This window comes from Henckelia pumila, chromosome 4 (assembly GCF_033568475.1).
Source record: "Henckelia pumila isolate YLH828 chromosome 4, ASM3356847v2, whole genome shotgun sequence".
Taxonomy (NCBI): domain Eukaryota; kingdom Viridiplantae; phylum Streptophyta; class Magnoliopsida; order Lamiales; family Gesneriaceae; genus Henckelia; species Henckelia pumila.
In genome coordinates, this window is record NC_133123.1 from 218,232,471 (window position 1) to 218,304,559 (window position 72,089).

At 37.2% G+C, this 72,089-nt stretch overlaps 1 protein-coding gene across 1 annotated transcript; it reads left to right on the forward strand.

Moving 5' to 3' along the window:
* The first annotated feature begins 29,763 nt into the window (after positions 1-29,763).
* On the forward strand, positions 29,764-30,345 carry LOC140867789 (non-classical arabinogalactan protein 30). The gene has a single exon (XM_073272851.1). It carries the CDS (start codon positions 29,792-29,794, stop codon positions 30,308-30,310), a length of 519 nt encoding a protein of 172 aa, XP_073128952.1. The 5' UTR covers positions 29,764-29,791; the 3' UTR covers positions 30,311-30,345.
* Positions 30,346-72,089: the final 41,744 nt, after the last annotated feature.

Sequence of the window (72,089 nt, forward strand, 5' to 3'; positions counted from 1 at the left end):
CTTGGGCTTCAACTCTAGAACCATTTCCGAGTCTTAACTGGGTCTCACCCTTCCTAAGATTATTACTTCTTGTCATCATTTGCAACTCATTGCAAATGTGAGATCTACATCTGGTATCCAATACCCAAGAAGTAGTATTAAGTAAAACATTTATTTCAATGTAAAACATACCCTTTGCAGTTACGTTTCCAATGACCGGGTTTCTTGCAGTGATGGCAAACTTGTTTAGACTTGTCCAATTTTGCATGTAACATTTGGCCTTGAGATCATGGTCCAACCATTTCTCTAGTTCAGCCAACCTTTCGGTAGTTACATCAGCCGGGGCTATTTTCGGAGAAGCCTTTTCTAACACTTAGAAAATCTTTTCCGAACTCTGGACAATCTTAACTTATTGAACCATTCCGTATAGTTGCGCCAGAAAGTTTGTTTTGTTTGAGAATTGAAACATGTGGATTACGAAGATTCATCATAATGATATACTGAGATGAAACAGACAATAATCGATGATTGTTTAATTAATTTACTAAGACATAAAATATGGCAAAATTTAATTTTATGAATTTCACTCCCACTATTTTAACGATTTCACTACCCTCTAGTGAAAACGGGAAACTCCATTCCTTAGTGGGAACATGGAGTCCAATTGACAAATCATAGTCCCTAATAATATCAGCCAACCATAATTTTTAAAAGGTAGAGCCCAATTACTTTCAAAGTAACCCCCATGTTTTTACCTCATGTCTAATAAGGGCCCAATAATATGACGTCGTTTATTGTGACATGTCAAGATAACCCATCAATATTAAGTTGTGATGGACGGTCGTCATGTGGATCCCCCAATAATATGAGCCAATCCCATGGGAGTTCCACCCAACTTACAACATGTGTCGATCCAATGTACAGCTTTCCAACGAACGGGCCCCCCCAATAATATGAGCCGGACCGTATCCGTGGGTAGCATCTCATACATTGATCGTTGATGGAAGGTAGGAACATTTAAACAATATTTAAATTTCCTTTTTAAAAATCTTGATATCAATTTTAAATCATATTTAAAATGAGGGATTTTAATTTTTAAAAATTTGTCTCATCATGCAATTTATGTATGCTTGCGGGATTCATACAATTTAGTCTAAACATGCATACATCAATAATATCATATATTATTTAAGGATGATCGATCCCATTATCTAATCGACCTGTGGTTGCCAATCACGAGTCTAAGTCCAATCCTAGGTGATATGCAAGTATGCAATGCAATCCTATTACATTGAGCTTCCATTTACATTTCTTTGGTCTTTATCGTCTGCTGGGCCCACCATTGTCTTCAAATCTTTATCTCCCACTAAGTCTAACAAATTTACAATAAATTTCGATGACAAGTAGGGGATACATATTTAAGGTGTGGGAACGGGCCATAAACCAAGCCCACTTTTTATTACAAATGACAATTCAAATTGGGCTATAAACCAAGCCCATTAATAAAACCCAACAACAATAAAACCAAATGTAAATAACCTAACATACACCTACAAACTTGGTCATGGCAATCGATCATCCTTTTATCGAATAATTAATTCAATAATTAAATAATTGGATAACATGCAATGACATTATATTTAAAAAGATAAAATCAAATTTTATCTTATCCTTTCATAAGATCATATCTTATCATCAATTGTACCAAAATAATTGATTTTATAAAATCTAATTTAACGGATAAAATTTATAAATTTTCCAAAAATTCAAATTTATCCAAAAATCAATTTTAAAAATTTCGGACTCGAACAATTCGATCCGATGCCTCGTGAACTAATCAAAAACAATTTTCGATCGGACCAAAAACTAAAATTTCAAAATATTAAAATTTTAATTAAAAAATCAATTTGAATTTTTCCCGGGCTACCCGGGACAATCCCGGGCAGCCCGCGCCCCAAAATGGGGGCCCGAGCAGGGCAGCTCGTCGCTGCCCTTAAGCAGCGACGTTCGCTGCCCCGGGCAGCGACAATCGCTGCCAGATGTGCCCATTAAATTTTAATTTAAAATTTTGTTTTTGTTTCAAAAAACCCGAGGCCAAAAATTTTGTACAATCGATTAATTTAATCGTTTGATCTGAGAGCAACCTGTCTCTGACGCCACTATTGGAACACGCGTTCTCTGATCACACGGATGTGATACCCGAAGCAGCGGAAGTTTAAAAATTTTATTTTTCGATATGGAACGATTCCATATCGTGGGTATCAAATCCAAACGATTAAAATTGTTGCAAGTAAAATAATAAATAATTTTACCTATTCAAGCAAAGGCTTGATTATGGACTCCAACAGAATTTAATCTGCTCTACTTGTAAATCCCGAGAACCGATGACTATCACGATCAACCTCCGGAATTAAGTCCACGAACAAAAAACTTAAATCCTCTTATTGATTGCACTAGAAATCAATCAGATGTTTATCGATAAAATTAAACAGATTTGATCTGTAAATTCAGAATGTAATTTTTCACAAAAATCACAGACTGAATTATCTCAAAAAGGAGTAGAGGATTTCGAAAATTCCCTTAGAATATTTAGTGTGTAATTCGAAAATTGCAAGAATGAATTGTGTCAATTTTTGAACACTACACATGTATTTATAGATAATTTCTAGACTAGATTAAGTTATAATTGTATTAGGACTCTAACTCCTTAGGGCCCACAATCCATAACTTAAGCCCAACAAGCCAAGCCCGTTGTTATAGAAATTAATATAAAATTCATCATGACTCCGATTGATAAACCGATTTCACCATTGTGCACAGAAACCATTTCTGCACCTTTTAAAGTCAAGATAATTTTTCTGAATCCGAATTCAGTGATTTCCAAAAATGTCCATCCCTATGTCATTTTAGGAAATTCCACTCCCTTTTAGTTAAGAAGTCCAACTTCTCTTTCATTAAATTTAACTCTTTAAATTTAACTATCTCAATGGGGTTTAGTAATCCATTACTTGTGTGACCCTCAATGGTTCAGGGATATAGCTAGCCGTGGGCTCACAACTTCTTGTGACTCGGAACAACAATTTTCGACTTGCCCAACGAATCATGGTAAGAGCGTCTAGCAGCATCGCCCCATGATTCCCTAGGTATCACTGATAGTTCCTGCAAGAACTAGTAGATTTTGGTTAGCGTACAGTACGGTCCCTTCATCCATATATCCCGATCGAATCAACAACCATTGGTGCATCGAGAGTCGTTCGAGATTCGATAACTATGCATTACATCTTGGAGATCAAATAGTGATATCGCATGTGTTACTAGGAAAACCGAGTAACCCAAAACACATCATGTACTCTGGCCAAAGATTCGTCACACTAATATCTCCTCAGATCGCATAGGATATCCACACTCGCAAGTATGTGGTGAATCCTTGACAACAAAGCATCGACTTCTATATGTGTCGTAACTGTACCCAATCCTGACACCTGTTAACCCCAATAGAGTCGGTAAATGAGTCAAAGTACAGTACTAGCATATAGAGTCTCAATGATGTTTCAAGTAGTAAGGACTAATGGTGTACAACCAAAACCGCGGACTTCATCCACTCGATAAGTGATAACCACTTGTAAAGTCCGAATAGGGTAAATCGATCATTCATCATATGAATATTCATTTGCATGCTTTGAACATTTCCATGTCCATTACCAATGAAACATGGTACTTGGCATCACAAATGCTAGTCTCAATCTCGAGCGATCCTTATCCTTATTAGCGGACGGCTCAATTGACTAGAAACTGTTTAGAATATACAGTGACTATAAGATGTGTTTCATAATAGTGATCTCTCTTTATTCACTATCTCATCTTACTTACACTATAGTATATTCAAGGTCTTTATCAAAATATCAATAGTATATCACAATATAACAATATGTAAAAAGACAAAGAAAATGTCATTAATGAATGTAAATTATATTAAACAAAGATTGTTTATACATAGAGTCATAAAAGCCCTTAGTCACAAGTTGGCTAACCGGACACCCACTCTTTCATTATTCATGTTGAATAGATGTGGTTTTGAATATTTTGAGTTGGGTTTGATTTGAGCTTTTCTACACTTTTTCTGTACTGTGCAGGAGGCACTCGGTTTGCAGTTTTAAGCAGACTGAGTGCACCCCCTTCCGAGCAAGGCAGAAGCTTTGCTGCTCCGACCGCGCTCGGTCTGCTGTTTTTAGCAGACCACGCGCACCCCCCTTCAAAAAAAAAATTTCTTTGCTTTTAATCTTGGATCTTGTATGCTTAATTGCTGTTTAATCCGAGAATAGTTGTTTAGAACCGAGGTCTCACAGAGGACCTCGATTCTAATAATCTAATCGAGAATAAATCATTCAAGCATCGATAGAGAGTCAAGACAAAAAGTAAGAAATTTTTTTTTGAAAACATGCACAGACCCCGTGCACACCTCCGTGCTCGGGTTTGTGCATTAATCTGTAGCCAAGCTTCGGAGACTACAGGGTTCACGAACCCCGTGCACATCTTCGTGTTCAGGTTCGTGCCCAAAAATGCACTAAAAACTCAACTCTCTGTTTTCTACACGGACCCCGTGCACACCTCCGTGTCAGGTCTGTTCTCAACAATAAAAAAAACCCAACTTACTGCCTCAACAAAAATCTCACACGGACCCATGCACGGATGCATGTCCGGGGTCCATGCATGAACAAAATAAATCCATCTCAAATGCGAAGGTACACGGACCCAGGCACGGATTTAGGCACGGGGTCCGTTCCCTGCTAAATTCAAAAAAATTTCAAAGGAATAAAAGATCTGATATATTCAAATATCAACTCAAAAACTCATACAACAACATGCATTAAATCATCCAACTAGTAATCAATAATACATGAAGGTCTAGAGTTATTCAAAAGGTAGAAGCATGCATTGATTCAAGGTTTGCTACATTCAAAATTACAATACAACTTCGAAATACATATTTGACTTCTAAAACGAGTCCCCACTTCTATCAATCACACCCCGAACTAGTCATGTCGCCTTTGACTCGATCCTGCCACACATGTTGCCAAGCACATATACAAAAAAAAAAAAAAAAACAACAGTCGGATAACTCCGATGATAATAATATTCCCAGTAAAAGAAACATAACATGCAATATCAAGTAATATATCAAAATCATGATATAACGACAATATATTCCAAAAAAGAAATAGAATGAAATGCATGTTTTCAAAATTTGGGATTATCTAATCGGATAATCAAAAGGTAACTCGGTTCTTCGGTTGGGATCCCGAGGACAAGATATTACAACAACTCACTAACTTTCCCGATCGAGGTGAATGATGCATATTTCAATCTCCTAGACTCTGGAGCAACTATAAGAAGCATTCTAGCTCTTGGAAGAACTCAACAACCAAGGCCACTCCAATATAGTTTCCAAAATGTCTAATTCAAAATTAAATCAATTAATTCAGCTCACGATGAATGCATATGAAAATCGTAATACATTCAAACATAATTCAAGTAATTCAAATAACATGGATGTATGTGATTTTAGGGAAACTCAAAATTCAGTTCGGATTAGAGTATTCGACCCCTTTTCATCTCAATGTCTACTTATACCTTTTCTCGATTCGAAGCTCCAACTCAGGATGAGCTACAAAGACAAAAGATACAATTTAAAATCCATCCAAACTCAATTCAAACCAACAAGGTAAACTTGTTACCGATTCACGATCACTTCGTCGAAGATTCAAATTCTACCAACTTCGAGGTCAACAGCCTTCAACCAAATCTGTATGGATATGCATAAGAATTCAATATCATTCAAATAGACTCAATTCAACTCTAATTCAATCAATACTCGAAAATTCTCAAATCGGCGGGATAACGGCTAACCAAAAATCAACAACCATCCTCATAATCTTTCAACTCAACTCACATCATCAACAAATCATTAAAACCAAATCAATATTAACAAAATCCCAAACCCCCATTTTCGAAAATGGCTTCCAAAATTAATAACAAATCAAAACGTCGTTATTTTTTCGATCCGTCTTGAAATAAACAATCTATGCTAGCTCAAGAACAACATATACAATCGAAATCAAATTCTTACAACGTCTCAAAATCAAAACATATTGGATCAAAATAAAGCTTACGATAGAACGAAGCGCTCGTAGTTGAGATCGCAAATATACCTTCAGATTCGAAATCTACCGGACGGATCGAGCGAATCAGAAAAACTAAAAACTTCGAGGAAGCTTCAATGGTGGAATCGGCGAAGGGAGAAGAAGAAATGGAGAAGAGAATGCCACCTACACGCCTACCCAACCATACAAATGTTGGAAAACTGGGGTCTCAGATCAATCACGATTGATACCCGGTGCAGCGGAAGTTTAAAAATTTTATTATGGAACAATTCCATAGTGTGAGTATCAACCGTTTAACGATTAAATTATTGTGTGTGTAAAATTCAAATAACAATTAATTAAATTTTACCTTCAATCTCGAAGCGAGATTATTGGACACCACACAGATTTCTCTGCGCTTCTTGTATCTCCCAGGAACTGATGAACTCCTTCAATCAGGTCCACGAATGGGGTTTAAATCCCTCTGATAGATTGCACTAGAAAATCTATCAGAAGTTTTCTGCGAAGAGATTAAACGAATCTGATTCGTTATTCCTGACTGCAATTAAAAATCACAGACCGGAATTTCTCGGACAGAGAGGAAGGGTTCGGCCGATTTCTTTTGAGAGGAGGCTAGGGTTTCGAAAATCCTGTCTCAAAATTATGACCTGTTGTGCGTAATTTCTGTACTGCAATAACTTATTTATAATGCAGGCCACTAACACCTTAGGGCCCATTAGTCATAAGCTAGGGCCCGACAAGCAAAGCCCGCACGTTCAGAAATTAATATAAAATTCATCGTGACTCCGATTGATGAACCGATTTCACCAATGTGCACAGAAACCATTTCTGCACATTTTAAAGTCAAAATAAATTTTCCTGAATCCGAATTCAGTGGTTTCCAAAAATGTCCATCCCTATGTCATTTTAGGAAATCCTACTTCCTTACTCTTATTTAAGAAGTCCAACTCCTTAGTTCATTAAATTTAACTCTTTAAATTTAACTATCTCAACGGGGATTAAAACTCCATTACACTGTGTGACCCTCAATGGTTCAGGGATACAGCTAGCCGTGGGCTCACAACTCCTTGTGACTCGGAACAACACTTTCCGACTTGCCCAACGAATCATGGTAAAGCGCCTAGCAACATCGCCCCATGATTCCCTAGGTATCACTGATAGTGCCTACAAGAACCAGTAGATTTTGGTTAGCGTACAGTACGGTCCCTTCATCCATATATCCCGATCGAATCAACAACCATTGGTATATCGAGAGTCGCTCAAGATTCGATAACTATGCAATACATCTTGAAGATCAAATTAGTGACATCGCATGTGCTACTAAGAAACCATTTCTTAAATCACATCAAGTACTCTGGCCAGAGATTTGTCACACTAATATCTCCTCAGATCGCATAGGATATCCACACTCGCAAGTATGTGGTGAATCCTTGACAACAATGCATCGACTCCTATATGTGTCGTAACTGTACCCAATCCCGACACCTGATGACCCCCATAGAGTCGGTAAACGAGTCAAAGCACAGCACTAGCATATAGAGTCTCCATGATGTTTCAAGTCGTAAGGACTAATGGTGTACAACCAAAACCGCGGACTTTATCCACTCGATAAGTGATAACCACTTGGAAAGTCCGGATAGGGTAGTTCGATTATTCATCCTATGAATATCCATTTGCATGCTTCGAACATCTCCATGTTCCCTACCAATGAAACGTGGTACTCCGCATCGCAAATGCTAGTCTCAAACTCGAGCGATCCTTATCCTTATTATCGGACGGCTCAATCGACTAGGAACAGTTTAGAATATACAGTGACTATAAGATGTATTTCATGATAGACATCTCCATGTTCTACCACATCTTACATACACTATAGTATATTCAAGGTCTTTATCAAAACAACAATAGTATATCACAATATAACAATATGAAGTAATATAAAGTCATTGCCATTAATAAAAGTGTAAATAATATTAAACAAAAGATTGTTTATACAAAGAGTCATCAAAGCCCATAGCCACACAGTTGGCTCACTGGGCACCCACTCTTACAATCTCCCACTTGCCCTATAGCCAACTAGTCATACTACGTAGACCCATTGCTTCGCGATGTTTGTCAAACAATGGTCCTGGCAAGGGCTTAGTAAGCGGATCAGCGATATTGTCTGCAGAGGCCACTCGTTCGACAATGATGTCTCCTCTTTCCACAATCTCCCGGATTATGTGGTATTTCCTCAGTACGTGTTTGGATCTTTGATGAGACCTTGGTTCCTTTGCTTGAGCAACGGCACCCGTGTTGTCACAGTACACCGGGACTGGACCAACAAATTCAGGAATAACGCCCAACTCTTGGACGAACTTCCTCATCCAAACGGTCTCTTTAGCAGCAGCTGATGCTGCAATGTATTCAGCCTCAGTGGTGGAATCCGCTGTGGTGTCCTGCTTGAAACTCTTCCAAGAGACAGCACCGCCATTGAGCATGAACACAAATCCAGAGGTTGACTTCGAGTCATCCACATCACTTTGGAAGCTAGAGTCGGTATAGCCTTCCAATTTGAGATCTCGTCCTCCATACACCATGAACATATTCTTAGTCCTTCGCAAGTACTTAAGAATGTCCTTCACGGCTTTCCAATGCATTTGACCAGGATTAGACTGATATCTGCTCGTGACACTCAGAGCAAATGCTACATCCGGTCTGGTAGATATCATCCCATACATGATACTACCTATAGCTGACGCATATGGTACATGTGTCATATTCTCTATCTCTGTATCAGTCTTGGGACACATAGACTTGGATAGAGAAACTCCATGACACATGGGTAGATGTCCTCTCTTGGACCCATCCATTGAAAACCGTTTCAATATGGTATCGATGTAGGTTGATTGAGTGAGTCCTATCATTCTCTTAGATCTATCTCTATAGATCTGTATCCCAAGAATGTAGGATGCCTCACCCAAATCCTTCATCGAAAATCTACCTGATAACCATATCTTTGTTGACTGCAACATCCCTACGTCATTCCCAATGAGTAGGATGTTATCAACATAAATCACTAAGAATGTCACCGCATCCTTAATTACTTTCTTGTACACGCAAGGTTCCTCCGGGTTCTTGATGAAACCAAAATCTTTAATTGTTTCATCAAATTTCTGGTTCCAACTTCTTGATGCTTGTTTTAGACCATAAATTGATCTCTGAAGCTTGCATACCTTATGCTCGCTTCCCATGGATGTGTACCCCTCAGGCTGCTTCATATAGATTTCTTCCTTAATGTCTCCATTAAGAAAAGCAGTCTTCACATCCATTTGCCATATCTCATAGTCATACCATGCAGCTATGGCAATAAGGATTCTTATGGACTTGAACATAGCAACTGGTGAAAAGGTTTCATCATAGTCAACTCCTTGCCTTTGAGTATAACCTTTCGCCACCAATCGCGCCTTGTAGGTCAATACCTTACCATCAGGCCCAAGCTTTCTTTTGTAGATCCATTTACACCCTATTGGAACAATTCCATCGGGAGGATCTACTAAAGACCAAACTTGGTTTGTATGCATCGAATCCAATTCTGACTGCATAGCTTCAAGCCATAAATTCGAATCCGCATCAGAAATTGCTTCCTTGAAGTTTCTTGGATCACATCCAATGTCGGGTTCATCTTGATCCCCTTCAAGAAGAAGACCATATCGAATAGGAGGTCTAGAAGTCCTCTCGGATCTTCTAGGTTCAGGCGTGTCCAGCAATGGTTCCTGAGGTGTAGGATCGTTATTTTGTATTTCGGGTTCTTCTCGAACCTCTTCGAGTTCCATCATCTCGCCTTTCTTATCCAATAAGAACTCCTTCTCCAATAAGGTGGCATTCCTAGAAACAAACACCTTTGTTTCAGCAGGATAATAGAAATAATATCCGATTGAATTCTTCGGATACCCTACAAAATAACATAAGCTGGATCGACTATCCAACTTATCTCCCACTGTCCGCTTCACGTAAGCAGGACATCCCCAAATCCTCAAGTACGAATACTTAGGAGCTTTGCCATTCCATAACTCGTATGGTGTTTTGTCCACTGCTTTAGTGTGGACGTTGTTCAACAACAATACCGCCGTTTCAAGCGCATAGCCCCAAAACGAAGGTGGAAGCTCAGTGAAGCTCATCATAGATCGAACCATGTCCAACAAAGTTCGATTACGACGCTCCGATACACCATTAAGCTGTGGTGTCATAGGAGGAGTCCACTGAGAGAGAATCCCATTCTCTTTTAGATAGTCCAAAAACTCGGTACTTAAGTATTCTCCACCTCGATCCGATCGAAGTGCTTTAATGCTTTTACCTAGCTTGTTTTCTACTTCAGCCTTGAATTCTTTGAACTTTTCAAATGCTTCAGATTTATATTTCATTAAATATAAATACCCATACCTTGAATAATCATCAGTAAAGGTAATGAAGTACGTGTGGCCATGTTGAGTCCCTACTCTAAATGGACCACAAACATCTGTATGGATCAAATCCAACAAATTCTGACTACGCTCAGGTTTCCCCTTAAAAGGAGATTTAGTCATTTTTCCTTTTAGGCAGGATTCACAAGTAGGTAGAGAGTTAATATCAGACATATCAAACATGCCCTCTCCCACTAGCTTGTTCATCCTCCTTGAAGAAATATGACCTAGCCTAGCATGCCAAAGGTTCGCCGGGTTTTGACTATCGATTTTCCTTTTGTTTGTTGTCGCCGGTTTATCAACATAATTCACTGGAACGTCTTTTAGTTTTAAGTTGTATAGATCGTTTTCAAGTTGTCCATTTAAACATTCATTCTTGTAAATATTGCAAATCCCATTCACAAAATTGCAAGAATAACCATCTCTATCAAGCATAGAAATAGAAATAATGTTTTTAATTAAATCTGGCACAAATAAAACATCTCTTAACAATAATTTAAAACCGTTCTGCAAAGTCAAACAAACATCTCCAATGGCCGTAGCTTCAACTCTGGAACCATTCCCGAGCCTTAGCTGGGTCTCACCCATTCTAAGCCTGCGACTTCTTGTCATCACCTGCAAATCATTGCAAATGTGAGATCCACATCCGGTATCCAATACCCAAGAAGTTGTATTAAGTGACATGTTTATTTCAATATAGAACATACCCTTTGCAGTTCCCAACTGCTCAAGATATTCCTTGCAGTTGCGCTTCCAATGACCCGGCTTCTTGCAGTAATGGCAAACATCCTTGGATTTTCCATTGTTTGAAGCCTTTGTCTTTTGCTTCTTCTCGGGCTCGACTTTCTTGGGTGGGGTAGAACGTTTCTTGCCCTTCATACTTGGCCCCTTCTTAGCAGAAGATGAGGAGCCCACCAAGAAAGCTGGCTTATCCTTCTTAAGTGTGGATTCATATGTAACGAGCATATTGACCATCTCTTCTAGGGTGGCCTCTATCTTGTTCATATTAAAATTTATCACAAATCCATCAAATGAAGAAGGAAGAGACAGAAGCAATAAATCCACATTGAGTTCATGCTCCAACACCAAATCTAGGGTCGCCAACTTCTGTATGAGCCAAATCACTCGTACCCCATGATCACGGACCGAAGTCCCTTCACGCATGCGGCACGTCATCAACTCCTTAACAGTAGCGAACCTTTCAGCCCTCGACTGAGCCCCAAAAAGTTCCTTGAGTTGCGCATGAATGTCAGCAGCATTCACCGTGTCCTCAAATCGCCTCTGGAGTTCATCAGACATCGAGGCTTGCATATAGCATTTGGTCTTGATGTCATGGTCACACCATGCATCAAGTTTGGCCAATTGCTCCGGACTTATGTCAGCTGGTGCTTCCTTCGGAGGTGCTTTCTCTAACACGTAGAGCATTTTCTCCGAAGTTAAGACAATCTTCAACTTCCGGAACCATTCCGTATAGTTGGCGCCAGTCAACTTGTTTTGTTCGAGGATCGAGAATAATGGATTTCGCGAATTCATTGTATGAAATACTGAAAAGAAAAACAGACATATATCAATGATTGTTTAACAATTTACTAAGACATAAAATAGGCGAATTTAATTTTATGAATCTCACTCCCACTATTTTAACGATTTCACCACCCTCTAGTGAAAACGGGAAACTTTTTCCTTAGTGAGAACATGGAGTCCAATTGACAAACTTATGGTCCCGAATAATATCAGCCAACCATAATTCTCAAAAGGTAGAACCCAATTGCTTCCAAAGCAACCCCATGTGTTTACCTCATGTCCAATAAGGGCCCAATAATATGACGCCGTTTAAAGTGACATGTCAAGATGACCCATCAATATTAAGTTGTGATGGACGGTCGCCATGTGGATCCCCCAATAATATGAGCCGATCCCATGGGAGTTCCACCCAACTTACAACATTTGTCGATCCAATGTACAGCTTTCCGACGGACGGGCCCCCCCAATAATATGAGCCGGACCGTATCCGCGGGTAGCATCACATACATTGACCGTTGATGGAAGGTGGGAACATTTAAACAAATTTAAATTTCCTTTATTTATCTTGATATAAATTTTAAATCATATTTAAAATGAGGGATTTTTAATTATAAAATATTTGTCTCATCATATTCATTTTATTGCATGCTTGCCGGATTCACGCAATTTATGTCTAAACATGCATACAATCATAATATCAAATATTATATAGGATGATCGATTCCATTTCTAATTTACCCGTGGTTGCCAATCACGGGTCTTAGTCCAATCCTAGGTAATATGCAGTATGCAATGCAATCCTATTACATGTGCTTCCAATTTACATTTCTTCAGTCTTTATTGTCTGCTGGGCCCACCGTCTTCAAATCTTGATCTCCCACTAAATCTAATGCATTTACAATAAATAACAATGACAAGTAGGGGATACATTTTAGGGGTGGGAACGGGCTATAAACCAAGCCCACTTTTATTACATATGACATTCATATCGGGCCATAAACCAGGCCCATTAATAAAACCAACAACAATAAAACAAAATGTAAATTCCTAACATACACCTACAAAATTGGTCATGGCAATCGATCATCCTTATCCAATAACATTTAATTCAAAATTAATTTATTGGATAACATGCAGTGGCAATTCAAATTTAAACAAGATAAAATCATATTTTATATATAAAATCTCATTTCACATATAAAATCATATTTTATCTCTATATCAAATAAAATCATATTTTATCTATAAAATCCAATTTTACAAATAAAATCATATTTTACTCAATATATCATAAGATCATATCTTATCATCAATTGTACCAAAATAATTGATTTCAAAATTCAATTTACGGATAAAACATTAAAATTTTCCAAAAATTCAAATTTATCCAAAATCAATTTTAAAATTTACGGACTCGAACAATTCGATCCGAAATCTCGTGAACCAATCAAAAACAATTTTTGACCGGACCAAAAATAAAATTTTAACATATTAAAATTAATTTTTAATAAAAATATAATTTTTCCCGCGGGCCGCCCGGGACACTCCCGGGCCGGCCCGCACCCGGGGCGCGGGCCGGGGGCAGCCCGGCTGCCCCCTTAGGGCAGCGACTATCGCTGCCCTGGCGGCGCCTGGTGCCGCCGCTGGGCGGCGCCGTGCGTCGCCCTGGGCGGCGCCGTGCGCCGCCCTGGGCAGCGCCAAGCGCTGCCCTGCGCAGCGCCCAGCGCTGCGCTGGGCAGCGCACAGCGCTGCCCTGGGCGGCGCCGTGCGCCCCCTTTGGGCGGCGCCGTGCGCCGCCCGGGGCAGCAACAATTGCTGCCCCACCGGGCAGCGATCCAATCGCTGCCCGGGTTTTGCCCCGAAAAAAAAAAAAATTTTATTTAAAAATATTTATTTTGTTTTCCAAAAACCGAGATTCAAAAATTTTGTACAATCGATTAATTTAATCGTTTGATCTGAGCAACCTGGCTCTGATACCACTGTTGGAAAACTGGGGTCTCAGATCAATCACGATTGATACCCGGTGCAGCGGAAGTTTAAAAATTTTATTATGGAACAATTCCATAGTGTGAGTATCAACCGTTTAACGATTAAATTATTGTGTGTGTAAAATTCAAATAACAATTAATTAAATTTTACCTTCAATCTCGAAGCGAGATTATTGGACACCACACAGATTTCTCTGCGCTTCTTGTATCTCCCAGGAACTGATGAACTCCTTCAATCAGGTCCACGAATGGGGTTTAAATCCCTCTGATAGATTGCACTAGAAAATCTATCAGAAGTTTTCTGCGAAGAGATTAAACGAATCTGATTCGTTATTCCTGACTGCAATTAAAAATCACAGACCGGAATTTCTCGGACAGAGAGGAAGGGTTCGGCCGATTTCTTTTGAGAGGAGGCTAGGGTTTCGAAAATCCTGTCTCAAAATTATGACCTGTTGTGCGTAATTTCTGTACTGCAATAACTTATTTATAATGCAGGCCACTAACACCTTAGGGCCCATTAGTCATAAGCTAGGGCCCGACAAGCAAAGCCCGCACGTTCAGAAATTAATATAAAATTCATCGTGACTCCGATTGATGAACCGATTTCACCAATGTGCACAGAAACCATTTTTGCACATTTTAAAGTCAAAATAAATTTTCCTGAATCCGAATTCAGTGGTTTCCAAAAATGTCCATCCCTATGTCATTTTAGGAAATCCTACTTCCTTACTCTTATTTAAGAAGTCCAACTCCTTAGTTCATTAAATTTAACTCTTTAAATTTAACTATCTCAACGGGGATTAAAACTCCATTACACTGTGTGACCCTCAATGGTTCAGGGATACAGCTAGCCGTGGGCTCACAACTCCTTGTGACTCGGAACAACACTTTCCGACTTGCCCAACGAATCATGGTAAAGCGCCTAGCAACATCGCCCCATGATTCCCTAGGTATCACTGATAGTGCCTACAAGAACCAGTAGATTTTGGTTAGCGTACAGTACGGTCCCTTCATCCATATATCCCGATCGAATCAACAACCATTGGTATATCGAGAGTCGCTCAAGATTCGATAACTATGCAATACATCTTGAAGATCAAATTAGTGACATCGCATGTGCTACTAAGAAACCATTTCTTAAATCACATCAAGTACTCTGGCCAGAGATTTGTCACACTAATATCTCCTCAGATCGCATAGGATATCCACACTCGCAAGTATGTGGTGAATCCTTGACAACAATGCATCGACTCCTATATGTGTCGTAACTGTACCCAATCCCGACACCTGATGACCCCCATAGAGTCGGTAAACGAGTCAAAGCACAGCACTAGCATATAGAGTCTCCATGATGTTTCAAGTCGTAAGGACTAATGGTGTACAACCAAAACCGCGGACTTTATCCACTCGATAAGTGATAACCACTTGGAAAGTCCGGATAGGGTAGTTCGATTATTCATCCTATGAATATCCATTTGCATGCTTCGAACATCTCCATGTTCCCTACCAATGAAACGTGGTACTCCGCATCGCAAATGCTAGCCTCAAACTCGAGCGATCCTTATCCTTATTATCGGACGGCTCAATCGACTAGGAACAGTTTAGAATATACAGTGACTATAAGATGTATTTCATGATAGACATCTCCATGTTCTACCACATCTTACATACACTATAGTATATTCAAGGTCTTTATCAAAACAACAATAGTATATCACAATATAACAATATGAAGTAATATAAAGTCATTGCCATTAATAAAAGTGTAAATAATATTAAACAAAAGATTGTTTATACAAAGAGTCATCAAAGCCCATAGCCACACAGTTGGCTCACTGGGCACCCACTCTTACAACAAATAATAAGACTAAGTCAAAATAGGGAATTGCACTTTAGCCCTTGAATTCTTTAAAAAAATTGCAAATTAGTCTTGATCAAATATCAATTCAACCCTCGAATTTCATAATCTCAGAATACCAATAATAATCTCAATTAAGATAATTTTGGGGGGTTACATTTCAACTGGGAGTTCTGATCGTGGGGAGGAGGATTGGCTCCCTCCCTTGCAGCCAGAGCTCTTTCAACAGCGGCGGCAATAAGTTGTTCCATAGGTACGTTTACTCCATTTGCTTCAGCCATCTCAACTCTTTCTTCTTCGAATTCCCACAGACGGCGCCAATTTGTGATACCAAAATTTTATCTCGGGTTCGGTCTGGTAGAGCAGATCTCCAAATCTTCTATGAAGCGGGTCGGGTCAGATGTCATGTTCTCTGCACAGACAAAAACTCCGTTAGTGGGCGCCGAATATGTTTTCGGCGTGACCCCTCCAATGTCTAAGTCAGTGCTCAGAAAAAAAAAACGAGAGCAAAGAGAGAATAAGGGTGTGTGAATATGTGAGCAGGAAGTGAATGTGTAAAACCATAAGAAAATATCTGTATTTATAGGGGCTGGAGGGATAAGTTACCTTAGCTTGTTGAGGTATAATTTGTATTAGAGTGAGACTCTACTCAATTTAGGAACCTAAATCTAATAGAATTCGACCACCATGGTGATTAATTAGGACTCTTGAACCGACCTACAAACCATATCAAATCATAGATTTGTTGGGTCTTATCCTTATCTGTTAAAGATACTCAAATATTTCCGATATCTAAGTTTCATATATTGGGCCCGGGTCGGGCCTTTACCGTACCGAGATAGGACTCGGCCCAATGAGCTCAGCGGTTAGTGCCTGAATCAAGGGCTCTTCCCTTTGTCTTGAATAGACCCATCTAGCTTGAATTGGTACATGGGGCATGACCAAATGGGCTTTGCATTGGCTTAAATCCCGTCACATAATAATATTTGGTAATTTTTGGACTACGCTCCCTGATCATGGGTTATCGGGTTCGAGTCGGACCAGGCCCAATTATTTATTGAGCATCAAAATATAATTTATTTTACACTCAAAATGAGTCAACTTGGTAATTAGTTGGAGATTAGATGATATTTTCAAGAAGCTACAACTCATGGTGGTTGATGCACACAATTACATTGAAAAAAAATCGTTGGTTGGTGTTTAATGCAATGGAAGGGCTTCGGAGATCTCAAAGTTGCCTCTTGGCGGCAATACCTACGTGCTTTGTTTTGCTGCTGAACTCAAGTTTTTGTTGGTCTCTCAAGGATGAAGGTACGTTACTTGGACTTTTTCATCTTTCATTTGTTTATTGCATAAAGATTGTTTCTTTTTTCTTGTGATTGATTTTTGCTTTGGTAAAATTAGGCGTGGCCTTGCTCAAGTTTAAAGAGAGAGTGGTGAGTGATCCATATGGAAGCTTGCGGAATTGGAGATATGAAAAAGGAGTGGACACCCCATGTTCTTGGCATGGAGTTGGGTGTTCAGAAGGATATCATGTTGTTGTTCTGTAAGTATTATCACTTTAATTTATTCGAACAAAAAAATATAATATTTGATGAGATTAGATTTGAATGAATACACGTACGGGGAAGCTAATTGTAGGTGTCATCTAACTAATATTGTCTGCTGCAGAAACCTGAAAAATCTGTGCCTGAGTGGTACTCTATCTCCTGATATTGGGTACCTGGTTCATGCAAAATTCATGTAAGATAATAATAAAGTTGTTCCTGGTACCGTATATATCAAAGTTTTTTTTCTAACTGCACATTAATTTTCGGCAGAATTTTGCGTAACAATTCTTTTTCTGGTGCCATTCCCAGAGAGATTGTGGATTTAAAAGATTTGGAGGTACTAGACTTGAGTTATAATAACTTCAGTGGACAGCTTCCATGCCACAATACTTTTACCGGAAAATTGTAAGAATTTTACAGATCATTTAACAATCTAGCTGTTTTTCATGTTACAATTTACTGGACAACAATGAGCTCCTTGACAGAACACAAGATGAAATTTACGGACCTAAAGTTCAAGCAGAGGATAGCCGCCTGTTCATCTCAAGGTAATTTTGTTCAGTGTTCATATTTTTAGATTATCAATCTGTTTCCTTCCAGAAGATTAATTGTTAAGGAACTGTCCGGGATACTTTCCTTAACGATTTGATCACGTTGATTGCAAGGAATGTATTTTTTGGTAAACTTCTTGAGCTATTTTTGTGACTTAAAACCATTTTTTAACACGATGACATTATTGACTATTCGAATAATTTGGTTAATAATTTCCATAAAGACGCCGGACAGTAAACATTTTCAAGCCATTTTATAGAGTCTAGCTTGTCGGGGCATAACACGCATTTCTTTTTAACAGCAAAATTAGCATTTATCCTTATAGGAACTCAAGGCAGATGGAGAATATGAAATAGCGAAAATTGCTACAGGAGTATCCTAAACAGAGGCTCGCATGGTTTCTTCCTTTTCCTGTGATAAGTCCGCCTCCTCCCTCTGATTTTTCTTCGTCCCAACCTTCTCTATCCCCATTGCCTCCTCATGTTTCTCCGCCATCATTCTACGCCCCAGCAGAAAGGCCGGCCAAGTGCACAAAACAGAAGTAAGCTTCCAGGGAATATCGCCATCAACTACTTATAGTCACTTCAGCCATTGGAGGGTGTCTAGCTAGTGCTTGTAATTTTTGTCACTGGAATGCTGTTTTGCTATTGTGTTAAGATGACTCCCGTCAAGCCATGGGCTTCCGGAATAAGTGGTCAGCTGCAGAGAGCATTTGTCATCGGTACTTGTTATATATGTTTTACGAATGTCGATCTCTTAACATTTCCTCCACGTATATATCAACTATCTCCGATCCTTTGGTGTTTCAGGGGTTCCAGAGCTTAAAAGATCGGAGGAAGCCATCTGCAAATAATAAAGTGTTCCTCATGAAAAAATTATTCAACTTGAAGATGGAGGAAGGTGCTTCGGTGGCGGCACACATCAATGAATTCAACACGATTGTTTCCCAGCTAACATCGGTTGAAATCAAATTTGATGATGAGATTCGAGCACTTATTCTTTTGGCGTCTTTACCAAATGTTTGGGAGCCGATGCGGGCTGCGGTTAGCAATTCTGCTGGAAAGGGAAAGTTACAATTCAATGATGTCAGAGATCGAATCCTTGGTGAAGAAGTTCGCAGGAGGGATTCGGGAGAAGCAACATCATCGAGATCTGCCCTATATCTCAAAAACAGGAGTAGGGACAGGAGCAGTGAAAAAGGTTCTAACCGATGGCGTGGCAGATCCAAATCAAGAATTGAAAAAGACAAAAATACATTTGAAAAAAAATTGAAGTGCTGGAGCTGTGGTGAAACTGGTCACATGAAAAAGGACTGCAGATCACCCAAGAATAATGCAAATGTTGTTACTGAGGAAGTACACGATGCTTTAATGTTATCCATGGAAAGCCCTATTGACTCTTGGGTTATGAATTCGGGAGCTTCGTTTCATACCACTGATAATCGTGATGTATTCGATAATTACATTGCGGGAGATTACGAAAAAGTTTTCCTGGCTGATGGAAAACCTTTGGAAATAATTGGTATGGGTGATATCCGGATGAAGATGACAAATGGATATGTTTGGAAAATCAACAAAGTAAAGCATGTACCAAAGTTGACCCGCAATCTGATTTCAGTAGGACAGCTTGACGATGAAGGTCATAAGGTGATTTTTGGTTATGGTTCCTGGAAAGTGAAAAAGGGAGTCATGATTGTTGCTCGAGGAAAGAAAACTGGAACACTCTATATGACTTCCAGTTTGAGAGATAAATTAGCAGCTGTGGATGCTGGAGCTAATTCAAGTCTATGGCTCTGTAGATCTGGACATATGAGTGAGAAGGGACTGAAAATGCTTGTTTCAAATGGAAAGCTACCAGTATTAAAGATCGTTGAACACAAGCCGTGTGAAGCTGTATTTTTTGAAAAGCAAAAAAAGGTGAGCTTTTCAAAAGAGGTTAGAGAACCAAAATCAGCGGATTTGGAGCTGGTACATACTGACGTATGTGGACCATCTCTTGTGAAATTCCTTGGAGATCACTCAAGATATTATGGCACTACTGTTGACGATTCGAGCAGGAAATTTTGGGTTTATTTTTTGAAAAATAAATCAGATGTTTATGAGACCTTTAAACAGTGGGAGTTAGCCATGAAAGATGTGATGGATTCACTGTCATCCAATCACATGTGGGAGTTGTCAGAACATCCTGAAGGTAAAAAGGTTTTACATAGCAAGTGGGAGTACCGGTTAGAACACGATGGTAGCAAGCAGTACAAAGAAATCCTTTTTGAAAAAGGTGAAAAAGAAGTCATTGATTACACAGATATTTTCTCTCTGGTGGTAAAGTTAACTACTATCAGGACTGTACTTGGATTGATGGTAAAAGAAAATTTTCATCTGGAGCAGTTAGAAGTAAAGACTGTGTTTCTTCATGGTGAGCTAGATGAAGAAATGAATCAATCACAGGGATTTGAAGTACGAGGGAAAGAGAAAATGATGTGCAAACTTCAGAAAAGCTTGTACGGTCTCAAACAAGCTCCAAGACAGTGGTACAAGAAGTTTGATGGTGTAATAAATAATGATGGTTTCCCGAGGTATCATGCTGATCACTGGTGTTATGTGAAGCTTGATGGTTCTTATATCATGCTACTGGTATATGTAGATGATATGTTGATAGCAGGAGTTTGTCTGAAGGAGATTGATAAACTAAAGATAGAATTTGCTATGAAGGATTTGGGTGCTGCAAAACAAATCCTTGGAATCGGAATCCTTAGAGATCGGGTGAATGGAGTCTTGAAGCTTGAGAAGATTCCTGGAAGTAAAAATCCTGCTGATATGTTCACGAAGGTCGTGACCACTGACAAACTGAAGTTGTGCTCGACTTCAGTTGGACTACAAGCGTAAATAAGGAAGGTATGAGTTGCTGCATCGACTGTGTGAAGCCATGATTGAAATCAAGTCTTCAAGTGGGAGATTGTTGAAAGTTGGAAATGTTGACCGACAACACACCAACCATTTAATATGTTCACATGCATTGTCTAAAATTATGACTGAAGAAATCAGAATTGATTTCTTTTGTGAAGGCCTTTCACACGGAGGATGATGTCTATAAATAGAGCCCCTCGTTCCTCCATTTCATTTATCCCAGAGCGAGAGAGCAAAAGAAAAGAGAGTTAAGAAAAAAGAGTTTCTTGGGTTTTCTTGAGTGTTCTCTTGTGTGAGTTAGAAAAATATTTTTTCGGTAATACTCGGGTGTTGGGATCGTGTGAGAGATATAGTGTTTTGTATACACTTGTAATATTTCTTCGGTTATAAATATTTGCTGCAGCTCCGTGGACGTAGCCTATATTGGGTGAACCACGTAAATCTTTGGTGTCCTTATTGATTATTTTATTCCGCATTATATTATCGTCATGATCACTCCGGCATAATCCATAACATTCAGGTCATGACTAATTTGAATATTTTGTATACTACATAATCTTTGTTTTATCTTTTTCAGATTGACACCCTATCGAAAGTGAATCACAAAAACTTTGTTAACCTTCTTGGATATGGCATGGAAGATGAACTAATTTTCACCAGCATGTTGGTTTTTGAATGTTGTGATTTTTAACCCACTGATGTTAGAATCGAATAAAATGCAATCACAAGTACATCAAGAACTCAGTAAGCATGCAAGATTAGAATGAAGAAGATGAATGCAAGATGATTTACGTGGTTCAGTATCCAATACCTACTCCACGGCAGCCAACACCCCAGGAGAAGTTTAATTTATTGATATTCAAAATGAATTCTCAGAGTTACAATCCATAACTGATCACCAGAAGAAGTAATATACTTGTGCTTATAATACAGTTATGCCTACTCACTGATACAAGCATATCCAGTACAACTGAATTAGTTAAGTCTCCTAACTAATTCCACTCATATCTTCTTGATTAAGTAGCACAGAAGCAGGACCAACTCTAACATTGAATATGCTCCCAATGGAACTCTTTTTGAACATCTGCATAGTAAGTCGTCAAATATTGATTCCGAAATTCAATTCTCTTGCAAACAAGAAAAAAAAAACCAAATGAACTTCATGGCTGCTCGATTGTACGTTATAACAAATTATTTAATTTAATTGCTCTGTAGTAAAAGCTCATCTCGACAGATCGATATTTGATTTTCTAATGGTGTACCTGAGACGATGGATTCTAGATCTATCATTAATTTGAAATATGTGCACCGTTGGTTAGCTACTGGTGGGACGATAACTATTAAAACATCATGAAGATCATATATTTAGTTTTGTTTAGCCCGTTTCTTGATGAAGTACATACTATATTTCCTTAATATTCTGTAATATAATTTCTGTAAAATATTGTTAATTTGTATGCATGCATGTTGAATTGTCAAACTTGACACCTAGCAGTTGATTAGTTTCTTACGTTTGATTAGCACGTTTATTAGTTGTTAAATAAGGTGGCCGGCAGACAAACATGAAGGAAAAGAAGGCAAGTTAGAAACGTATCATTTAATGCTTTCTCATTTAATTTTATTGAGTTGTTGTGTGTTATTATTGCCTATATAAAGTGGCATTACGAGAATGAAAAAAATAAGACATTCATTTCCTCCTTTCTATATAATTCACTTGTTTGTTTCGTTGTTCTGCTACTTATTTTTCTTGCTCAATATTTTCTAAATCTTCCGACATCATATCATAATTGCTCATTGAAATCCTTGCATACAATCATAAATTACTGGTACCCAACAAAATTGTGGTATCAGAGCCACGTTCTATTTCTCCTTTGCAAAAATATTCTAAAGACAAAAAATGTCTAAAGATTCATTAACTACACCCATTCCTGTATTTGATGGAGAAAGTTATGAATTTTGGAGAGTCCAGATGAAAACTCTATTTATCACTCAAGATATTTGGGAGATAGTAGAGAATGGTATATCAGAACCAGCAGATACCGAAACCTTGGCCAGGTGGACTCAAACAAAGCAAAAGGAGTACCGGGAAAATATTAGGAGAGATGCCAAAGCCTTATCGTTCATTCAACAAGGCGTAAATCGATCCATTTTTTCCAGAATCATGGGTGCCGAAAATTGCAAAAAAGCCTGGGATATTCTAAAAATGGAGTTTCAAGGGTCCGAGAAAGTTATCTCCATCAAACTTCAATCTTTATGGCGAGATTTTGATAATTTAGCCATGAAAGATAACGAAGAAATCCGTACATTTATTTCACGTGTAGTTGAAATAATCAATCAAATAAAAAGTTACGGAGATACCATCGAAGACAAGAAAATTATTGAAAAAGTCCTATGGAGCTTGATACAAAAATTTGAACATGTTGTGGCTGCAATTGAAAAATCAAAAGATTTATCAAAATTCACGATGGTGGAGTTGATGGGTTCTTTAGAAGCCCATGAAAAAATGATGAGTAAATTCGTTGGACCATCCATTGAGCAAGCTTTTGAGTTCAAGTTCAAAATTGCGGAGAAGAAAAAATATGAAGGTGGAGAATCAAGCACATCCCAACAATTTCAACAAAGAGGAGGATTCAAAAATTATCGAGACCGTGGACGAGAAAGAGGAAAACCACGCTTCAAAAAAAATCAAAGAGGCAGTGGTAATATCAATTAACTCTTCTTGTTTTGTTTGCAAGAAACCGGGTCATGAATCAAAAAATTGTTGGGATAGATGCAAAACTTGTAAAATTCCAAACCACTCTTATAAAGACTGTTGGCACAGACAAAAAAATGAAGGAAATGAAGCCAACTTCATGGAGGAGAACGATCAAAAAATCATGTTTTATTCATGTATAAACATGACCAATAATTCCTTGAATATGTGGTACTTGGATAGTGATTGCAGTAATCACATGACAGGACACAAGGATTACTTCATCAAATTTGATGAAAGTTTCTCATCGGAAGTCAAGATGGGAGACGGGAAAATGCAACCTGTTGAAGGCAAAGGAACTGTAGCCGTAAGGACAAAGGGAGGTAACACAAAATTTATTGAAAATGTCCTATATGTCCCTGATCTTAATTCAAATTTACTGAGTGTTGGACAATTAATTCAAAATGATTACTCAGTTAATTTTGAAAAAAATGAATGCAAAATAAGGGACAAAGATAAGAAACTGATTGCGGAAATTAAAATGGCTCCGAACAAAGTATTTCCGTTGACAATGCCACTCGATAATAATATCTCATTAAATGTTGAAAAATCTGAAGAATCACTTTTGTGGCATTTGAGATATGGACATTTGAACTACCATGGACTGAGATTGTTGAAACAGAAAAACATGGTGATTGGACTCCCTGATATTGAACTTTTGGACCAAACATGTGAAAGATGCATATATGGTAAAATGCACCGATTACCTTTTCCTAAGACTGCTTGGAGAGCAAGACACCCACTTGAACTGATACATGCAGACATTTGTGGACCAACAAGGACATCATCATTTCAAAACAAAAAATATTTTCTTATTTTTGTTGATGATTTTAGCAGGATGATGTGGGTGTACTTCTTGGAGCAAAAATCAGAAGCTTTTGCAGTATTTGTCCGATTCAAGAAGATGGTTGAAAGAGAGAGCAATCTTCAGCTCAAAACACTCAGAACTGATCGTGGTGGGGAATTCTTGTCCAAAGAATTCTCAAATTATTGCAGTCAAGAAGGAATCCGGAGGCAGTTGACAGCTCGCTACACACCTCAACAAAATGGTGTAGCTGAAAGAAAAAATCGAACCATTGTCGAAATGGCCAGAAGCATGTTGAAAGCAAAAGGTCTTCCTAACACCTTTTGGGCTGAAGCTGTCAATATTGCAGTGTACATCCTCAACAAATCACCTACCAAGGCCAATCCAAATAAAACTCCTTACGAAGCTTGGCACAAGCGCAAACCAAAAATCAATCACCTTCGAGTTTTTGGATGTCTTGCTTATTCTCTCATTCCTTCACAATGACGAGAGAAATTAGACGAAAAAGGTGAAAAATATATTTTATTGGCTACAGTGATGAATCAAAAGCCTATCGTTTGTTTAATCCAAAAACAAACGAGTTGACAATTTCAAGAGATGTACACTTTGATGAAATGAAAGCATGGAACTGGAAAAACAAAAATCTCAATGAATCAAAACAAACAGAAGGTGCAAGTTCTTCAGTGGATCCAGTACACGGCCAAAATATATTTGACTCAGATTCTGATTCAGAATCCCCTGTGAGAAAGGTACGGTCACTAAGAGAAATTTATGATTTATCAAATGTTGCATTTTTCTCTTGTGAACCACAAAATTTTGAAGAGGCTGTGAAAAAAGAAATGTGGCAAAAAGCCATGAATGATGAAATGACCACTATTCTAAAAAATCAAACCTAGAGCTTGGTTGATCTCCCAAAAAATAAAGATATGGTCGGATTAAAGTGGATCTACAAAAACAAATTCAATGAAGATGGATCAATCCAAAAACATAAAGCTCGACTTGTTGCAAAAGGCTACTCACAACAACCTGGGATTGACTATAATGAAATATTTGCACCTGTTGCAAGAATGAAAACAATTCGCATTGTTCTTGCTGTTGCTGCACAAAAGGAGCTACCAGTCTATCAACTTGATGTCAAATCAGCATTTCTAAATGGAGAATTGCAAGAAGAAGTCTACGTAGAACAACCAGATGGCTACATAGTGAAAGGCAAAGAAAACATGGTTTATCACCTTCACAAAGCACTTTATGGCTTGAAACAAGCACCTCGGGCATGGAATAGTAAAATCGACAGTTACTTCATCAATAATGGATTCCATCGAAGCCCAAGTGAGCCATCTCTTTATGTCAAAAAAGGAGGTACAAATGAATTTATGATCATGTGCCTTTATGTTGATGATTTGATATATACTGACACTAACCATGTGATGCTAGAGGAATTCAAAAAGGCCATGATGAAAGAATACGAGATGACAGATCTGGGCCTTATGAAATATTTTTTTGGCATTCAAGTGCAACAAAAGAAAGGAAAAATATTTATTTCTCAAGAAAAATACACAGAAGATTTGCTGAAAAAATTCAATATGTCTATGTGTAATCCTGTCACAACTCCAATGGCCTTAAATGAAAAACTGCAACAAAATGATGGAGCAAAAAAGGCCAACGCTACAATTTATCGAAGTTTAGTGGGTTCATTAATGTACCTCACTAACACCAGACCAGATATTGTTCATTCTGTGAACATGATATCCAGATTCATGAGTGACCCAAGTCAAATTCATTTTTCCGCTGCCAAAAGAATACTGCGATATTTGCAAGGAACAAAAAATAATGGTATAAAATATACCAGAGAATATGACAATAGCCTAATTGGCTATACTGACAGTGACTGGGCTGGATCAGTGGATGACAGGAAAAGCACGTCTGGATATATATTCTGTATTGGTACAAAAACAATTTCTTGATCTTCTAAAAAACAGAAGACAGTTGCACATTCATCTGCCGAAGCAGAATATATTACTGCTACTGATGCTGCTTGTGAAGCAATCTGGCTACGAAGAATTCTCAAAAATTTACAACAAGAGTCAAAAAGTCCTACAAAAATATTCTGTGACAACATGTCTGCTATTTCTATGACGAAAAATCCAGTTTTTCATGCCAGATCAAAGAACATAGAACTTTGTCATCATTTTATCAGAAATCTCGTCAATGACGGAGAAATTCAGCTAACTTTTGTTAGTACTGGAGAGCAAATAGCAGATCCATTTACGAAGCCAGTATCTTTAGAAAATTTGGAATATTTCAAAAATCGCATATGCATTACAAATTAATGAGGGTGTAAAATATTGTTAATTTGTATGCATGCATGTTGAATTGTCAAACTTGACACCTAGCAGTTGATTAGTTTCTTACGTTTGATTAGCACGTTTTATTAGTTGTCAAATAAGGTGGCCGGCCGACAAACATGAAGGAAAAGAAGGCATGTTAGAAACGTATCATTTAATGCTTTCTCATTTAATTTTATTGAGTTGTTGTATGTCATTATTGCCTATATAAAGTGGCATTAGGAGAATGAAAAAAATAAGACATTCATTTCCTCCTTTCTATATAATTCACTTGTTTGTTTCGTTGTTCTGCTACTTATTTTTCTTGCTCAATATTCTCTAAAGCTTCCGACATCATATCATAATTGCTCATTGAAATCCTTGCATACAAGCATAAATTACTGGTACCCAACAATTTCTTCTAGCTGCAGTTAAAGAAGCTGAACACCTTGACTGGGCAACACGATTAAGAATCGCAATGGGCATTGCATACTGTCTCGAGCACATGCACCAATTAACACCGACATTAGTCCACAGGAACTTAACTTCCTCGAATGTATACCTAGCTGAAGATTATGCTGCTAAACTATCAGATTTCATCTACCAACACGACGACGAGAGTGCGGTTGACAATGAACCAACTAGACAGAACAATGTTTACAGCTTTGGTTTTTTGCTATTCGAGATGATAACCGGTAGGCTTCCCCAATCGGTTGGTGGTGATAATTCGCTTCAAAAGTACTGGGCATCGGATTCTCTTAGAGTGCAAAATATAAGGGAAATCGTCGACCCCACATTAAGAACCTATGATGAAGAACTAACTTCAGAAGATTGGTGATGTGATCAGATTGTGTACTAACCCAGAGCAGAGGGGAAGACCGACTATGAAAGAAGTTTGTGGGATGTTGCGAGAGGTAACGAAGGTTGGACCAGACGGAGCGGTGCCGAAATTGTCACCTCTTTGGTGGGCAGAGCTTGAGATTTTGTCAACTGAGGCTGGCTGAGAATGTGAAGTTCAATTATGTTATTACATGTTTCTTGGGATAATAGGTGGTGGAAAGCGTATAGAGAAACTTTCTTTTTCTTTTTCTTTTTTTGTCTATAATTTATATATAGATGTAAATGAGAGAGAGAATGGATTTTCTAGATGGCCTCTATTTTAGTTTGTGTAAAACATCTTTTGTATCATATACGAAGATGGATAATAGATATTAGTGTCACCGGAGTGTATTGTCTGGGTATTATATATGTGCTTCTATAATTGATGTTTTGTTGATAATATTTTTTAGAGTTAAATTAAATTTATATAAAACTATAATCAATTATCTTGAAAATATTTGTCAAAGATTACGTTTAATTTTTAAATATTTGAAATGGAATGAAATATGGTGGTTGTGAGCAATGGATTGGGTCTCGACGACTAAATTAAGTACTTCTTTTGACATTGAGAAATGATGGTTTTGATATTCCTCTTTGGTATGCCAAATAATTTGGCACAAGATTGGATGTTGATATATCGGATATGAGTGCGCATTATAAGTGTTCCAGTCGTTTATGCCAACAAAAGAATGCCATCACATCTTAACATTACTTTTATTATGATATATTTCATGCGGGAATAGATTTTTAGTTGGAGGAATTGATCAGCTCTAGATTCAGTTATGAGACAGTAGAACTTCTTACGCTTAGCTCTGTTTTGGATCCATAAATAGTTTGACATCGACATGATTCTTACTCTCGCGGAGAAATATTAATCTGAGGACATCACTGAACACGAAATGCATCATTTGAAGTGTCAGCTACAACATTATGAGCTCGATGTAGTTTGTCAAGATAATTTTCAGAAAATGTATTAATTATTTCGGAATTGTGCCGAGGGTTATTTGAAACAAAAAAGTTGCAAAACTATAATCTAATTGACATGTTGATTCGTCTAGTTTTAATTTTTTCTGTTTTCACGGAAACTACAGAATGTGCATTTTTGGCTATGAAGCATGTTAAAACAATTCTTCATAATAGAATAACGGAGAACTTTCTGACCAATTCTATGATCATTTATATTGAAAGAAACTTTTTCTAAGAATAAACTCAGATTCTATAATTGATGAATATTATACATTAAAAAACTGTAGATCGCAACTTCAATAAGACAGCTGTATATATATTCGGATAATTTTTATATTTTTTTAGTTATGATTGTTTAATTAATTTATCAACATTGAATTATTGGTTTTAGAGATATTCATTTTGTTTAAACTTGATTAGTTTTTTGCAGGACGATGAATATACAAAATAATATTACATTGTCAAAATTTTTGTCAAAGATTTTCGAATATTATGAGTTTCATACAAAAATAATTGAAGATCTTGTTTACGAGGAGCTTTATGAGATTACAATGAATAGGTAACTTACTCATGATTCTAATTTAATATATTTTTTTTTCTGCATGATGGTTAAAAAATTCTAGCCCTAGTAGATTTGAATTCTGGCCTGGTTTGACATTGCATATTCCTACAATTTTCAATAACAAATTTAACAAATTGATCGCAATTAAATCAATGTAACGAGAATATATCGTATTATTAATTATTGCAGAAAATATTTGTTCGATCGTTTTATTTAAGTTGGTAACAAGTAAAATGTTTTATAGACATGCACACACACATGTATGTTAGAATGTGTTTGATTGTATTTGTGCGTATACTTTTTGTAATTAATTAAATTAAATTAAATTAAATAAATGAATGAATGTGGCCATCACGTTGTCAATAACTGGGAAGCAAAATTCTTCCCAATTTAGTAGCCTCCACGTAGAATCCCAAATTTTCAAATCTCAATATTTCTACACACCAACTATATATATTATATATATATTTGCTCGAAATCCCAACATTCTTCAAACACTAAAAAACCAATCCTTTTTAGAGTCCATTCACCCTAGGACTCTACAAGATGGCAATTAGAATCCATATTCCTGCAGCCATCCCTTTTCTCATTCTCTGCTTGGCTCTCCTGTCAACGGCCCTCGCACCAGCCCCGTTGCCACCCAAACCGGTCGACGTGGTGGTGGAAGGCGTGGTCTTTTGCCAGTCCTGTGGCGACTACGGAACGTGGAACCTCAACAAAGCCAAGGCCATCGAATCAGCCATAGTCAGCGTCATCTGTAAAGACCATAGGAACCGAGTCAGCTTTTACAAGGCGTTCCAGACCGGTAAAAACGGCTACTTTTACGCGGTGCTTAAGGGGCTCAGGATGAGCTACTCTTTCTTGGATCATCCTTTGCATGCCTGCAAGGTAAGGCTGGTGTCGTCACCCGTCCCGAGCTGCAACCTTCTTACGAATGTGAACTATGGACTCTACGGCGCGCCCCTTCGTTTTGAGAACAAGAGGGTGGTTCGTAGTAACTACGAGGCGGTGATATACGCTGCGGGTCCATTGGCGTTTCGCCCGGATCATTGTGTTCCTCACTAATTAAATTTGATGATTTTCTATTCCAATTTTCTGTCCTTTTTTCGACCCATTTATACAATTGTTTAACATTTGTGTCCTTAATTAATATGTGAATTGGGCTACTCTCGAATTCTTCTTATAATGCTACTTCATGAGTTCAATATCTGTTTTTATACATGCAAAATTAAGAAGAGAATCAAGTGAGATCTATTGGTCGATAATTCCGCTAAATTTAATTTCCCTTCCCAAAATAGAAGAAAAATATAAACATGCCCTAAAAATTAAACGAGGGAATGATGGTTGAGTTGAAGTAACCTTAAATCAAATCTGTAGGAACGAGCGCTTGTCGATTTACCAAAACTATAGCCGGTAGTAATTGTGTAACTCAAATCTTTTAAACAGCATAGCAGCTTAAGCGTCATGGTTCGATCGCTCTACCAGCAGAGACAATTATGTACCTCAACAATCACCCTCTCAATAATTTCACTCATTGCAATCAATGAGAATCGAACCCATGACCTTTGTTATGATACCAATTGAAGGACCAAGCGTTTTACCAAAAACACCATTATTATCAGCTATAGCTTTTGGTAAAGTGAAAAGCGCTCGGTCCTACAATTGGTATTGGTATTTAAAAAGAACTCAAAATGTTGGACTATCGTATCTGTAACGCCCAGGAAATCCACTGACTGACCAGACCACATGCATGATATTAAATGTGTTGTTTGAAATTAATTGTGTAATTTTATGTGTTAGAAGTAAATAATATTTATTTTTAACGTCTGACGAATTTTGAGATTTTTAAAGTTGTAGACGGCGATTGGAGACTTTCAGGTGAAGAGATTTCCGGACACGGTTTAATGTAAAAGGTAGTATTTTAGTAATTTAAAATTTAATTAGCATGGTTTATTTTTAATTTATTTAGGAATAGACCGTTCAGTAATTAATTTAAATTTAAGTTGTAGGAAGATTTTTTTTTATTTTTGGACTGGGTAGTATATTTTTACCAATTTATAAATATTGAGATTTTGTTTAAATGAAATTTTGATAAACTAATACATATATTTTTGGTTAGGCGTGTATTATTATTATTTTATATTGTAGTGGACTTAATTAGTAATTAGAATATTTAAGTAATAATTTAGTAGCTTAATTAATTAGTTAATAAAAAAACGTAAAACACAAAGAAAAAGAAAAGAAATGTCGAGAGCTTTCAGAAGGGAAAAAAAAAAAAGGGAAACTCGTGAAGGGGCTTGGGTTCTTGGAGGTGGATAAATTCGATTTCGACCGTGTTTCGGCCTATCTTCGATTCCAGAAACGATCAACCGTTCTACATTTAAAGAAAGTTTTAATTCGTTTCTTTGACTCATCGATAAAGTCATATATTTTTCAAAGTGTATTTGATGTCATTTAGTTGATAGAAAGTGTATTTTTTATGATCTAGATGTATATGTATGACATACGCAAAACACGTGATGTATAAGTGAGTATTATAAAAAAAATGATGTTTTGGGGTTCCCTTTTTTGGCGTATCAAAGAAAAGAGAGTAAATACGTTTTTATAAATTTTTTTGTGCTATTTATGATTGAGATCGACATGTTTCCAAGCTATTACGGTATTATTGAGTCGAAGAAAAATTTATAATATTATTTGTATATATTTATGTGTTGGCCGTGAGTAAGCTATCCTTAAAAAAAAGAAAAAAAAAGGAAATCAAGGCATGTTTGGAACCGTACAGTGTGCGTGTGTATATGTATACGTATAGGTGTATGAAGTGTGCGTGTGTTTTGTGTGTTTCTGTGTGTGTTCGGCTATGTGTGTGTATTTTCTGTATTTTTATGTGTGTATTCTGGTGCGTATGTGTGTATATTTTCTTGTTACTGTGTGTATTGTGTGCTGGTGTGTGTGAGTTGGGTGTGTGTGTTAATGTGTTATTGTGTGTTGTGTGTTTTTGTGTTGCATTTTGGGTGTTACTGTACTGGTTTTTGAGGATTTGAGGTGAGAAAAAAAAATATTTTTATGGCTTGTGGTAAAGTTACTATTGAGGTTGAGGTTGATGGAGTGTGGATGTAGGCTTCTTGGTCATGATGCCCCTTCCAAAAGGAAGACGGAATGTGGATGTAGGCCATTGAGTCATGATGTCCTTCCACTTGAGGTTGACGGAGTGTTGGATAAGGCATTCGGGTCATAATGCCCCTCCACTTGAGATTTGACAGAGTGTTGGATAAGGCCTTCGGGTCATAATGCCCCTCCACTTGAGGTTTGATAGAGTGTTGGATAAGGCCTTCGGGTCATAATGCTCCTCCACCCTGGATATCTGATAAGTGTATTTTATACACTTAATTTATATATGATTTTAATTATTAATTATTTCTTTCGAGCAAATTTATGTGAGTATTTTGTTGTTTTTGTGGTTACAGAAAATTATTGAATTATTTTGGAAGAAAAGAGAAAAATAAGAAGTTGAGAATAGGAAGTAATTAAAAGAATAAAAGAAGAGATAAGAAAAGAAGAAGAAAAGGAACGATCAGACAAAAGAAGAGACAAGAGTTATTGGGCTTTCTTAATGGGCTCAATGTTAGCGCTTGTTGTTAGCGCTCAAATAAGAGCTATCGCGCTGCTGCTCTGAAACTTTGGAATATGGAGGTCGAGAGAAAGGCGCGCCCGCGCCTTCACTAGAGCGCCCGGCCCATCGCTGCTGATTGGAAATTTTATTATTTCGGATAATTATTCTATGGGCTTTTGGATGGGCTTTTTCACACGATATATAAGAGATTCAAAGTCTGAGAGATTAGGGAGAGCCGCCACACACACATATCATACACATCAGAGAATAATTTAGGGCTTTGATCGTGATTTTTGAAGAAGAATTTCTGGAGCTTACTTGAAGAACGAAGACGGAGATCGATCGATCGACCGGACACGGCGTCGATGACGGATTTGTTTTCTATACTTTATTTAATTCTGAATTTATGTCTGGATTTTTGAATATATTTTGGTTTTATTTGAGTTCAGTTATGAACTAATTTTTATAGTCTAGAGGTCGGATGGAACCTGGTGTAGACGCTTTCATGAATTTTTGATTTTATTGAATTGAGTTTCTTCTAGATTAATTGTTTTTTTCTAGAATTGATTGTCTTTTCAATTATCTGATGAATAATTGATTTGTTATATTTATTTAAAATTTGGCACTCGGGAGAGGAGATTTTGAATAGGACCAATAGATAATACACTGTTAATTATTTATACAGCTCGAGAGAGTGTATAATTTTAACAAAGCTTTAAAAAAGAACATTGTTTTGTGATAGATTACTGCGATAAATTCTCAATAGGGATATTGGAATTTAATTGTAGTTGATAAACATTATTTGTTGCTCGGGAGAAGGAAATAATAAACTTAAGTGTTCTTGGCTATTAATTTATTGAAATTCATGAAGATTAATTAATTAGGATTGATTGTTGTTGAAACCAGGTGAAATCTAAACCTCTAGATCATTATTCTCTGATTGATATTTATCTGAAAGTTATGTGCGTGCTATAAAATCATCTGCTTATTTATTTTTCGGCAAATTTCTCAAATATTAATTTTCTAAATAAAGTTTAGACTATTTTAATTACAAGAACTGAATATTTTCATTTTACTCCCTGTGGGATCGATATCTGATTTTATCACTATATTAAAACTTGACACTCGTACGCTTGCGAGAAATTTTCACAACAAGTTTTTAACACCGTTGCCGGGAAGTAAATTTTGATTATTTTTTTAGTCTTGTTACCAATTAGTCTAGATTTTAATTTAGAGTTTTTTTTATTTTATTTTTAAGTTACTAATTAATTTCTTCTTTTTTTTGATTGCAGTCTATGCGACGATCTCAAAGTGCGAATTCTTTACTGTTTGATCCAGAGATCGAGCGCACTGCACGTGCTTTAAGAAGAATTAAAAGAGAAGAAATTGAGAGAATGGCTGAACAAAAAGCACAACAAGCTCCCCTAGTGCCAATTAGAGATCACTTCCGACCGACGATCTAGGCTCACTATTCTGGAATCGCTCGAGGAACTATCAACGCCAACAATTTTAAGCTAAAACCTGCTTTGATCAACATGGTTCAACAGAACAAATTTAATGGGAGCGCCACTGCTGATCCTTACCTACACCTACGCACTTTCTTGGAGATAACCGTTACGGTTAAAATTAATGGTGTGTCTGAAGATATTATTCGTTTACGCTTGTTTCCTTTTTCTCTCAGGGATCAAGCAAGGAGTTGGTTGCAATCACTGCCATTTGGAAGCATCACTACTTGGGAGGGGTGGCAGAAAAATTTCTTGCTAAATATTTTCCACCTGCCAAGTCCACCCAGTTGAAGATAGAGATCAGCACTTTCCGGCAGATTGGACACTGAACAACTATACGAGGCGTGGGAAAGGTACAAATAATTACTTAGATGTTGTCCTAACCACAATTTTGCAGATTGGGAACAGATCGAGTGGTTTTACAACGGACTGAATGCGCCTACAAGGATGAATGTGGATTCTGCGGCTTGAGGTACCATTTTTGCTAAGGACCATGTACAGGCCTATGATATGCTGGAGCAGATGACGGTCAATAGTTTCCAATGGCCATCTGAGCATATGGGAGTAAAGAAGCCAGCTGGAGTGTATGCAGTGGATCCTCTCACATCCATCACTGCTCAATTATCTGCACTGACTACACAGGTAGCTGCATTGAATAAAGTGAGTGTTACAGAACCAGCAGGTGTTCCGGGTGCAGTGGATGAATCTCACTATCATGAACAAGCCCAGTACATAAATCAGAGAGGTTATGGAGGCTATATATCGAGGTAACCCTGTCCCAAATACTTATCATCCTAGCTTGCGTAATCATGAAAATTTTTCGTATGCTAACAATAGAAATATGTTGAATCCTCCGGGGTTCAATGGAAACAAGGATGAGGGTAAGAAGTTTTTGGAGGACGTTTTTAGTACCTTTGTGCAGGAATCAGGTAAGAGGATGGCGAGAACTGAGTCTCGCCTTGACAGCTTGGAGACGCACATGGCCAACATGGGTACTGTACTTCAATCTATGGAGACTAGCATAGGGCAGTTGGCGAACGCACTGAAGGATAATAACAGAGGCCAGTTCCCGAGCAACACAGAGGTAAATCCCAAGGAGCAGTGCAATGCCATCGAGTTGAGGAGTGGCAAAGAATTTGGAGTCCAAGAACCTGCTATTGAAGAGAAGAAATTGAAGGAAAAAGTCGAGGAGAAAGAGAAGGAGCCTGAACCTGACTCGAAACCGATGTACAAGCCTCCACTCCCCTACCCACAAAGGTTCAAGAAGAAGGCGTTGGATAAGAAGTTTTTCAAGTTCTTGGAAATTTTCAAAAAAATTCACATCAACATCCCCTTTGCTGAAAATTTGGAGCACATGCAAAATTATGCGAAGTTCATCAAGGAGGTGATGTCCAAGAAAAGGAGGCTGCTAGAGAACGAGGTGGTGAATTTAACGGAAGAGAGCAGTGCGGTGCTACAAAAGAAGATACCACAGAAACTTAAGGATCCAGGGAGTTTTACTATTCCTTGCACTATTGGTTCATCTTATTTTAATAATGCACTTTGCGATCTAGGAGCTAGCATTAATTTAATGATTTTGTCTGTTTTCAGGAGCTTAGGACTTCGTGAGGTGAAGCCCACAATGATCGCATTGCAGTTGGCTGATAGATCGATTACATATCCGCTTAGAATTATTGAAGATGTTCTGGTAAAAATAGATAAATTTATTTTTCCTGCGGATTTTGTTGTGCTAGATATGGTGGAGGATACAAATATGCCACTAATATTGGGGAGACCATTCCTGGCCACTGCGGATACCAAGATCAAAGTCAATAAGGGTGAATTATCTATGGGTGTGGAAGGCGAGAGAGTGATTTTCAACTTATTTACGAAAGCACCCAATTCACCCATAGAAGAATTGTGCTTAATTGAACCGGTTGTAAAGTTGGAGAGCTGTCCAAGAGTCGATTTTGAGGTTGAATCAAAGAGTAAAGTGCCAAATTTATCGATGAAGAAAACCACGAAGAACAAAAAAGAAAAATTTAAAAGGCGGTTTGTGGAATTTATTTGGCGAGTAAAAGAGAAGGGAAAGATCTAACACCGGTGAAAGTCGGGCTGACGACTCTAAACCAAGTGCTACTTGGGAGGCAACCCAAGCATTTTATTTTCTTTTATTTTATTTGATTTTATTTTCAGTTATTTAATTTTTGTTATTTAGATTTTTTTGAGTTTTTTTTATTTTCAAATTTTGAAGCTTATTTTTTCTTAAATTTTTTTAAAAAAATTTTCAGGCTCCAGAAACTCAAATTCGAGCAAGCGGCGCGCCCGCCCCATTACATTGAGCACCTGCGCCATGCCTTGAAGAAATTTGCGAGCAATATGCGCGCCCGCGCCACTCCAGTCGAGCGCCCGCGCCTCCCCTTCGTTTCACTGATTTACGAACAACGCAACAACAAGCTCTATTGCGCATCACATCCGCGCAACGAACAACACTATTGCGCAAGCCCAAGAGCTGCTACCTAAGTGCTATCGCGCTACCAATCTCTTTCCATTAGCGCGGCCTCATGCGCTATAGCACTCTCCAAGCGCGCAGCACCAAGAGCAAAGGCGCTCCCCAATCGCGCTACTCTCAGCGCAATCGCGCAGCACCCAGGCACCGAGGATTGCGCGTTTCTAAGCGCTATCGCGCTCCTAGCTGTTTCCTGTCCATGCGCAATCGCGCTACTGAACACAACATACTCGAGCTACCAGCTGTTTCCTCTCCATGCGAAAAAAATACCACCACAGCATCAACTATACACAGATGCGCAAATCTACAGCCCTATTCCTTGCGCCATTAAGCATACCATCTGCACTCATCCATGCGTGATTTCATCAGCAACCAACAATCTCATACACCATGCACGATCTATCTTGTTCAGCAGAAATTCCATGCATTAACGGTCATCACAACAGCTCAATTCTATGCGCTCACGCGCATATGACTTGCTCACTTCCATGAATTATCGAGCTCCTACGGGCAAAGCTCGTCCTTGCATTCGTGCTGCTTCTCAAAATATTGCCTTGATCGATTGCTTTGGGTTTCAATTTTTGTGTTTTAATCATGTGCATGTTTTCTTCGAAGGTTAAATTGGATGTTCATGTTGTGCTTATCCACCTCCTCCGCAGTGGTCACCTGATGATTTTGTTGATGCTGCACCTTCTTTCCATGAAAATGATGATGATGATGATGCCGAGTCCTGATGCTCGGTCTCGAAGGTATGAGTCCTTTGTTCTTTTTATTGTTTTTGTTAGAACCTAATGGGGGGGGGATTAGGTTCTTTGGCAACTTTAGCAATTTAAAGCGATTATACTAAACGCAAGCGGAAGACTAGTAAAGCAATCAAATATAAAGCGGTAAATAAATGCGTAAAGTAAATAAAGCAGTAAAAGAGAGATAGGAATTGTTTATGGAAGTTCGACGATAAATCGTCTACGTCTCCCCTTCTTGGTTAAGTACGATTAACCAAGGATCCACTAGCACTCGAACACTTGGCCTTGATGGCTCCAAGGATAGCCTTTACAACTCAACACGATCACTGCGCCGATACAACTCGAACACTTGGCCTTAATGGCTCCAAGGATAGCCTCAACAAAAACACTTGGCTTCACACTCAAGTGTTTACAACAATCTCACAATACACTTGGCTTCACACTAAGTGTTTACAACAATAGCACAACCAACTCACAAACTATTTTCACAAATAACTCTCAAATATTGATTGAGCACTTTGGTAGAGAGAATATTGCTTGCAAATGAGAGAAGAAATGAGTTGGGATGTCTCTAAATGGTCTTGGCAAGCCTCTATTTATATTTGGCAAAGATTTGAATTTGAATTTGTGTGCTTGGAGCGTTTATTGGGAAGCCAAGGAGTAGAGACAAAGTGTAGGCGCCGCTGCCTTCTTTTTCCAGCACTGAGCAGATTTTGTGGAAAACTCATATCTCTCAATCTAACCGTTGGATTGAGCTCAAATTTGGACAGTCGCTTGAAAACATCTTAATCTTTAATCTGAACGGTGAAGATTGAATTTGAAAAAATCAAACACGTCCAGTAAATCTCGGAAGTCGCAAAATCACGTTCTCGCTTTTGTTCTGAGCATTACTTTTTCAAAAATTCGAATCTCACAATCCATCCGTTGGATTGGCCTGAAATTAACACACAATCTTTGTAACATCCCGATATTGATAGTGATTGGTGGAGATTGGATTTGGATGCATCCATCGATTCCAGTAGTCTTCGGAATCCGATACTTCAGAAGTTAGCTTCTTGCAGAAATATCTACTGTTCAACATATTTGAAAAAATCATAACTCCATATCCAGCCGTTGGATTGATTGGAAATTTGGATACAGACTTTAAAACATCATGGAAATCTATATGATCGGTGGAGATCGGATTTTAATAACCGAAGCATTCCCAGGTATTTTCTGAAGTTGAGTCTTCATAGTTCATTCCTTGCAAAAGTAAGTACTGTGCAGCTTTGTTAAAAAAATCATATCTCCATATCCAGCCGTTGGATTGCTATGAAATTTGGAGAGACGCTTGAGAACATCCTGATCTTTTTCACTGTTGGAGATCTGATTTGGATGATTGGAAAGTGCCCGGTGAATTTTGCAAGTTTCTGCTTTATAATATTGGCTTGTCCTTGTCCATTTCTTTTACAACTTCAAAGTAACTTCCAAGAATTTGATTGTTAATATGATCTAATCTGCAAAGTCTCACTTTAAATGGTTAGTAACAATTAACCGAGTTTTGTAATCATCAAAACATAATAATATGAGATTTGTTAATGCATTAAAAACATTAATCTCATAACACGAGATTTGTATGCGTTTAAGGCGTAACAATCTCCCCCTTTTTGATGATCACAAAACTTGGTTAAATAGGGGAAATAAAAGTACAATATTAAATAAACAATTTAAATTTGCACAATATAATTTCAAGAATAAAACTATGCATAAATAAAACTCCCCCTTTTTTTATAGCATATTATTCTCCCCCTTAGTTAACCATTTATATTCTCCCCCTTTTTGTAATAATCAAAAAGGCTGGAAAATTAAATGAAAAAAATAGAAAATATGATTTCTAAATACAACACATAAATTCACATAATTAACAAAATATGAGCATTTAATATTGAATAAATACAATTAATTTGTATTATCCAACATTAAATTTGCTCGAATTTTATATTAAGCTCCCCCTTAATATGACATTAAATTTATTTATGTCTTCAAATGATTACAATTCAATCATTCCAAGTTCACCACGCAAACGAATAAAAGTATTTTCATCTAGTGGTTTTGTAAAAATATCAGCAATTTGATTTGTCGTGTCAACATATTGAAGTTCAACTTCATTTCGTTCGATGTGGTCACGAATAAAATGATGACGAATGTCAATATGTTTGGTGCGCGAATGTTGAATCGGATTCTTTGTAAGACATATGACGCTAGTGTTGTCACAGAAAATAGGGATTTTTAAAAAAGAGACGCCATAGTCGAGCAATTGATGCTTCATCCAAAGAATTTGCGCACAACAACTACCGGCAGCCATATATTCGGCTTCGGTCGTTGATAACGCAACACAGTTTTGCTTTTTGGAAAACCAAGAAACCAAACAGTTTTCTAAAAAGAAACAGGTTCCACTAGTGCTTTTCCGGTCCACCTTATATCCACCAAAGTCGGCATCACAGTAAGCTTTTAAATCAAAGAAAGAATTTGTCGAATACCACAAGCCGAGATTTGGAGTATTTGAAAGATATTTAAAAATGCGTTTTAAGGCGAACAAATGTGATTCCTTTGGACTTGATTGAAATCGTGCACACAGGCAAACACTAAACATAATGTCTGGCCTACTTGCAGTAGCATATAGTAAGGAGCCAATCATACTACGAAAGGAAGATTGATCTACAGGTTTACCATTTTCATCCTTGTCGAGTCTGATTGTTGTGCTCATCGGTGTGGATGATGATTTTGTGTTCTCCATCCCGAATTTCTTTAGAATCTCCTTTATGTATTTGCTTTGGTTCACAAAGAACCCATCCTTGCACTGCTTGATTTGCAATCCGAGGAAATAGTTAAGTTTCCCCATCATGCTCATCTCAAAGTGATCTTGCATAAGTTTAGAAAATTCTTGACAAAGATCTTCGTTAGTAGAACCGAAAATGATATCGTCCACATAAATTTGCACAATAAGCAAATCATTATCTCTAGATAAAGTAAACAATGTAATATCAACAATTCCTCTAGTAAAGCCATTGGTAATAAGGAAAGAAGAGAGTTTTTCATACCAAGCTCGAGGAGCTTGTTTCAATCCATACAAAGCTTTGTTGAGTCTATATACGTGATCAGATAACAAATTATCAACAAAGCCATCAGGTTGTTCAATATAGACCTCTTCTTTCAAATCACCATTCAAGAAAGCACTTTTAACATCCATCTGAAATAATTTAAAATTTCTAGAGCATGCAAAAGCAAGTAACATACGAATGGATTCAAGACGGGCAACAGGAGCATAAGTCTCATCATAATCAATGCCTTCTTCTTGACTATATCCTTTAGCTACGAGCCTAGCCTTGTTTCTAGTGATGGTGCCATGCTCATCAAGTTTATTTCTAAACACCCATTTAGTACCTATCACAGGTCTATCATGCGGCCTAGAAACAAGATCCCAAACATTATTGCGTTTAAATTCATTTAACTCATCTTGCATAGCAATAATCCAGGAATCATCAAGTAAAGCATCATCAACACATTTTGGCTCAACATGAGAAACAAAAGCAAGATGATTACAAATATTATTGAGAGAAGAGCGAGTAGATACTCCCTTTGATGGACTTCCAATTATCAGATCTTTAGGATGATCTTTGTGATGTGTCCATTCCTTAGGAAGTGGTGTTTCCTCAACTGTAGCATCTATATCATTTAAGCTTGAGGAAACCATCTCTTCTTCAAGTATTTCTATATCATCATTGTTAGTGCGAGAAATATTTAACAAAGATTCATCAAATATAACATGCATTGATTCTTCAACAAGTAAGGTGCGCTTATTGAATACTCTATAAGCCTTACTTGTAGTAGAATACCCAAGAAAAATATCTTTATCGGATTTGGCATCAAATTTGCCAAGGTTGTCCTTACCATTGTTGTGAATGAAGCACTTAGATCCAAAAGCCCGAAAGAATGAAATGTTAGGCTTTCTCTCCCTCCATAACTCGTATGGAGTTTTCTTGAGAATTGGCCTTATTGATACGCGATTGATGATGTAACAGGCAGTGTTCATTGCTTCAGCCCAAAAATATTTTGGTAGAGAATGCTCACATAACATGGTCCTTGCAATCTCTACTAGTGTCCTATTTTTCCTCTCAACGACCCCGTTTTGTTGAGGAGTCCTAGGACAAGAAAAATTGTGACCGATGCCTTTTTCTATACAAAAGTTTGAAAAATTCTCATTTTGAAATTCAGTTCCGTGGTCACTACGGATCTGTTTTATTGAAAGATTTTTCTCATTCTCAACTCGTTTAGCAAAAGTTTTAAAATACTCAAAGGCATCATTTTTGTGAGCTAAAAACAATGTCCACGTGTAACGTGAAAAATCATCTACAATGACAAACGCATAAAGCTTTCCTCCTAAACTAGCGTTCCTCGAGGGACCACATAGATCTAGGTAGAGAAGTTCAAGGGGCATAGAAGTGGATACAAAATTTTTGCTTTTAAAAGATTCCCTTGTATGTTTGCCAAATTGACACGCATCACAAACAGAATCAAGTTTCAAATCAAGTTTTGGCATACCAACGACTAAGTCAAGTTTTAAAAGTTTTTCGATGGTACTAGGACCAACATGACCCAATCGTCTATGCCAAAGAATGTTGTCATCAACATTCACGGATACAAGGCTTTTTATATTTGATAAAGATAAATTATTTAAAGAGACCTTGTAAACGTTCTCACTTCTATATCCTTTGAAATTTATGGATTTGTCACTAATAAATGATACAGTGCAGTGTTGGGGAGTGAATTTGACTTCATAACCTCTATCGCACAATTGACTTATGCTTAGTAGATTATGCTTAAGTCCTTTCACTAGGAGTACATCATCAATTAGACAAGAATTAGATATACCTATTGAGCCGATGCCTTCAATTACTCCTTTGTTGTTGTCTCCAAAGGTGACAGTCCCCTTCTCCTTTGGTTTGATTGATTGAAGAAGATCCTTGTTCCCCGTCATATGTCTAGAACATCCACTGTCTAGATACCATATGCTAGGGAGAGCATTTTTCTTGTTTCCCTGAAAATAATTGATTTTGGTACCCTTTAGTTCTTTTGGGTCCACAATGTTAGAAAAGAGAGATACAAAATAGACTTCTAAGAGTTCAGTCTCTCATAGCAACATCATCGCCACTTTCCAAGAGTGCTCCCAGTAGTAGGTAGGGCATATGGCCACTTTAAAAACCTATTTCCTTGGACAGAGCAACGTTCAACAGGGAGACCAGCCGCAAGTCAAGGCATTTTTAAGCCGGTCTATATTGAACTCCCTTAGATTGTGATCTCATAATGCCGACTAATGAGTTGTTAAGTACTCTTAGGCCTCCATTTCATATAGCTCTTTTGAACATATTGATATTTCAATGATCTGCATTTATGTCTAACATGACCAGATTTGCAACAATAAGAACAAGTAGGGGGTGATCTCATTTTAGCTTTAGCTATTAGACTAGCAAAGTCTATAGACTTTTTACCATAGCCTATTCCTCCCTTATCAAAGCTACATTTTTGCATGCTAAGTAGGTTGTTCAATTTATTGCTACTCACATTGAATTTATCGAAAGATTTTTCTAAGTGATCTAAGTCATCCTTAAGTCTAAGGTTATCATGCTCCTTAGTTTCTAATTCCTTTTTAAGATTTCTATTCTTTTTTCTAAGAACCTTAACCATATCAAACATATCTTTATAAGCATGTAAGAGTTCATCGTAAGTAGGTACCTCGTCATCGTCGTCAGAGACGATGTCATCACTTTTAGCCATTAAGCAGAGGTTTGCTTCCTCGTCGTCGTCGTCGCTATCACTCCAGGTAGCTAGTAGGGCTTTCTTCTTTCCTTTGTCCACTTTCTTCTTGAGTGGGCATTCATTGGCGTAGTGACCTTGTTGTTGACAGTTGTAGCAGGTCACTTCTTTCTCAGGTTTCTTGTCCTTTTTGAATTTGTTTCCTCGCATGAATTTCTTGAATTTTCTTGCGAAGAGAGCCATGTCATCATCGTCATCTTCTTCGACTTGTGTAGTCAAGGCTATCCCTTTGTGCTTGACATCTTCTTTCTTTGATTCTTTTCTTGTGGACACTTCTAACTCATGGGTTTTTAGGGTCCCATGTAGTTGATCAAGATCATAGGCGGCAGTGTCCCCTTTGTTGGATTCGATGATGGCGGTTCTCTTTGCATCCCATTCTTTTGGTAGGGCACGAAGAGCTCTCCTCCAAACTTGCTTGGTAGGATATTGTTCTCCCAATTGTGCTAACTCATTGATGATTTGAGTAAGCCTTCGGAACATGGTGTCAACATCTTCGTTGGATTCCATCTCAAATGTTTCGTATTTGAGTTGGAATAAGTCGATCTTTGTTTCTTTCACTTGGTTGGTGCCTTCGTGACATATCTCTAGTTTGTCCCATATCTCTTTAGCAGATGAGCACATCGATATCCGGTTGTACTCGTTCATATCTAAGGAACAATGCAAGATATTCATAACTTTAGCATTTTGCGAAATTAATTTCATGTCCTCTTTTGAAAAGTCATCCATTCCCTTAGGAATTTCAACCCCATCAACTATTTTCATAGGTGTATAGGGACCTTTCACCGTCACTTTCCATAGGTCATAGTCTACGGATTGGATATATAGGGACATACGATTTTTCCAATACCCGTAGTTTATGCCATTGAAAAGAGGAGGACGATTAGTAGATTGCCCTTGAGCATAATCACTTGCTAGGTTTGCCATAAAAAGGTTTTGAAAAGTATTTTCAAATGGCTCTGATACCACTTGTTAGAACCTAATTGGGGGGGGGGGGGGGGGAGGGATTAGGTTCTTTGGCAACTTTAGCAATTTAAAGCGATTATACTAAACGCAAGCGGAAGACTAGTAAAGCAATCAAATATAAAGCGGTAAATAAATGCGTAAAGTAAATAAAGCAGTAAAAGAGAGATAGGAATTGTTTATGGAAGTTCGACGATAAATCGTCTACGTCTCCCCTTCTTGGTTAAGTACGATTAACCAAGGATCCACTAGCACTCGAACACTTGGCCTTGATGGCTCCAAGGATAGCCTTTACAACTCAACACGATCACCGCGCCGATACAACTCGAACACTTGGCCTTAATGGCTCCAAGGATAGCCTCAACAAAAACACTTGGCTTCACACTCAAGTGTTTACAACAATCTCACAATACACTTGGCTTCACACTAAGTGTTTACAACAATAGCACAACCAACTCACAAACTATTTTCACAAATAACTCTCAAATATTGATTGAGCACTTTGGTAGAGAGAATATTGCTTGCAAATGAGAGAAGAAATGAGTTGGGATGTCTCTAAATGGTCTTGGCAAGCCTCTATTTATAGTTGGCAAAGATTTGAATTTGAATTTGTGTGCTTGGAGCGTTTATTGGGAAGCCAAGGAGTAGAGACAAAGTGTAGGCGCCGCTGCCTTCTTTTTCCAGCACTGAGCAGATTTTGTGGAAAAATCATATCTCTCAATCTAACCGTTGGATTGAGCCCATATTTGGACAGTTGCTTGAAAACATCTCAATCTTCAATCGGAACGGTAGAGATTGAATTTGAGAGAATCAAACATGTCCAGTAAATCTCGGAAGTCGCAAAATCACGTTCTCGCTTTTGTTCTGAGCATTACGTTTCAAAAATTCGAATCTCACAATACATCCGTTGGATTGGCCTGAAATTAACATACAATCTTTGTAACATCCCGATATTGATAGTGATTGGTGAAGATTGGATTTGGATGCCTCCATCGATTCCAGTAGTCTTCGGAATCCGATACTTCAGCAGTTAGCTCCTTGCAAAAATAGCTACTGTTCAACATATTTGCAAAAATCATAACTCCATATCCAACCGTTGGATTGATTTGAAATTTGGATACAAACTTTAAAACATCATGGACATCCATGTAATCGGTGAAGATCGGATTTTAATAACCGAAGCATTCCCAGGTATTTTCTGAAGTTGAGTCTTCATAGTTCATTCCTTGCAGAAGTAAGTACTGTGCAGCTTTGTTAAAAAAATCATATCTCAATATCCAGCCGTTGGATTGCTATGAAATTTGGAGAGAAGCTTGAGAACATCCTGATCTTGATTTTCACTGTTGGAGATCTGATTTGGATGACTGGAAAGTGCCCGGTGAATTTTGCAAGTTTCTGCTTTATAATATTGGCTTGTCCTTGTCCATTTCTTTTACAACTTCAAAGTAACTTCCAAGAATTTGATTGTTAATATGATCTAATCTGCAAAGTCTCACTTTAAATGGTTAGTAACAATTAACCGAGTTTTGTAATCATCAAAACATAATAATATGAGATTTGTTAATGCATTAAAAACATTAATCTCATAACACGAGATTTGTATGCGTTTAAGGCGTAACAGTTTTTAATCATTAGGTAAAATGATTATATTAAGTTTGGGGGGGGGGGGGGGGGTGAAATTAGTGTTTGATTTAGTTGTTTGGTTGAAAGTTGATTAGTTGAATTTATTGTGTGCTTCATAGATTAAAATTTTGTTGTGTTAGTTAAGTTGTGAAAATAAGTCGAGAAAGAAATGGATGCATGGCCAATGATGATTTTTTTTTTGTGCTATAACTGAAATCTATGATTGTCTACCTATCTGACAAATATTTTTGAGAAAATGGAACCAATTAGATGAATAATTTCCTATATACTCTGTGATTAATACTTGAATCTGATTTTTGAGACATACAGACATAGATATGATTCAGACATTGTTTGAAAATTTTTGGGCCTGATTTTTATTGAATAATTTATCCTTAGTAGCCCATTTGAGCCTACACGTATATGAGTACAATGAGGTACGGAAAAATCTAAATTTTTGTTGTGAAAATCATCGTTTACTGCTGATGATTAATCTTTTCTGCACTGATTGGAATTTGTATGATTTAATTGTGGATTGAGACTTGTCTAAAACTAGTTCGGACACTCTTCGAGGCGAAATACGGGCAAAACTGTGATTAGGAATGATTTAGGCAATTTTTCTGAATTCGTTTGAGTCTTTCAAGCTACCTATTTATGTATGTTATCCCTAGTACCTTTTTTGAGATTTATTTAAAATCTAATGGCATGCGTGTAAACGTGTGATAAACCCCCATTCGTCATTATTTCAAGATCCTACATTGACTACCTGAATAGCCTAAACACTAATTCCTACCTTTGAGAGAGTAATTTGAATGCTAAAATGTTATATGCTCCTAGTTTTATTTGTGAAAAATGGAATGGTGTGGTGGATAAATTGAAAATAAAAAGGTAGTAGAGAAAAAAAAAATGTGGTTGAAAAGTTATGAAAAAATTGGTGGTTGAAAGAGTTGTGCGAAAGAAGTTGTGAAAAAGTTGAAAAAATCATTGGAGTGAAGAAAAAACAAGTGTGAAATTGTGAATGAAAAGGAGTTGAAGTTAAATTAGAGCATAAGTATAAATTACTCCTTATTTTGAATTCTTATTCCTTCGTTTGTAGCCATAAGCCATGCCTTACATTACAAGCTAATTAAGTCCTATTGACCGAGTATCAGTTGCCCAATATACTAGTGGAGAAGAGTTGCGAGAATTTAGCCTATGGACTGTTGATTGATGCTTTTAATGATTATGAATTTTGATCGAAACACGCACACACTATTATTCTTTGCATTTACCTATTTGTGAGTGTTTTTTTTTAGTTATATCCTATATTTGATCCCATGCTACCTTGAAAAGTCCTCATGATCTATGTGTTTGAATTGAATTTGGATAAGGGTGTTTTGAACGTGAGTTGCGGAGATTGTAAGTTTATGCGGTTATTTGTGTTATGATTAAAACTTTCAAGTGTTAGTAGGTTGGATGAGATTGGATTGGATTTTTTTGAAATCATTGCTAAGGCCATTGCTCCATAGTATTTCTTGGCGATTCTTGTTGGTTTTGGTGATATGAAGTTTTTGGATATTGATTTGAATAGTTTTGCTCGGGACTAGAAAAAGTCTAAGTTTGGGAGTATTTGATAAGTGTATTTTATACACTTAATTTATATATGAATTTAATTGTTAATTGTTTATTTCGAGCAGATTTATGTAGGTATTTTGTTGTTTTTGTGCTTACAGAGAATTATTGAATTATTTTGGAAGAGAAGAGAAAAATAAGAAGTTGAGAAGAGGAAGTAATTAAAAGAATAAAAGAAGAGAAAAGAAAAGAAGAAGAAAAGGAACGATCAGACAAAAGAAGAGAGAAGAGTTATTGGGCTTTCTTAATGGGCTCAATGTTAGCGCTTGTTGTTAGCACTCAAATAAGAGCTATTGCGCTGCTGCTTTGAAACTTTGGAATATGGAGGTTGAGAGAAAGGCGTGCCCGCGCCTTCACTAGAGCGCCTGCCCTGTCGCTACTGATTGGAAATTTTATAATTTCGGGTAATTATTCTATGGGCTTTTGGATGGGCTTTTTCACACGATATATAAGAGATTCAAAGTCTGAGAGATTAGGGAGAGCCGCCACACACATATATCGTACACATCAGAGAATAATTTAGAGCTTTGATCGTTATTTTTGAAGAAGAATTTCTGGAGCTTACTTGAAGAACGAAGACGGAGATCGATCGACCGAACATGGCGTCGACGACGGATTTATTTTCTATACTTTATTTAATTCTGAATTTATGTCTGGATATTTGAATATGTTTTGGTTTTATTTGAATTCAGTTATAAACTAATTTTTATAGTCTATAGGTCGGACGGAACCTGGTGTAGACGCTTTCAAGAATTTTTGATTTTATTGAATTGAGTTTCTTCTAGATTAATTATTTTTTCTAGAATTGATTGTCTTTTCAATTATCTGATTAATAATTGATTTGTTATATTTATTTGAAATCTGGCACTCCGGAGAGGAGATTTTGAATAGGACCAATAGAGAATACACTGTTAATTATTTATACAGCTCGGGAGAGTGTATAATTTTAACAGAGCTTTTAAAAAAAACATTGTTTTGTGATAGATCACTGCGATAAATTCTTAATAGGGATATTGGAATTTAATTGTAGTTGATAAACATTATTTGTTGCTCGGGAGAGAGAAATAATAAACTTAAGTGTTCTTGGCTATTAATTTATTGAAATTCATGAAGATTAATTAATTAGGATTGATTGTTGTTGAAATCAGGTGAAATCTAAACCTCTAGACCATTATTCTCTGATTGATATTTATCTGAAAGTTGTGTGCGTGCTATAAAATCATCTTCTTATTTATTTTTCGGCAAATTTCTCAAATATTGATTTTCTAAATAAATTTTAGACTATTTTAATTACAAGAACTGAATATTTTCATTTTACTCCCTGTGGGATCGATATCTGATTTTATCTCTATATTAAAACTTGACACTCGTACGCTTGCGAGGAATTTTCACAACAATATCCTTGTATAATGCTTGATCAGGTGACTATGATGAAAGTTGAGGAAAGTTTCTGAGCCACAGGTCGAAAGAAAAAAATTATTTTTATGAGGGTTGAGGTGAGGTGTATTCATTCGCGATGTGTTTCTTATGTGTCGATTTATATTTCTTTGCGATGTGTTTGTCTTATGTTGAGGTAAAGTAAAGGTTAAGGCATCTATTTTGCGACGAGTTTGAAAGTTTAAAGGTGAAGGTTGAGGATTGTGTGCATGTTTGTGCATGCTTGAAGTTTTAAGGGTTTCAAAGTATTATAGTTGATGTTTTAAAGTACAAGTTTAAATTTTATAGAGTTATGTATTTTTGTTATATCCGGAAATTTCTTGCTGAGTCATTAGGCTCACTAGACTTTATCGATACAGGTAATGATGTGGAGTAGGTGGTGCTATCTGGCGGGTGCGGTGGTCGTGTGGCGGCGCAAATCATGACCATGCAGCTTCCGCAACATGATTTTCTTGATGAAACAATTTATTTATTTTTATTGTTGAGGGTTTTTGAAACAATTTAAATATTTTATTAATCTGCCAGTATTTCTTCTATTTGCCAAATTTCACTTTAAATTTTCATGAGAATTTTATTATAATTGTTACATCATTTGAAGTTTGAGTTTGAATGTAGTTAATGTTTTTTTGCTAGCCGTTTTTAATTAAATGTTTTGTATTTGTGTGTGATATCTCCCACCCCATCTATTATATTAATTTTTTTTTAAAATGGTCAGTTATTTTAATTAATTCATTATTTTAAGTTAAAAATTTTAGGTCGTCACAACTTGGTATCAGAGCATGGTCCAGGGGATTTGCGTCACTCAAGCCACGCCAAACTCGTTCAGATTCACCGCATAGTTGTAAGTTTGCAAGTTATTTTAATTTATTATGATGTTATAATGATTTATGCATCGAGGTAAAATTAGAAGGTGAATATTTAGTAAAGTTAACTGCATTTTTGCATTGAGATATCATGTGTGTTTGGTCATGGTGGTCGGTTGGACTGTAAGAGATTGATAAGTGCATTTTATGCACTTAATTTATATATGATTTGGCTTGGATTTTGTGACGTATCGAGTGGATATTATGCGTATTTGTTGTTGTTTTTATGAGATGCAAGGATTGGAGCAAAAGTAGCGAGAAGAAGTGGAAGGATGCAATATGGAGTATCAACTTCAGAAAATTACTGGGAATTATTGAGACATAAAAATCCGATCTCTACCATTCATAATAAAATTTAAGATGTTTTGAAGGAGGAGGTTCTAGCAGTGGTAAGAAGATTTTATTTAAAGGGAAAGCAAAACAGTTTAAGCGGTCTGGAGGTAGTTCTTCAAGATTGAGTGGATCTAAACCGTTCAAAGCTGGACAGAATTCTAGTGGTTCTGAGGTGTACTGTATGAAGTGTGGAGGTCGTCATGCCAGCGACCAGTGTCGAGGAGTGTTTGGCAGTTGTCATATCTGTAATCATACTGGACATTTTGCGAGGGTCTGCCCACAGCGGGGTGTTGGAGGTTCACAAGGTGCGGGATCATCAAGACTAGTGTCTCAATCTGCATCTTCTGTTCATTCGTTCCAACCACAGACTTAGCAGCAAGGTAGAGGAGGAGGAAGTCAGACTGTGAGTCAACCTCCGAGACAGCAAGCTCGAGTGTTTGCTTTGACTGAAGAGCCAGCACAAGCTGCACCTGATGATGTGATTGCAGATGACTGCTCTATTTATAGTTATCCTACCTATGTCTTATTTGATACTGGTGCATCACACACATTTATATCTGAGCAATCTATTGCATTACATGAATTTCCTGTTGAACCTTTAGCTATTGTAGTGTCTATTTCATCACCTTTGGGACGAGGTATTATATCTGTGCAGTCTGTAAGAAATTGTACATTGCAGTTTGAGGGTCATGAGATTGAAATAGATTGTATTGTGCTTGGTTTGTCTGATTTTGATTGTATAATCGGTATCGATATGCTAACCAAGTACAGAGCTATAGTTGACTGCTTTCAGAAGATTGTGAGGTTTCGACCAGAGATGGCTGATGAGTGGAAATTTTATGGTAAGGGATCACGAGCCAGAATTCCTTTGATATATGTTCTTTCTATGACTAATTTATTGCAGAAAGGGGCAGAAGGGTTCCTTATTTACGCAGTTGATGCATTGAAAACTAGCTCGAAATTGGCTGATTTGCCAGTGGTTAGTGAGTTCGCTGATGTTTTCCCTGACGAGATTCCGGGATTGCCTCCGTTTCGAGAGGTAGACTTCAGTATAGAATTGATGTCAGGTACACAACCGATATCAAAAGCACCTTACCGTATGGAACCAATTGAATTGAAAGAACTGAAAGAACAACTGAAACATATTTTAACCAAAGGATACATTAGACCGAGTGTTTCTCCTTGGGGCGCTCCGGTATTTTTTGTCAGAAAGAAAGACGGATCGATGAGGTTATGTATTGACTACCGGCAATTGAATAAAGCAACGGTAAAGAATCGCTATCCTTTACCTAGAATCGATTACTTGTTTGATCAATTGCAGGGTTCTTTAGTATATTCGAAGATTGATTTGAGATCCGGTTATCATCAATTGATGGTAAGAGATGAAGATATCCCTAAGACTGCTTTTTGAACGAGGTATGGTCATTATGAATTCATTGTTATGCCTTTTGGTTTGACCAATGCCCCGGCAGCATTCATGGGATTGATGAATAGAGTATTTCAAAAGTATTTAGATGACTTTGTGATTATATTTATCGATGATATTTTGATATATTCTAAGAATTTGTGTGATCATGCTGATCATTTGAGAATTTTATTGAAAACTTTACGAAAAGGGAAATTGTATGCCAAGTTGTCAAAATGTGAGTTTTGGTTGCGCAAAGTTGTTTTTCTTGGTCATAAAATTTCAGGAGATGGTATTTCAGTTGATCCGAGCAAAGTTGAAGCAGTGATCGGTTGGCAGAGACCGACATGTGCCAGAAATTCAAAGTTTTATGGGCTTAGCAGGATATTACCATCGATTTATCAAAGACTTCTCGTCTATTGCAAAGCCTATTACTCAGCTTACACAGAAGAATGCACCATTTTTTTGGTCTGAAGCTTGTGAAGTTAGTTTCCTTGAGCTGAAGAAAAGATTGACTATAGCACCATTCTTGACAATCCCTTCAGGTACTGGTGATTTTGTTGTGTATTGTGATGCTTCTCATCAAGGTTTGGGATGTGTTTTGATGCAGAGGGGACATGTTGTTGCATATGCCTCACGACAACTGAAACCGCATGAAGTCAGATATCCAATTCATTCTCTTGAATTGGCAGCTATCGTCTTTGCATTGAAGATCTGGCGACATTATCTGTATGGTGAGAAATTTGAGATATTTTCTAATCATAAGAGTTTGAAGTATCTGTTTTCACAATATGAACTGAATATGCGACAAAAAATATGGCTCGATTTATTGAAAGACTTCGATTGTGAAATCAAATATTATCCAGGGAAGTCAAATGCAGCAGCAGATGCCCTAAGTAGAAAGGTATGTGCTTTATCCTTGTCTACTATAGGTGTATCTCATTTGATTGAAGATTGCTGTAGTTCTGGATTAATATTTGAGACACATAGAAGACCAATGAAAATTTGTGCTATCAGTGTTGAGACTGAATTGTTAATTCAAATCAAAGAAGCACAAAAATTTGATTTAAGTGTTCAAAAGTCGATTGAAATGATCAGAACAGGGCATCAATCCGAGTATAAGGTCAGTGTTGATGGTATTTTGTATGTGAATAACCGAATTGTTGTTCCCAATCTTTTAGATTTGAGACAAAATATCTTGAAAGAAACCCATTGTATTCGATTCAGTGTACATCCTGGAGGCAGACATATCGTCATGATCAAATGGCAGATTTATATGTTCGAGAAGTGGTACGATTACATGGTGTGCCAAAGTCGATTGTATCTTATCGTGATCCTAGATTTACGTCGCACTTTTGGCATAGTCTACAGCAAGATCTAGGTACACGTTTACATTTGAGTACTGCTTATCATCCTCAAACTGACGGACAATCTGAATGAACTATTCAGACTCTTGAGGATATGCTTAGAGCTGTAGTACTGGATTTTGGTATTACATGGCAAGATTCATTACCATTGGTGGAGTTTTCTAATAACAATAGTTATCAGATGAGTATAGAGATGGCTCCATTCGAAGCACTATATGGAAAAAAAATGTCGATCACCACTGTATTGGGATGATGTGTCAGAGGTACCTGAATTGGGACCAGATATGATCAAACAGATGACTGAGAAGGTAAAATTGATTCAACAGAGAATGAGAACAGCACAGCATAAACAATCCAGATATGCTAATATTTGACGATGGGCGTTATGTTTTCAATAGGGAGACAGAGTGTTCTTGAAAATTTTACCGTTCAGGGACACAGTCAGATTTGGCAAGCGAGAAAAGTTATCTCCACATTTTATTGGGCCGTATGAGATACTCGATAAGATAGGCAATCTTGCTTATCGACTCGAATTACCTATGTCTTTATCTGGAATACATGATGTCTTTCATGTATCGATGTTACGGAAGTATATATCTGATGAATCTCATATCTTGCAACCTGATGAAGCTGAATTATATGAAACTCTTAGCTACTTTGAACAGCCGATTCAGATACTCGATAGAAAGGAAAACAACTCCGAACGAAGACTATTCCATTGGTTAAGATTCAATGGAGTTGGCACGGAGTTGAAGAAGCGACATAGGAAGCTGAAGACGACATGAGACATCGATTTCCCTATCTATTCCATTGATGTGAGTTCTTATTTAGTTTTTCATTATTCCTTATTCTTATGTGTATACAGACTGCATATTTTGACTGTTTATGAATTCGAGGACGAACTCATGCCTTAGTAGGGAAGAAATGTAAGGCCCGAGATTATTTGATTTAATCCGAGATTATTTAATTTTAATACAAGAATATTTAATTTGAGAATTTTTAGAATTTAGATTTAAATTTTAATATTCTTAAATTATTTAGGATTTAAATTGAATTAAAATAGGGGCCGAGGACCGAATTGCAAAATATGAAGAATTAAAGGACTAAATTGCAATTAGAGTTTAAGTTATCCGAATTATTATTGATTTATCAGCTTGTGCACGTGTATAATCTATATTGCATTCATAATTTTGAGAGCAGAAGCCGAGACCTTCAATTTCATTTAAGATTTGATTTTCAAAACCTTGTAACTTTTGATCCGATCATCCGATTTCGATTCCGAAAATAGCGTTGTGATCCTTATAACAAGGGCTTCGATTTGATGTTAGTATCTTTGTGTTCCAGCATGGGTTGAAGATTGAGATATGCTATAGATCAGAATTCGTTTATGTATGCATGTTTTTGAGATTATTTGTTGTATGTATCGACACCGGCTCGACGAACGGTTATTGTTTTGAGTTCTTATGATTTCCAGCTGGTGGTTCGACCCATATAGCTGCTGGTATGCTGATTTTTGATGTTAATATGCTGATATATGTGGTATAATATTGTTGGATCGAAGTTGATATCGTTTCGGTTACCGATTTTCAGTCGCTACGCCGTCGGTGTTGGAACACGGTCATTCTCCGGATCGAAAAAGAAAGTGATACCCGATGCAGCGGAAGTTTTAAATTTTTATATGGAACGATTCCATATGCGTATCAAATTCCTACGATTAAAATTGATAATATAAAATTTAAACAATATAAATTTTACCTTAAAATCTCGAAATGAGATTATGGACACCAACAGATTAAACTGCTCTTGTTGTATATCCCAGGAACTGATGAACGAACAATTCTTCAATCAGGTCCACGAACAGAAGTTTAATCCCTCTGATAGACTGCACTAGAAAGTCTATCAGAAGTTTCTATGAAGAGATAGAACAGATATGATCTGCTAATTCAGACTGCAAATTCGAAATTCGCAGACTGAAAATTCTCTAAGACAGAGAGGGGGGGGGGGGGGCGGCCGAAATTCCTAGACTGGAGGCTAGGGTTTTCGAAAATCTGAGTGTAAGTTGTGTGTAATTTCTTTACTGCAATAACTTATTTATAATGTGGGCTGCTAACAGCTTAGGGCCCATTAGTCCTAAGTTCAAGCCTGACAAGCAAAGCCCGCATGTTTAAAAATTAATATAAAATTCATCGTGACTCATATTGATAAACCAATTTCACCAATGTGCACAGAAACCATTTCTGCATCTTTTAAAGTCAAGATAAATTTTCTGAATCCGAATTCAGTGGTTTCCAAAAATGTCCATCACTATGTCATTTTAGGAAATCTTACTCCCTCTACTCTTAAATAAGAAGTCCCACTTCTTTATTCACTAAATTTAACTCTTTAAATTTAATTATCTCAACGGGGATTAAAAATCCATTACTTGTGTGACCCTCAATGGTTCAGGGATACAGCTAGCCGTGGGCTCACAACTCCTTGTGACTCGGAACAACAATTTCCGACTTGCCCATCGAATCATGGTAAGAGCGCCTAGCAACATCGCCCCATGATTCCCTAGGTATCACTGATAGTGCCTGCAAGAACTAATAGATTTTGGTTAGCGTACAGTACGGTCCCTTCATCCATATATCCCGATCGAATCAACAACCATTGGTAAATAGAGAGTCGTTCGAGATTCGATAACTATGCAATGCATCTTGAAGATCAAATAGTGACATCGCATGTGCTACTAAGAAACCATTTCTTAAAACACATCATGTACTCTGGCCAGAGATTCGTCACACTAATATCTCCTCAGATTGCATAGGATATCCACACTCGCAAGTATGTGGTGAATCCTTGACAACAAAGCATCGACTCCTATATGTGTCGTAACTGTACCCAATCCCGACACCTGATGACCCCAATAGAGTCGGTAAACGAGTCAAAGTACATTACTAGCATATAGAGTCTCAATGATGTTTCAAGTAGTAAGGACTAATGGTGTACAACCAAAACCGCGGACTTTATCCACTCGATAAGTGATAACCACTTGGAAAGTCCGGATAGGGTAGTTCGATCATTCATCGTATGAATATCCATTTGCATGCTTTGAACATCTCTATGTTCCATACCAATGAAACGTGGTACTCGGCATCGCAAATTCTAGTCTCAATCTCGAGCGATCCTTATCCTTATCAACAGACGGCTCAATTGACTAGGAACTATTTAGAATATACAGTGACTTTGAGATGTGTTTCATGATAGACATCCCCATGTTCTACCACATCTTACATACATTATAGTATATTCAAGGTCTTCATCTAAACATCTTATAGTATGTCACAACATAATAATATGATAAAAGATAAAGTAAATGCCATTATAAAAGTATAAATTATATTAAACAAAAGATTGTTTATACATAGAGTCATAAAAGCCCTTAGCCACAAGTTGGCTCACCGGGCACCCACTCTTTCAATCTCCCACTTGCCCTAAAGCCAACTAGTCATACTACGTAGTCCCATTGCTTCGCGATGTTTGTCAAATAATGGTCCTGGCAAGGGCTTAGTAAGTGGATCAGCGATATTGTCTGCAGAGGCCACTCTCTCGACAGTGATGTCTCCTCTTTCCACGATCTCCCGGATGATGTGGTATTTCCTCAGTACATGTTTGGATCTTTGATGAGACCTTGGTTCCTTTGCCTGAGCAATGGCACCCGTGTTGTCACAGTACACCGGGATTGGACCAACAGCTTCAGGAATAACGCCCAACTCTTGGACGAAATTCCTCATCCAAACGGCCTCTTTAGCAGCAGCTGATGCCGCAATGTATTCTGCCTCAGTGGTGGAATCCGCTGTGGTGTCCTGCTTGGAACTCTTCCAAGAGACAGCACCGCCATTGAGCATGAACACAAATCCAGAGGTTGACTTCGAGTCATCCACGTCACTTTGGAAGCTAGAGTCGGTATAGCCTTCCAATTTCAGTTCTCTTCCTCCATAAACCATGAATACATTCTTAGTTCTTCTCAAGTACTTAAGAATATCCTTCACGGATTTCCAATGCATTTGACCAGGATTGGCTTGATATCTGCTCGTGACACTCAGAGCAAATGCCACATCCGGTCTGGTGGATATCATCCCATACATGATACTCCCTATGGCTGACGCATATGGTATGTGTGTCATTTTCTCTATCTCTTCGTCAGTCTTGAGACACATAGACTTGGATAGATAGACTCCATGACACATAGGTAGATGTCCTCTCTTGGACTCATCCATTGAAAACCTTTTCAATATAGTGTCGATATAGGTAGCTTGAGTAAGTCCTATCATTCTCTTAGATCTATCTCTATAGATCTGTATCCCTAGAATATAGGATGCCTCACCCAAATTCTTCATCGAGAATCTACCTGATAACCATATCTTTGTTGACTGCAACATCCCTACATCATTCCCAATGAGTAAGATGTCATCAACATAAAGTACTAAGAATGTCACAGCATCCTTAACTACTTTCTTGTACACGCACGGTTCCTCCGGGTTCTTGATGAAACCAAAATCCTTTATTGTTTCATCAAATTTCTGGTTCCAACTTCTCGATGCTTGTTTGAGACCATAGATCGCTCTCTGAAGCTTGCATACCTTATGCTCGCTTCCCATGGATGTGAATCCCTCGGGCTGCATCATATAGATTTCTTCCTTAATGTTTCCATTAAGAAATGCAGTCTTCACATCCATTTGCCATATCTCATAGTCATACCATGCTGCTATGGCAATAAGAATTCTTATGGACTTGAACATTGCGACTGGTGAAAAAGTTTCATCATAGTCAACTCCTTGTCTTTGAGTATAACCTTTTGCCACCAATCGTGCCTTGTAGGTCAGTACCTTTCCATCAGGCCCAAGTTTTCTCTTATAGATCCATTTACACCCTATTGGAACAATTCCATCGGGAGGATCTACTAAAGTCCAAACTTGGTTTGTATGCATCGAATCTATTTCCGACTTCATAGCTTCAAGCCATAAATTCGAATCTGCATCAGAAATTGCTTCCTTGAAGTTTCTTGGATCACATCCAATGTCGGGTTCACTTTGATCCCCTTCAAGAAGAAAACCATATCTAATAGGAGGCCTAGACGTCCTCTCGGATCTTCTAGTAATAGGCATGTCAATCAATGGTTCCTGAGGTGTAGGATCATTATTTTGTATCTTGGGTTCTTCTCGAATTTCTTCGAGTTCCATCATCTTGCCTTTCTTATCCAATAAGAACTCCTTCTCCAAGAAGGTGGCATTCCTTGAAACAAACACTTTTGTTTCAGTAGGATGATAGAAATAATATCCGATTGAATTCTTCGGATACCCTACAAAATAACATAAGGTGGATCGACTATCCAACTTATCTCCCACTGTCTGCTTCACGTAAGCAGGACATCCCCAAATCCTCAAGTACGAATACTTAAGAGCTTTGCCATTCCATAACTCGTATGGTGTTTTGTTCACTGCTTTAGTGTGAACGTTGTTCAACAACAATACCGCCGTTTCAAGAGCATAGCCCCAAAACGAAGGTGGGAGCTCAGTGAAGCTCATCATGGATCGAACCATGTCCAACAAAGTTCGATTGCGACGCTCCGAAACACCATTAAGCTAAGGTGTCATAGGAGGAGTCCACTGAGAGAGAATCCCATTCTCTTTTAGATAGTTCAAAAACTCGGTACTCAAGTATTCTCCACCTCGATCCGATCGAAGTGCTTTAATCCTATTACCTAGTTTGTTTTCTACTTCAGCCTTGAATTCTTTGAACTTTTCAAATGATTCAGACTTATATTTCATCAAATATAAGTACCCATACCTAGAATAATAATCAGTAAAGGTAATGAAGTAGGTGTGACCAAATTTTGTACCAATACTAAATGGTTCGCAAATATCCGTATGGATCAAATCCAATAGATTTTGACTACGCTCAGGTTTTCCTTTGAAAGGAGATTTAGTCATTTTTCCTTTCAGGCAGGACTCACAAGTAGGTAGAGAGTTAATATCAGACATATCAAACATGCCCTCTCCCACTAGCTTGTTCATCCTCCTTGAGGAAATATGACCTAGTCTAGCATGCCAAAGGTTTGCCGGGTTTTGACTATCGATTTTCCTTTTGTTCGTTGTTACCGGTTTATCAACATAATTTATTGGAACGTCTTTTAATTTTAAGTTATATAGATCGTTTTCAAGTTGTCCATTTCCAATCAAACATTCATTCTTGTAAATATTTCAAATTCCATTCACAAAATTGCAAGAAAAACCATCTCTATCAAGCATAGAAACAGAAATAATATTTTTAATTAAGTCTGGAACAAATAAAATATCTCTCAAAAGTAACTTAAAATCGTTCTGCAAAATTAAATAAACGTCTCCCACAGCTTTGGCTTCAACTCTAGAACCATTTCCGAGCCTCAGCTGGGTCTCACCCATTCTAAGATTACGACTTCTTTTCATCACCTGCAAATCATTGCAAATGTGAGATCCACATCCGGTATCCAATACCCAAGAAGTAGTATTAAGTGAAACATTTATTTCAATATAAAACATACCCTTCGCAGTTCGCAACTGCTCTAGATATTCCTTGCAGTTACGTTTCCAATGATCGGGTTTCATGCAGTGATGGCAAACATCCTTGGACTTTTCCATGTTTGAAGCCTTTGTCTTGTTCTTCTTCTCGGGTCCGGTTTTCTTGGATGGGCAGAACGTTTCTTACCCTTTGTACTTGGCCACTTCTTAGCAGAAGAAGAGGAGCCCACCAAGAGAACCGGTTTATCCTTCTTTAAAGTGGCTTCATAAGTTACAAGCATATTGACCATCTCTTCAAGGGAGGCCTCTATCTTGTTCATATTAAAATTCACCACAAAACCGTCAAACGATGAAGGAAGAGAGAGAAGTAATAAGTCCACATTGAGTTCATGCTCCAATACCAATTCAAGCGTTACCAACTTCTGAATGAGCCAAATCACGCGTACCCCATGATCACGGACCGAAGTCCCTTCACGCATGCGACACGTCATTAACTCTTTTACAGTAGCGAACCTTTCAGCTCTCGATTGAGCCCCAAAAAGTTCCTTGAGTAGTACGTGAATGTCAGCAGCATTCACGGTATCCTCAAATCGCCTCTGGAGTTCATCAGACATCGAAGCTTGCATATAGCATTTGGCCTTGATATCATGGTCCCACCATTTATCAAGTTTGGCCAACTCTTTCGGACTTATATCAGCTGTTGCTTCCTTCGGAGGAGATTTTTCTAACACGTAGAACATCTTCTCCGAGGTCAAGACAATCTTCAACTTACGGAACCATTTCGTATAGTTTGAGCCAGTCAGTTTATTTTGTTCGAGAATAGAGAATAGTGGATTGCGCGAATTCATCTTAATGAAATACTGAAAAGAAACAGACAATAATCAGTGATTGTTTAATTAATTTACTAAGACATAAAATAGGCAAAATTTATTTTATGAATCTCACTCCCACTATTTTAACGATTTCACTACCCTCTAGTGAAAACGAGAAACATTTTCTTTAGTGGGAACATGGAGTCCAATTGACAAACTATAGTCCCGAATAATATTAGCCAACCATAATTTTCAAAAGGTAGAGCCCAATTGCTTCCAAAGCAACCTCCATGTTTTTACCACATGTCCAATAAGAGCCCAATAATATGACGCCGTTTATTGTGACATGTCAAGATGACCCATCAATATTAAGTTGTGATGGACGGTCTCCATGTGGATCCCCAATAATATAAGCCAATCCCATGGGAGTTCCATCCAACTTACAACATGTGTCGATCCAATGTACAGCTTTCCGACGAACGGGCCCCCCCCAATAATATGAGCCAGACCGTATCCGCGGGTAGCATCTCATACATTGATCGTTGATGGAAGGTAGGAACATTTAAACAATATTTAAATTTCCTTTATTTATCTTGATATCATTTTTAAATCATATTTAAAATGAGGGATTTTTAATTTTGAAAATTTGTCTCATCATTTAAAATTTGTATGCTTGCGGGATTCATACAATTTAGTCTAAACATGCATACAACGATAATATCATATATTATATTTTAGGATGATCGATTCCATTACTAATCGACCCGTGGTTGCCAATCACGAGTCTAAGTCCAATCCTAGGTGATATGCAAGTATGCAATGCAATCCTATTACATTGTGCTTCCAATTTACATTTCTTCAGTCTTTATCATTGCTTGCTGGTCCCACATCCATCTTCAAAAACTTCCACTATTTCTAGTGAATTTACAATAAATTACTATGACAAATAAAGGAATACATTGTAGGGGTGGGAACGGGCCATAAACCCGGCCCACTTTTATTACAAATGATAAAATCAAATTTGGGCCATAAACCAGACCCATTAATAAAACCCAACAATCAATAATAAAGTCAAATGTAAACAACCTAACATACACCTATAATATTGGTCATGGCAATCGATCATCCTTATCCAATAATATTTAATTCAAAAATTAATTTATTGGATATCATGCAATGGCAATAAATATAAATAGATAAAATCATATTTCATACATAAAATTTTATTTTATATATAAAATCATATTTTATCTAGTTTATCCATAAAATCATATTTTACATATAAAATCCAATTTTATACATAAAATCATATTTTATTATCAATTGTACCAAAATTAATAATTAAAGATTTAATTTATGGGATTAAATTTATAAATTTCCAAAATTCAAAATTTATCCAAAAATTAATTTTCTTAAAAATTTTGGGCTCAAACAATTTTGACCCATTGCCTCGTGGACCAACTGAAACAATTTTCAATCGGGCCAAAAACTGGGCCCAAAACCATTTTGGGCTAGAATTCATAATTCACGAAAAAAATTTAATTTTTAATAAAAAAAATTTCTGGGCAGCCCGGGACAATCCCGGGCTGCCCGCCCGTCGCTGGGCTGGACTCGTCCAGCCCAGCCGCTGGGCCGCTCCATGCGGCCCAGCTGCGCGGGCTAGGGCAACGCTTGCCCTAGCTCGCGCAGGGCTGCTGCGTGCAGCCCATCTGTGCGCAGGGCTGCACGCGGCGCTGCTCGCTGCCTTCGGGCAGCGGGCAGCCTGAAAATATTTTTTTTTTCTTTTCCGTTTTATTTTTCTGAAAAATCGAGGCTTTGTACAATCGATAAAATTTTAATCGTAAAATCCGAGAACAGCCTGGCTCTGATACCACTGTTGGAACACGGTCGTTCTCCGGATCGAAAAAGAAAGTGATACCCGGTGCAGCGGAAGTTTTAAATTTTTATATGGAACGATTCCATATGGGTATCAAATTCCTACGATTAAAATTGATAATATAAAATTTAAACAATATAAATTTTACCTTAAAATCTCGAAACGAGATTATGGACACCAACAGATTAAACTGTTCTTGTTGTATATCCCAGGAACTGATGAACGAACAATTCTTCAATCAGGTCCACGAACAGAAGTTTAATCCCTCTGATAGACTGCACTAGAAAGTCTATCAGAAGTTTCTACGAAGAGATAGAACATATATGATCTGCTAATTCAGACTGCAAATTCGAAATTCGCAGACTGAAAATTCTCTAAGACAGAGAGAAGGGGGCGGCCGAAATTCCTAAACTGGAGGCTAGGGTTTTCGAAAATCTGAGTGTAAGTTGTGTGTAATTTCTGTACTGCAATAACTTATTTATAATGTGGGCTGCTAACAGCTTAGGGCCCATTAGTCCTAAGTTCAAGCCTGACAAGCAAAGCCCGCATGTTCAGAAATTAATATAAAATTCATCGTAACTCAGATTGATAAACCAATTTCACCAATATGCACAGAAACCATTTCTGCATCTTTTAAAGTCAAGATAAATTTTCTGAATCCGAATTCAGTGGTTTCCAAAAATGTCCATCACTATGTCATTTTAGAAAATCTTACTCCCTCTAATCTTAAATAAGAAGTCCCACTTCTTTATTCACTAAATTTAACTCTTTAAATTTAATTATCTCAACGGGGATTAAAAATCCATTACTTGTGTGACCCTCAATGGTTCAGGGATACAGCTAGCCGTGGGCTCACAACTCCTTGTGACTCGGAACAACAATTTCCGACTTGCCTATCGAATCATGGTAAGAGCGCCTAGCAACATCGCCCCATGATTCCCTAGGTATCACTGATAGTGCCTGCAAGAACCAATAGATTTTGGTTAGCGTACAGTACGGTCCCTTCATCCATATATCCCGGTCGAATCAACAACCATTGGTAAATCGAGAGTCGTTCGAGATTCGATAACTATGCAATGCATCTTGAAGATCAAATAGTGACATCGCATGTGCTACTAAGAAACCATTTCTTAAAACACATCATGTACTCTGGCCAGAGATTCGTCACACTAATATCTCCTCAGATTGCATAGGATATCCACACTCGCAAGTATGTGGTGAATCCTTGACAACAAAGCATCGACTCCTATATGTGTCGTAACTGTACCCAATCCCGACACCTGATGACCCCAATAGAGTCGATAAACGAGTCAAAGTACAGTACTAGCATATAGAGTCTCAATGATGTTTCAAGTAGTAAGGACTAATGGTGTACAACCAAAACCGCGGACTTTATCCACTCGATAAGTGATAACCACTTGGAAAGTTCGGATAGGGTAGTTCGATCATTCATCGTATGAATATCCATTTGCATGCTTTGAACATCTCTATGTTCCATACCAATTAAACGTGGTACTCGGCATCGCAAATGCTAGTCTCAATCTCAAGCGATCCTTATCCTTATCAACGGACGACTCAATTGACTAGGAAATGTTTAGAATATACAGTGACTTTGAGATGTGTTTCATGATAGCCATCCCCATGTGCTACCACATCTTACATACATTATAGTATATTCAAGGTCTTCATCTAAACATCTTATAGTATGTCACAACATAATAATATGATAAAAGATAAAGTAAATGTCATTATAAAAGTGTAAATTATATTAAACAAAAGATTTTTTATACATAGAGTCATAAAAGCTCTTAGCCACAAGTTGGCTCACCGGGCACCCACTCTTTCAGTCGGTTGATGATTTTAAGCCGTTTTGATATCTTGTTGCTTGAGCTGAGTTTGATATGATGTTTTGCTGATATATTGAGCTTATGTTCACCTTGTTTCAGCCTGTCAAGAGAGTGACGACGTCAAGAAGTTCGATTTAAAATCGAAGAAGAAGTGAGCTAGGTTGAGGTTGATTTGTTTGTGCAGATTGAATGAAATTTGAGTTATGCATTCAAATAAAGTTGATATATGAGTTCTTGATATTCTATTTCAGATTTGAAGTATTTCAAGAACCGAGAAGAAAACTAAAGGTATAAGCCGACATAGTAAGTCAAGGATTTGAAACTCGAGAATGAAGCGTCTTGAGTTGTCCCGCCAAAATCACGTACTTGTTTATTGTTTTGATTTTGTTATGATGTTGTCGATCCATCTTAGGTAGTGGATCATTGTTTCTATATGATTATGATACGATATGAGATATGAATTGATTTTTATGCCAAGGTCTGAGGCGACCTTATTTTCGAGTCTGATGAGGCGACGATAGATGGATATCCATGTCAAAATCGTATAAGAATCTTGATGGCAATGAGTGTGATAGGAATCAATTCTTTATATATATGTTTTTACTCTATTCTCGAGATGAAATTTTTTGAGTCGATATGTTTTTATTTAACGCGTATATATTTTGATTATACTGAGAATTGTATTCTCACCGGACGTTTCCGGCTGTTGTCTTATTTTATATGTGTGCATGACAACAGATGGGGCAAGAGCTGGCCAAAGTCGCCGGGGATAGCTCATGAGAGAGTATAGATATGTGGACTCGGGTTGTGTAGCTTATGAACTTAGAAGACTAGCAAGCAAGTTATGAAATACTTATGAATATTTTTCTTGAGATGTTGTTGTACACTTGTATAAGTTTATGGTTTTGTGAGATTCCAAACTTATAGATTGATGTATCAACTTGTTATAAACATGTTTAGATCTTGTTCTATGTATGTCTACATGTTTTGGGACATCATTATGTTGGATTGGAGGGGTTGAAAAGATCAAATTTTGTTGTCAAAAACCAGAGTAAAAGACTGCCCAGAGTTGTGCTCGGTCTGCTCTTTTTGGCAGACCGAGCGCAGCCCATTTTTCCCCAACCCGAGTATTGGGTTAGGGAGGGGGGGCGAACGGTCTGCTCTTTTTGACCGACCCCGCGCACCCCCCTTTGAAAAAAAAAATTTGTTTGATCTTATTCCTTCCTTTGTTAATTAATGATGTTTAATTACTAATATCCCTAAAAATGAGATTAGCAACCCGAGGCCCCACAAAACATGCTTCAGGTTTGATTGTTGAACCAGAACCTACAACCAAAGCTTTGGAACGCCTCATTGACGAACTTCGCTCCAAAACGCAGAGCCTTAGCAATCGCATCCAAGGAAAAGATGCTGGTATCGCAAACTCCAGATCCGCGATTATGTCTCGTCTAAACATTCTATCCTCTGATCTCGGCCGTTGCGTTACTGAATTGCGAAACTACAAAGAACGCAATATTCGGGCTATGGATACAATTGCCGAACATGTATCACAAACTGTTCGTCGCACAAATGAGCACACCTCCGCTCAAATATCATTTCTTCAAGATGATTTGACTGCTCACATTGACTCACATATTGACTTATTCCAAACCACCGTCGGTGCTCAACTTGGCGAGATCATTTCTCATCTTAACCATGGTGATGTCAAAAAGGGGAAAGCATCCAGAAAATCAGTTGAAACTGAACGCCAAAGTAAATGAGGTATATTTACTTTGTTTTAGCAACGTAGGTGTAATAAGGTTTTTATTGCGTTTTATCAATAATTTCTTGTAAACATGACTTGAATCAATGCAATTCATCTTCGCAATGAATTCATTTCGTAAATTCTCTTTACATATGATTTTTGGGGCCTAGGTTTTGTCATCACCAAAAAAGGGAAAATTGTTGAATCTTGACTTTTGGTGATAACAAAACAATACATCGTTGTTTTAGAATGACCGCCATTTACTTGTATGCACAGGTAATCTACCGACATCAAAACATCAGTTGACCAAGAGATATCAACTGGAATAAGCAGTATCAGCTGATCAAAGCATGTCAACCGTTATTTGTCAACTGAGCGAGACATATCTACCGGCTAAGATATCTACTGAACTTCGAAGGTGGTCAGTTACATGCTACATTTATAAGTAACAGATTCCCAGTTCTCGAATGTTGACAAGACAACTTAAATACAAAGGACGAAACATTTAAGGAGCCGTCTGATAAAGTGAGAAAGCCATAAATAGCATTTAATGTGAGAGACACATTGAATAGACAATTAAAGGCTCTTCTAGTACAAGATATTTAGAATATATTATTAATATCTGACATCAGACGCTTTCCTACCGTTGACAGAAGAGAAAGACGTTGGAGAAAATTGATATAAATATCATAGCCTCTCTACAAAGAAGCAGAGCAACAATTACAAAGAATTTGCATACTTGACCTCTTGAATCTACTTTGAATACTCGACCGCTCGTTTAACCCTTAGCCAAAAAGAAAGCATATCTGATCTACAAGGAGGTCTTTTTAAGGGTCACTCAAATCCAGCTGTTGTTTGAAGAACACTATCTGCTACAAGGATTTGAGAGTCTAAGTCGTCAAGAAACTTAGACGTTTATCATCACCAACTGAAGAAAAGTTTTATAAGAGATTTAAATTTTATCACTGTGAATCTAGGAGTTCCATTTTGGGCATTGGATAAGTCCTAACTTGGATCGGGTGTATTACAAGACGTTGTAATAACCAAAGTCCTCTAGTGAATCTTTTCAAGGTGGAAGAAGGGGTGATGTAGGAGATTGAGCTCCGAACATCCAGAAACATATCTATGTTTATTTACATTACTGCATTACAATATTCCACTACTATCATCTAGCATATTAAGAGTTGTTTCCGCACTATCATAAGTAGCTCTTATACTTCTAGCAAGCTAACAGAAAATCGGTTGAGTAAACTAACATTTGCTCAATCACATTGCATTAGAGTTAAAGAATATCATAATTGTGTATTCACCCCCCTCTACGCACGTATTCGATCCCTAACACCAGTTGATACTGATAGTTGGCCCTTGGTTTGCAGATACACAATATAAGTAGCAGTCAGTCTCTTTTATTTTTCCAAGTGACTTACCTCGGGTACGAAGATTCCAGCATCTTCAATTAGTCGACTGATTTGCACGAAAAAACCAAATGATTGTTTTCCTGGGAACATCATAGCTTTGAAAACATTGTCGATGACATGTAGCCAGTTGATTGAGATACCCTTGAATATATCATTCATGGCTTGGAAATTTTCAACAGTCATGGCAGTGAATGACCCAGTTTTGGATAGCAAGCCCTTGGCCACCATATCACCCAGTACCTAATATTCCAGCTTCATCTCCTTCTTCGCTTCCAAAAGCTAGATAGGGGCACTAGATGTAGAGAACAGAGATCGCATCTCCTCGACTTCAGTAGTCGAAATATCAAAAAGACTAGTTAGTACCTCTTGAGACAAAGAGAAGAGTCTGGCGATGTAAGCTTCGGTAAAGACCATTCGATTTCTCCAGATATACAAGACTAGCTCTCCATCATTTTTAACATAGCAGTGTTTGTACAACTGCAATAGATCCGCTTTGTAAAAATCGAGATTTTCAATCGACAGAAATTTCCACAGCCCTGCAACTTCCAGAAGTTGAAAGACCCCAACTAGGGCTTGATCCTCCATGCTGTAAATGGAATCAAAGTCCACGTAGATGGAATTCATAAGATAAGCAGGTTGGGAATAAGATTCCATGACGCCTTTGTTTGAGCAGTTTTTTTTACCATTATAGGTTTTTGGTACTCATTCATTTGCATTATCATTCATAGAATTAGTATACTAATATTTTCGAACAAAGTGTTTTTATCTCACGTCCTCAATTTTTGGTTCTGTACACCCCATTACACTGGACATGGCTTAGGTTGGACAGAACAGGAGGTAGCGGTGGTAGAGTTGCTATAGTGCTGTGAGTTGTTCCGTATCAGGTTTTCGTTTGTGGATTTCATTATTACCTTTTGATTGGTTTGTATAACAGTTATTTCAGATGATTTTAGTACCGGTTGTATTCTTCCGATTGGCTTATTGAATCTTTTAAATTTTCTCTGGTTATTATCGAGTTATTGTGCTTTTAAATATTTATTGCATGCTTAAGTTTGATTAGTAGGTGATTTTCGAGCGGGTCACTACATATGTACTGATTTTAATTTCCCTTGACATGACACGTGGCAGTCTCTACTCTGTAGTAACCCAGTACTATTTTAAAAGATTAAATTGTTAAACTTAGTTAAGTGATTTTAATTTGATTAATCGAATCAAGAAATCGACTCCAGGACGTCAGATATTGCGTTATTTATTTCGCTCGCAAGCGCACGGAGTCATGTTTTAATAAAGGTGAGTAGACTATTGTCCCACAGAGACTGAATAACTAATATTACATTGAATATTTGTAACAAGCCGAATTAATCATACTTAAAGCTACGATAACTTCACGATTCTAGATCTTTAACAATATACTAACAAAATCAAGAGATAAATTAATAGCGACAGACAATTAATGAGAGAATTGTAGAGGTGCGACCTCGTTTAACCTTCCAACATGATTAATTTATAAGATATTTATATTATGAATTCTTCAATTCATTAGCCTAGAATTCAACTATTATCTATCCTCTTTTCCAAGTGATGACAAATATTTATTATCTAATATAGATCGCAATATTCTTATTAACAATCTAATATTAAATAATGTGATTGGCACAAAATTCTTTAAGGCTTCGATAGAGTTATACACCTTCCAGTAATATAATCACTAAAGATGTGTTTTTCTATGTCTTATTTATAATTTTCTCTCCCGAGTGATGAATTTAAACACATAAATCTATCCCTATCCAGAGTGATGAATTTAAACACATAAATCTATCAACCTATGGCCATTAGAATTGAAAGAAATCAAATCAGAAAAACAAAAATAAATTAAACGAAGAATTCAAATAATAATATCAAAAATCCTAAACATGGTTTTCGATATCACTACATCGTTCCTCTAGATGAGAGAATTAGTTCATGACGGAATTTAAAATAACATAAAATAAAATCAAAAAATATTCCATCCCAATAAAATTATGAAGAAGAGGAAGAACAAAAATATATGTAGAGGATGCATCTCCATTCCCGGATGAAAGCAATCTCCGTTTTGTGTTGTCTTCTCCAACCTTCAATATTTTCCTCTTCTTGTTCCTCTCGTGTTCTCGCTCGAAACCTAGTCGTCGCCCCCTCTAATCCTTCTAAACGCGAATCTCCTCTAGATGATAGAAAATATTTTTTTAAATCTTAAGAGTCCAATCTTCCAAAAATTCTTTGTTTAAATGGCGTCGCAGCGCCATTTCTTGCGCATGTGCACTTGTCTTACTGATTTCAGCGTTCCAAAAATGTACAAAGGTGCAAGGGCGCGATAAAATTGTGTGGGTGCACCTTAATCTCTGCCTTGCGCTATTTGGAGTGAGAGTAATGGTGCAGTGGCGCCTCTTTTTGCGTGGGTGCACTTTTCGTGCTTCCCCAATTTTCTCCATCTTTTCTTTTGTCCTTTGTTGCACTTTCCACTACCATATTTGGTCATTTTATGCTCCATAATCGCCTCATAATTTTCTTGCCTACTACAAACGACAAAAACAACACAAAACACATAATACCGCTCAAGAAGTAACAAAAATTCAAGATAAATTTATGCAATAGAAGTGCAATAAATTGCACTTATCAAATCACCTCAAACTTAAACTTTTTTTAGTCCCGAGCAAAATAGAATAAAACAAAGAAAGTATTAACAATAAATCAAAACAAAGCAACAAACTAAAGTTGTGAAATCTTGTGATTGTATCAAGCCTCAGTGATAATTGCGTGTTCATCACAACACGATCAAGAGTTTTTCGTGTGTGTGTGGATTTGTCAATCTCATTTAACGCATCCAACACCCAGATAGATCCATGCTTACTAGTCATAAACTCCTAAATTCCGCAACGTTAACTCACATTTCAAACCACAATCCACTAAGTTCAATATTTACTCACACAGATCAAAAGAACTTTTTAGGTAAACAATGGGTCAATCAGAGTTGGCAGGAAATCATATATCCAAAAATATATAAGGAGTAATCAAAGAATCAGGATTATAGTAAAGAGATTGGATTAAATTGTATTTTTATGCTTCGGAGTAGCAATAAAAATCTTAATATATATTAATACAAATAAGTTGTATTTAAATTAACTTTAACTATATTTAATTGTTTAGAATGTAATAATAAATGAAATTTCTTTAAATTTTAATTAGTTATAGAAAACGACAGACATGCTATTTGACGATCATTCTCAAAGGATTATAGATCCGCCTTAATAGCTTCACGAATTTCGAAGATAATTTTAAATTAATAATTGGCAGAAGAAGAGTTGAGTTTACAGGTTGTTTGTTTGGAAAGTGAATCTTGCTGACCAAACCCCTTTTTTAATCATCTTCACAAGAAGTCACACAATCCACTTAATAAATGGTACTCTCAACAAAACCTATATTTTCAAAATGAAAAAAATTTCAAAATTTTATATGTTCTTTTTAAATTGGAGATTTCGATTTTGAAAACTTAATCGATAATAAATACCCGATCTCAATGTTTCTCAAACTCAAAATTTAAAAAATCTATCGAACATGAGAGTTGATTTGGGTGAAGTGTTTAGACTTTAGAATATGGTTGTGAAATTATTCATGTGTGTGTTCGCACATGTTACGCATATACATATAGTAAGAAAATTTATATTTTTGGTCCCGTATATTTTGTCTTAATTGATGTCAATTATGTATATTGTCAAATCAATATTAGTCCCATATTTTTATATTTTTGAAAATTTTAGACATTTTTTTGGAGACATTGCATACCTTCACACAACTTTTAGCATTACGTTGGAAAAAAAAATACTAAACTTGCCCAAAATAACACACACATATATATAGATAACACCAAAGGTACAAATATATATTATGTTAAGATGGAGAACTTGGACCTAAAGTACAACTCCAAAAGTTGACTCATGGGGTGATCCAGGATTGTTCATGTCCATTATACAACTCTGAAAAAATTTAATCCAGTGAATATGAGACAACTAAATTCATATACTAAATGTTTTTAAAGCTTCAAACCTCATATTGTAGTGTTGCTTTAATTGTGTATATGGAGATGTGAATGAAAACCCCCCCTTTCGGCTCCATGTCACAGGTGGAAAAATTAAAGGGCCAATTTTTGTGTTGGCTTTTGATCGGACGGCAGTGAAATATTGGCAAGATGCCCGTGAAATGAAATAAAATTTAGAAAAAAAGTATTATTTTTACAACTTGAAAATGCAAACTTTTATGCTGTTGTTGCAGCCCACATTTATTTCAATCGACAACACACACGATCATAGAATATTGTTTTACATTCACTGAAATTGCATCACTTTTGTTGCCTTTTTTTTTTATTTGTGAATGCCATAAATGGGTGGCCATATATTAATGGAGTTATATATAAATGTATTTTATAAATTTGTGAAGAATTAGAAAAAAATTATAAAGAGAAAATAATTCTTTATACATCATATATACAAATATATATATATATATATATATATGAAAAAAATGCAATCCTAAGTGTAAGAAAATATATAAATTCCATGTAGTCAAACAACATAGTTACCTCAATATAATTAAAGAAATATTTCAATAAATTCTAGAATTCGGATTCAAGCATGTCGATGTTACTCCTGCGAACCTTAAAAAAATTATGGAGGATCGTTTTCTATGTCACGAACAAAAAGTTAAAGATGCTGGGAATTACCCGTTGAATACCCTCCGACACTGATGTCGGTGCTACCGAAAATTAGAGAAAATAAAT

Bases quoted from the DNA above. Each gene is read 5' to 3' on its own strand.
- LOC140867789 (XM_073272851.1), top strand. From the start codon at position 29,792: ATGGCAATTAGAATCCATATTCCTGCAGCCATCCCTTTTCTCATTCTC.